A 72089-nucleotide genomic window follows, 5' to 3' on the forward strand; every position below is an offset into this window, starting at 1 on the left:
GGCACTGGACAGGACTGCTCCGAGTGCTGTCTTACCGGGGTTGAGTTCCCCGGTAAAACCAGCTGATTGCCGCCATGTTGTGGTGCCGGCTGGTCACTTTGACCCCTTCCCTGGATTTTGTGACAAAAATCCAGAGAATTCTCATCGACTTCTTCTGGGACAAAAGACTGCACTGGGTGGCTGCTGAGGTTCTGAGCCTTCCGCTTAGGGAGGGTGGTCAGGAGCTGGTGTGCCTGTGCACCCAGGTGGCAACTTTCTGTCTTCAGGCCCTGCAGCGATACCTTTACGTCGAGCCTCCTCCGAGATGCTGTGCCCTGGCATTGCCCATCTTTTACCAGGGCCTGATCACAGCCTGGAACATGGTCACCTTGCGATGCAGCTCTCCCCCATCAGGAGTAGCGACTATCATCAGAGAGCCGCTGCTCAGGAATCCGCCCCTCCGCCCTTCTCAGTGGCTGACGGAGAGGAGGGTTGTGGCTGTTGGGGTGACCAGGATCGGGGACATGCTGGGTGGTGGAGGAGTGGGCTGGATGATTCCACAGGAGTTGGCACTTCGCGTGTTGGGGGACATCCGGCTCATGGCCATATCGTTCAAGACCTTAGGACGGCCGTGCTCAGCCCCAACGTCATACAGGGTCTCGAGGTGGCACAGGTGCACATGGTCTTCCGTCTGAGCATACCCCTGTTTGGATTGAATTCCACATTGGCCCCAAGCCCCAAATCCTCCCTCAGGAGCCGGTGCCCCGCAACCTGCGTCGCCTCACGGAAATGCCCTCCATGCCCTTTAGCACGGTGCGGAGGGGTTTCCTGTACAGGCTGCTGCTGTACACTCTTCACTTCCTTGCCCTTTCCCGCCACCCGGACACGCCCTGCCGTGCCTTGTTGCCATCTGGCGGTGGAGGTCCCCAATGGGGGGCCCTCTACGGGGGTGTCCTCCCATTTTCCATCAGGGACCTGGGGTTGAGGGTGTTGGATGTAGCAGTTCCATACACTCATAGGTTATGTTAGTTCACGGACTCCCAAGATGCCTGTGTCTTTTATGGCCTTGTGGCCACCATTGTGTCCACCATTGCGGCCAGCAGGCAAAACATTGTTAGTGTTTAGTTAGTGCAAATCTAGGATGATTCCACCCTATGAATTGACCCACAAATCTCTAACTCAGAATAAACCTGAGTTTAATACCTCCTACATGGGGCAGGTTGGAGGTAGATGAAACAGAAGCAAGCTCCAGAGGAAAAGAGGGTCAGGGAGGAAAAGCAGATCAGTGTCCCACTTTTAAAAGAAAGAACCTGGGTGGTAGCCTGTGTGTTTTCAGTGTGGGAAACCTGGGCACCGAAAAGAAAATTGCGGACATTACTAGGCTCATTCAACAGGGAACTTGGTAGCTAAACCAGTAGCTGTAGCCTGAAAAGTGGTCACTTTGTGTTCAAATATTTTGACCACCAATTCAGACATTTGTAAGGATTTTCTGTTCAAAGGGAAAATTACTTATTTTGTGAAAAGAGGTAGCTATCCCCAGGGACACTGGCTGTCTTCAAACCCTATTTGTAGCAAAGGTTGCGGAAATGCTACTTCAAAGCAGAAGAAATACCACATTGTTGGTAAAAGGGCTCACTGACAGGTACTTGAAAGTTTCCTTGAAGGTGTACCTGCAGAGTTATCAGGATAGTGACAACCAGGATTATACTAAGTTTACCAATGCCAGGGGTTAATCTATTGCTGGCCAATGATTTAACTGGAAGTTCAGTCTTCTGTCCAGATGATCCAGAGTAGTCCATGGGAGGTGGGAAAAAGAATGGGAAAAGGAAATCGCTGCTTAGCTGCAAAGAGCTGAAGAAACCCTTAAAATCCAATAGGGGTGACAGAACCAGTAAGGACTAAAGAGGCTAAAGAAAAGGCAGCAGAATTTACAGGGGCTAGGTTAAAGTCCCTAGAATTTTAAATGGCTAAACTACAGAGGCCAAAGTAGGGCCTGTAAATTTTAAAAGGGCCAAAATAGGGTGAGAAGAGAACAGAAGTACTGGGATCAAAGCAGCAAAGGTTGAAGGAAATGCGGCCAAGGTGTGGTTTGCAGAAACCACCTGCCTGGATTTAAATAGGGACCAAGTAAGTTCCCAAGCTGGCAGACAAAAAGTGAGGGGGATGCCTTACCTAGTCAATGTGCCACAGGAGAGTGCAGCAGGAGCTGGACCGTCATCTGAGGGCAGTAGTGTCCCAGAGGACATGGGGCAGGTTTGGGAAAAATCCATCCCCAAGATAAATGGAAAAGGGGAGACAATGCGCCCTAAGGCAAACTTGTTGAGGCAGGCAGTTTCGGGGAGTCTTCCAGCAAACAAGTGCCACAGAGACAGGGATGGGCAGAGGCCCCAGTTAAGTTGAGTTCAAAAGTTAGAGAAAGGGTTGCAGGGAGCAGACTTGAAGTAAAGAGGGCCATGGGGCAAAGGTACCCTTTTGGAATGGTGGCGTTCTGCTTGGCATGGTCATAGATCTGAAATTTTCCTTGTAACCTAATGTTGAGTTTACTTGGGAATCCAGGGAAAAGGAATCTCAGAAGGTGAGATTAAAACCCTGTGAGATGGGCCATTGTTAAAGCCGTCTGAGTGGGGGCGAGTTTTGGAGAGAATTCCAAAGCAGGATCTTCAAAGGTGGAAATTGAAAAGCCTCGTGAGAAAGATGAAGTTTACTCACAGTGGGACTAACGCCTGAGTGGGTTGTTGAGCAATCCATGGAATCTGTTGTGGTTGCACCTGTTATTTACTTTGGAGTGTGATGTGTCTGACTATGGTTCATCTGTTCATTCATATGTACCTCATACTTACCCTGAATGTTAAGAGTATGAGATCCATATTGTTTTATCTTTCTGAACTCTCATAGTAAAGTTTGATTTTGTTTGTTCAAAACCTGTGGAACCTTGTGCCTTTATTCTAAAAGCAGGTGCCTTGAATCTTAAACTTTATCTACTTTAAATAAAATGTTAATGATCCTTAACCGGATCCCCCCTACCTCCCACCCCCCACCCCCCCGCCACCCCATGTCCTGGAGTCTGGCCAAGGATCATGACAAGCTGACTAAATTTATTCATACCTTCTTTTTAAACAGTAGTGGATTCATTAACTTTGGAGTACTTGTCTTTTCTGCTGGGTGCGCTTTTCTTTGCTATTTTCTGAATCAAAGCTAATTGCGAAATTCCTCAGGCACGGAGATTGTGTGACGTGACAATCTTTCTTTTCCTTTCTGCCACACCTAAATTAGATGTCAGGAGTTAATAAGGAACAGGTTACACAGAAATCCCTGGAGTTTGATCCCAACTCTCATTCCTCTGTTCTAACCCTTTCATCTCCATGTCTGCTGCTTTCTCACAAATAGTTTTGAAAGCAAAATACTGCAGATATATAATCAGAAATAAAATGGAAAATTCTCAAAATACTTAGATGGTCAAGCAGCATCTGTGGAAAGAGAAACAAGTGAACAGGCTGAAGTATTTCTATGGGGCTGGGAAAACAGAAGGCAGGTCTATTTTTAAATCAGAAACCGACCTCCAGTGGGAAACAGATTAAAATTCAGATTTTCACATGGGGAAGCCCTTAATTGATAATTGGACCTTCTGCCCAACCGAGCCAATGGAGCAGGGACAATGGCAGGTCAGATGACGTAGGAGCTGATTTAGACTCCCCACAGCAGCCATCTCTGAGGCTACTGTTTGTCCTAAGGGAGAAATCTGCTGCAAATGTTTAGGTAGGATAGAAGGAATTTAAAGGAATATCATACCTAAATGCGGACTGTGATGCCACCTGACAATGTGTGAGATCTACACTTGTGGCTCTCCAGTCTTTCACTGCCTATCACTGCGCCAACATCTCAGAAGCTTTGGGTTGATTTTTGCTGTTAACAGAGAAATCCCGTCCCCAGTACCAAAACAGGGAAGCAACCCCATTTCGGCTGCTGGCAGGACTCAGGGTGGCATTTTGCTGGGGGTGGGCAATTAAGCTGCTACCAGAGGCCTATCCAGTTAAGGATTGCTGGCTATTGTTGAGGTTGCAGCTCCAGGCAGAGTGCGCCTCATGGCAGGGGACATTGAAGAATGGTAAGTGGGGTTTGGGGATGCCAGGGCCAGGCAGGCAGGCCCCAGTGGGCTGAGATGGCTGCTAAGCACCAGCTGCGTTGTTGCTATGAGGGCAGCTATTGCCACCGGAGCCCCCTCCATGGGCCATGATGTGCCCGCAAAGATGGGCTGCCCTCCTGGAACTCATTGGGAGGCCACCAGGTTTCACCCAGCAGTCTCCCCACATGTCACTGCCCAGTCCAAATGTGGGTAAAGTGTAGAGAGAGATGAGAGGTGACCCTGAATTTGCCATTCAGTTGTCCTCCCAACGAGTGTCCGAGGGCCAACTTTCTTGCTGTTGACAATGGCTTGGCCATGGGATGATATCAGGCTCCCCTCCCACTATTTTGCCAACCCTCCCACCTCCCAGCCTATTCACAAAGGGCCTGAAAAATTCATCTCTTTGCCTTTGCTGCAGGAACCATGCCTGACTAAGAAGTAACCAGAGATTAGTCAGTGCCTCCATCTTCATGGAGCAACAGACTGCTGCATCAGTGGCAGTAATAGAGGGGACTCTGCATAGCAGCTTCCAAATCCTGATGCTTTCTTAAGCTCCTCAGCACTTTCAGGATCTGAAGCTGCCAATAGACCGGCAATCCAACTGATCAGTGGGGCTCAGATCCAGAGCCGCAAGGAATGTTGATGGCTAGAATGCCTGACACTGCCAGTGTTATGACCCCCCTCAGATGTAATGAGGAGCAAGATATGTATACATAGAATAGTGCAAACAAAATCACCGAAAAAATTGTTTTGCAACTGCACAAATTGCTGTTCAAAGTTTCCAGAGTCTTCTGCCTCAAAGACACCTTCCTTACTTCCATCTAATGGAGAAAGCTGCTCTGCCTCATCAATCCCAGTTTAGGTTACCCCGGACTGCACTAGCAGTGTAAAAGCAGGAAACGTTGGCCCTCATTATAATATCTGCAAATGAAATCAGTCAGGCCTTGGTGGGTGAGTCGCAAGGAGCGCCTAAAAGTATGAGGGAACACGGGTATGGTTGGGGGGCGGGGAACGGTGGGGGGGTGGGGGGAGGGGGGGAATGTTTTATTGGTGAAAATCAGGCTGATGTGGCTCTACATAATTTCCCTGACTAGTTGAATTTCCTGCACTACTATTTGCCGCTAATGGTCTGAAGTTCGCTCCTATTGTGTCACATGTTTATAAATTCACCAAAGCGTATCATTTCATTACTTGTGCATGAAGTCTCTGCAGCAAAATAGACACACTATTAATCTGGTTCTTTCTTCTCTCAAACAAAATGCAGTTTAACGTGGACCAGCTGTGTAATGGGTCAGTCGAAATGCATTCCTTTGAACCAGCTTTGTGAGCTGTTCAGTTTTGCAACACCATGTTGCATTGTTTGCTACAATGGAAAATTAACAATAATAGATAAAACTGTAAAAATGTTGGTATAAATGGAGGGGTGCCCTATCACTTATTGGGAACGTTGTGGAGGATTTCTGTTAATGCACTGAAGATTAGAATTGGTTCTTTATGGTTTGGGCTTCTGAGCGCTTTGCTTTTCACATTTTTACATGATTGCTTTGCTCCCTTTGAATTACGTGAAACCTACTCATAGGTGCAGCTCATAGTGGTGAAAGAGTGATGGCTTCCATGTAAACAATTGAAAACTCTAAGATACCCATATAGTTGCAAGTGCCAACCTGAATTGAATGTATGGAGATATGGATGATTACAGGGCAACTTTTACCACCATTATGTTTGCTTTAAAAAATGATTTTGATGAGTTAACATTCTGTTTTTAAAGAAACAAAGGTACAGGAGTAGGCCATTTATCCCCTTGAGCCTCCTCCACCATTCAATGATCTGAGACCTAGCTCCATAAATCCACCTTTTCCCCTATCCCTTTAAATCTTTGCTTACCAAAAAGATATCAATATCAATTTTAAAATTAACTACTGATCAATTGCCATTTGTGGAAGAGAGTTTCAAACTTCTCCCGTCCATTGTTTGTAGAAGGGTTTCCTAATTTCAGCTCTGAAAGGTCTGGCTCTTAATCCCTTAATCCTCCACTTGCCAACCTGCAGTAATAGTTCAGGGTTCATAGGCCCCAAAGGGTTCTTGTCCATTGATTGATGAATCAGTGAGAGTCCCCATCAGCTCTGTGGGGGAGGCCCGACTGAATTAAATGGCCATCAGGTACTTATCTGGCCACCAACAGACCTTGCTCAGGATTGAGGATCCAGGTTGCAGAAATCCCACCAACTGAGAACTGGCTGGCCAATCAAAGGCTGGCAGATCCTCATTGCTACCACTGCCACTGAGAATGGTGGAAGCTGCTGGTGATGCACCTTCCAGAGGCCCAGGATCAACTAGGCCAAAGGTGAGTAAGGGCAGGATGTGGAGTTGTGGGAAAGGGGTGGGACGGGTGGGAGAGTCGGAGGCAAGGACAGAGGGATGGCTTTCACTGTCCCTCCTTTCCTGATGCTAGGTCCCCCAGTCAAAAGACAGGGTTTCTGGGCAGGCTTTGGAAGGCACGGGAGAGCAGTGCAGCTCCCATTTAATTCCTGAGCCACAACTAAATTGTAACTCTTTCGAGTACATTCACAGTTCTTGACTTTTTTTTTCCGGGAGTGGGACATGAACCCACAACCTTCTGATTCAAAGGCGAGGGTGCTATGAACTGAGCCACAGCTGACACCTCGTTACAACTAAATTGTAGTGGGCTCAGAAATGATTGGTGCCAATTGATTCATTAATAAGCTGAATTGAGACCTCGTTGCTAGCGAGTGCGATTCCCACATCAGGCTCTTCCCACCCCCAAATTAATTGGGGTCAGTGTTCTTGATGCTGGGAATCTGATGAGGGTACTTACATCCAATTCTCTCAGCAACCCCCACCCCACCCCTGCATCACTCCCCCACCCCCACCGTCATGTGAACTCCAGCAGTCTCAATTAAATTCTGACTATAGTTTCTCTCCATCCACCCTGTTCGTTCCCCTTATTGCCATTGCTATGGTATGGTAGGTAGTAATTGCCGGGCTGTCCAAATTCCAAAGGGAAACTTGGCCAAGCTGTCACAACAATTTGCATTTTCTATTTTTATTACAAGAAGATATGTGTACTGACGTTAGAAGTAAAGATTCCACTACCACTTTTGGAGATTTTAAGTATTCAATGAAAACATTTATCAGCAAAAGAAAAGAAAACTCAAACATACAAGATCACGGCCACATGGTCAAACCCAGTCTTACAACCTTTTCCAAAAGACCTCTACCTAGCCAGACTCACAAACAAACTCCCACTTCAGCCAACCATCCCTATAAGTTCTTAATCTACAAAATATCCAGCAATAACACCACAAGGCACCCACCATTGCCATAGGAAAGGCATCCCACAAGCTTTTCTTTCCCTTCCACTCAACAGTGGAAATCCAAGGCTTGCAACAAAACTCTGCCCTCTCTCCATTCCCTCCTGCCACACCCACCCTCATTCCCCTCCCCCGCTGCCCCCCCCCCCCCCCCACAGGAGGCAGTCATGGACTCCACAGACCCCTCCTTTGCATGTTCACCTGGACATCCCCCCACCCCCTTACTCTTTCCTCCCCCTGGATTCCATCCTCCCCCTAGAAGTGGGAACGTCTGGACATCTCTCTGGGGTGGTCGGAAACCACCTCCCTCACAAGACTATGCTCACTCAACACACCCCCTAAAATCCCACATGGCCACACACCCCATACAACTTTCAATCTTCCCTTAAATATATTTCTTCCCTTTCATTTTTATCATTGTTTTAACTTTCTTTTGAAAGTTACCTTTCACAGAATCTAAAAATCTTTCATGTTGTGTTTATGGACTCCGCTTTCGGGAAAAATAAACTTAACGACTTCGCTTTATTTATTTGTTTAGTTCAAGTGACGTGCCACTGAATCTTGGGGCTGCAGTCTTCTTGTCTTTCAGGGCCATCTCTTTAGTGCAGCAGTCCTGGCCTGGAAGCACTGAGTGGTGTACGTGCTGCTGTGCTTTAAATATGGCACCCGGTGTGAGGAAGCGCGAGGTGATGGCATGGTGAATGAATCAGAGGCTACCCGCCAGCGAAGTGGCGTGTTTCCCGGGAATGCATAGTTATTGAGACAGAATTGGGACGATACAGGGTGAAAAGCTGCCATTGCAGCCGACGGGTAAATCTTTTCTTTCCCGCCTGTTACCACACTTAGTGCAAATATGGGATGATTCACTCCATAGTCTTAGACTGAGTCCTCAAATAAGAGTACTGTCTTCCAGGAGTCGCAAAGCTAACAAAGTTATCTTAGGATGGGACATACATTGTTGCATGTCTTAGTAGACCAACTTTTTTGAAAGTTTACCAGTACCAGCTCTTAGAAATCTAACCAAGACTTCTAGAGAAACGTGTTTATGTGTGGATTCTCGAGATAAGATACTTTAGACTACACCTTTTGTATACTTGGAAGATGCATGTCTTTTATTGAAGCCAATTATTGATTACAGCTTATACATGAGGTTATAGGTAGGAACTAAAGCTAATCAGAACATGTCAATAATGTAGTAAAGATGCATGCAATTTTGATTCCACCTTATCAACAAAGATTATTGAAAGACACTCAAATAAATATATGAAAGAAAATTGATACTCACAAATTCCAATATAGTTACATCAGTTTTTGAAGTATCTCTGTCTCAAAAAGATAGCAAGTCCAAGCTAAGATAGGACTCAACCCATGTCTAAAGAGGGCTGACTAAAATGCATCTTTACTGAGGAAGTAATGTGCTGTAGATAAAGGGGAACCGGTGGATGTACTGTATTTAGATTTCCAGAAGGTATCTGATAAAGAGCCACATCAAAGGTTATTGTGGAAAATAAAAGCTCATGGTATAGGGGGTAACATATTGGCATGGATAGAAGATTGGCTGGCTAACAGGAAGCAGAGAGTAGGCATAAATGGTTTTTTTTTCTGCTTGGCCCTTGTAATGAGTGGTGTGCCACAGGGATCAGTGTCGGGACTGCAACTGTTTACAATTTATATAAATGACTTGGATGAAGGGATTGAAGGGATGGTTGCCAAATTTGCTGATGACACAAAGATAGCTAGGAAAGTAAGTTGTGAAAAGGATATAAGGAGGCTACAAAAATATATAGATAGGTTAAATGGGCAAAGATCTGGCAAATGGAGTATAATGTGGGAAAATGTGAAATTGTCAATTTTGGCAGTAAGAATAAAAGAGAAGCATATTATCTAAAAGAGATTGCAGAGCTTTGAGGCGCAGAGGGATCTGGGTGTCTTACTGCATGAATCACAAAAGGTTAGTATGCAAGTACAGCAAGTAATTAGGAAAGCTAAAAGAATGTTATCATTTATTGCGAGGGGAATTGAATACAAAAGTGGAGAGGTTATGCTTCAGTCGTACAGAGCACTAGTGAGGCCACATTTAGAGTACTGTGTACAGTATTTGGTCATCTTATTTAAGGAAGGGTGAAAATGTGTTGGAAGTAGTTCAGAGAAGGTTTACCAGACTAATACCTGGAATGGGTGGGTTGTCTTATGAGGAAAGGTTGGGCAGACTAGGCTTGTATCTGCTGGAGCTTAGAAGAGTAAGAGGCGACTTGATTGAAACATATAAGACCCTGAGGGTTCTTGACAGGGTGGATGTGAAGAGGATGTTTCCTCTTGTCGAAAAATTTAGAACTAGGGGTCATTGTTTAAAAATATAGGGTCGCCTATTTAAAACAGAGAGTTCTCCCCACTTTCCTCTCCTGTCCTTCACCTTACATAACTATAACAGTTTATCTGGTGTTATTTATAAGACTATTATGATTTGGGACTGCATCTTCAATTTAAAGTCAAATGAAGGGAGCCATGTGACCCGTTCTGAAGTCTGCCTGACAGCAAGCCTGAATGGTTTGATTGTTAGAGATTAAAGAGAGCCCAGATTGTTTTACTGAGAAGAAGGCACAAGCTGCTTATGCTTGGAGACAATAGCAGCAGTCTGTGTGCTAACAGTGGATAGACTGTGAGTTTCCAAAAGCCTCAGGCAAGTGTTGAGAATGTCAAACTGTAAACAGTTGTGCTTTAAACTATCTATTTACTACCAAGATAAAAATATATTTGGGGTCTCAAGGATAGCTAATCAACAACTGTACCTGGATACAAGGCCCATATGATAACATTGCCTTGAGACGTGAAGGATAGAGGGGAAGGCATTGTGATATCAGGTTACAGGTTTTCCTAAAATATCACAGACAGGTTAGTCTGCCACAGCCTAGGGGAGAGAGAGCAGATAGAAGCCAAAGGTCTCTATAGTTCACCATGCCAGAATGTGGGTGGAAGTTTGCACTTCAATTGAAAAGGCCAAATTTAGGAGCAGTTGAAATGAAGCTGAGAGATTCACCCCTAGCTTGCACAAGATGGAGGATCTCCAGTAATACTGTGATTGTGAAGGACTACTGATGAAAGCTACTTAAGGAAAAAATACAGATACAAAGGTTAAAATGCAGATTAAGGAAAAAGATCATTAACGATGCAATTTCAAATCAGTTTCTGAGAGATATTGTTGCTGGCCCATTGCTTGTATTCCTTCTTTCCAAAGTGAAGGGGTTGAAACATAAGGTTTGGTTAGCAGCTGCGATGGCTTGTGAAATCAAATAGTTGGAGTTTTACTTTGTTAGTTGGCTTTGTAGATGGAGCAGATGATCAGAGGGAGTATAGGCTCCTTTCCTTACTGGAAACTGCAGGTATTGACACTTGAAGATTGCCTGTTTTCTTCTCAACAGGCCAGGGATGATTTTCTGAATACCTTACTCTGCAACTCCCAATGGCAGGGAACCCCAGCTCTCACATGTGGCTCATGGCTGGTTCAGCTGACAACTAAGAATTGGCATTGTTTCTCACACTGCCACACAAAATGTCTTCTTACAGCTTCCTTTATATAGTTGAAAAACACAAAAATGGTTGCCATCCCAAACTGTTGAATCATGCTTCCATATTAGGTTTGGGATGGCCCAGGTCTGGACATAATCCCAACCATTGTCTTTTAGCTGAGGTAATTAACTTTTTAAATACCTCAGCCAATAATTTGAATGGCTCCCATTGTTCCAGATTTGGTGAGATAGGAAAGAGCTATTCACACTGTTATATGATGCGCTTGCATGCCATTGTAATGTAAAGGTGCTCAGCAGAGCAAGGATTAATGTGGGACTGGAGAATAGCACCACCCATGGTATGATGTATAAAGTCACATGGTAATGGAATCAGAGAGAACAGCTAGAGAGAACAGTCTGGAAGCCACCTACATGGATGTAACGGCACCATACATGACAGTAACCTGGGAACAGTAAATAGTTAAAGGTTAACAATAAAGTGTTCATGTTTAAATATACAAATCTCAAGATCTCAACATTAAGACATCTAAAGGTGGTGGTGTATATTCCTGGTGGTGTATATTACAATATACACCACCAGGAAAGCTATTGTCAATTAGTTTCTGTTTACCCTTGTGGAAATGCGCAATGTATTTCAAATGTCTTCACATGCCTGGATATGTCTACTTGCAATCAGAAGCTTGACAAACATGGGGCAGAATCATCTCAGACTAGCACTAAGTGCGATAGTGGGTGCAAGTTCGTCTGCCTCGTCTCCCCAGTGAGATGGCCTCATTGCCGTCATCCTCATCTTTGAGGACCACCTCACCCTCACCCCTGTCGACATCCTCCTCATCAGAGGAGATCTCCACCTCCTTCTCAGCCAGCTCCTCTCCCTTTGCAACACCAGGCTGTAAAGGGCGCAGCAGGCAACAACAATGTGTGACACCCTTTGTGAACTGTATTGCAGGTCTCCACCAGACTGGTCCAGGCACTGGAACCTCATTTTCAACACTCTGATAGTTTGCTCCACCAAGGTGTGAGTTGCAGCATGAACCTCATTGTACCTTCTCTCTGCTGTACTCTGAGGCTGTTGCAAGGATGTCAAAAAAACCTTGACCACACTATCACAACGGTTTTGCAATTTGTATTTATTAGGAGAATATTTGTACAATAATTTAGAAGTATTGAGTCCAGTAGCATCTTTAGAAATTTTAAAAATTAGAATAAAACATTTATTAACAAAAGGAAAGAATAAAACACATTCACAAGATTACAACTGCATGGTTACCTAATATTGTAACAATCCCCAAAATTCCTGGTTAACCAGACTCCCAACTATACACCCCATTTAAGGCAACAGTCCAAAATAAATTTTTAATTTATAGCGACAATCCAGCAAGGTTACCACAAGCAGCCATTCGACAGTGGAATTCCAAAGCCTTTTAACACAACTTTGGTTACGGGGGAGTCAGGCTTCTGCAAAGTGGCTAGAGGCTTTTCCCCAAGTCTGTTTCACATGGTGTGTCTTTCGGATATCATACAGCCACCCCACATACAGTCTTCCATCCTTTTTAAATAAATTTTTCCCTGAAATCTGTAAATCTCATTGTTCCCCCATATCTTTGGAGTTTGCTTTCCAAAATATAAAAATCTTTTATGTTGTCATTATGGTCAGCCTCTTGTTAGTTGTAAACATCCTACCATGTCTCTTTCAAAAACAAGCACCTCTCCACTTATCTTAAAATGCAAATCTCATTCACCCCCTATCCGCGGACTTTACCCTAGCTCACTCATTAGCATTTTAAATGCCCTTTTTACACCTAACTCTTTTGATAATTTCAACCTTGCATTCTATCCATCTCTAATTTAATTAAATTAGCCGCACAGACAGAACCATCCAAGCACACAAACATAAGCCTACTTTGCAATAGCCCCCAATAATATTATGAAAAATATAATAGTTTCACGGCAGGCATACTTCTAGGTCACCAGGCTCCATGGTCCTGATATTATACTCCTGCAGGATGAAAGAGAGAGATGCATGGGATGTACTTGGATGTACTAAGAACCTCTCTTGGTTAAGTCTGAAGGCCCCTTAATGCATCCCGTAGAGTGTTAGTCCACCACGTGGATGGCCAGAGTTTAGTGTACTGCATGGCTACCTAAAACCTGACCCTTCTCCACCCCACTCCAGTTGACCGATTGGTGGCAGCTTCACCCACTAGACTGCATGCTATGCTCTCAGCTCAGGCACTGGCATTCTCCTCACCTGCACTGTGAGGTTGTGCTGTTAGCTTGAACCATGGGGGAAACTGGTCCAAACCTGAATGATGACATCGCAAGGGGCTGTGAGTGCTTCCATCAGTGACTGCTCCATGGTCAGCTTTCACATGGAGGTTGTACAACTTGCCCAGTCATCCAATTGTTCTGTGGTCCACTAAAAGGCTCATTAGTTTGCAGTCTGTGCCCAAGGGGTGAAAAACTCTGGAGCATTTATTGGCACTTTCAGGCCTCTGCGTTGCTTGAGTGGGCAGAGAAGCTAGATGCCCGACTCTAGAGGCCCAATGTCAATGTGGCTGCACCTGAACTGTTTCAGCTGCAGAGGAAATGTCAATTTACATGAGGTTTCCCTGATGCGTATCCGCTTCCCATCTCCCGCTCCCCAAATATGCATGTGCATTGCCATCAACCGCTGTGCAGCCATTTCCCCCATCAACTCATCTCAGCCACAGTGCAGCCCTTGCCCCGACACCGTACTGTCAGCCAGCTGGGAAAATGCAACTTGCCTGTGCCTTTGCCTGAATGCACGGCACCTCAACCTTGAGGTTCAACAGACGACCCTCGCGAGCACTGCACAATGTTAGCATGCACTCACCTCTGAGTTCCCCCCAACGTGCAGCTCGCCATGTGCATGCTGTTGTGAAACACGTCAGTGTGCAATCACCATGACGTGCTTAGATGATCCAGCTTGGCGGCTGATTCCCGCAGGATGGACTTATAATGCTATGCAGATGCATTATAAAGAATTTCCCGATGCGGCAGCAGGAAATGCGGCCCGCCATTGACTGGTAAAGTGGACAATTGCAAACTGGTTGCGTGACAGTGTGAAACCAATTTTTGGCCTACCCGCCATATTGCCTGCTCACACCTACCATGATGCCCAATGCCAGCGGGCATGGAAAATTCTGCCCATTGCAGTTGTAAAAGGTCAGGTGACTTTCGGCAGTCATTATTATGGCTCCAAAACAAAAACAGAATTACCTGGAAAAACTCAGCAGGTCTGGCAGCATCGGTGGAGAAGAGAAGAGTTGATGTTTCGAGTCCAACATGACCCTTCAACAGGGTCATGTTGGACTCGAAACGTCAACTCTTTTCTTCACCACCGATGCTGCCAGACCTCAGACCTGCTGAGTTTTTCCAGGTAATTCTGTTTTTGTTTTGGATTTCCAGCATCCGCAGTAGCTTTTTGTTTTTATTATTATGGCTCCAACTGTCGACTTAATCAAAAGATTAGCTTTTAAACAAAATCTATCATGTCATAACTACACGTTCGTGACAGGGACCGTGCTGTGTAGAAAGTAACTGTTATGTTTCCTCGAAGACAACTCTGATTACACTTCAAATGTACTTTGATGGTTTTAAGGATAGCTTCAGGTTGTGAAAGCATATCTATCTCTTTTTCTTCACTATTAGTTCTTGTTGGTTGCTGCTGCCTCTGCAGGATTGCAGGCAAATTGCATTTAAAGGCAGTGCAGGGACCCCCATTTCCCTTGGAGTAATGCTGTTGTAGTTGAGGTTGATTGTTTAGTTTGGCAAGAAATTCAAATGGAACTAAAACATATCTCGAAGCACAGCACCCGGCTTTACACTGAAGGAAAAAGTACTGCACATCCCTTATTCAACAGGGAGAAAAGCAGTGAATCTTTTAGCAGGAATATTGTGCAATGGGTCTCCCTTGAAGAATTCATGTCATTGCATGGCAAATCAATTAAATACAGACTTTGCATTTTTTAACAATGCCATGCCCCTTTGATGATGACGAGTACCATGGAGGTGTGGTAAGTTGTAGTTACTGAAACTACAAATAGACGCAGACTGTTGGTGTTAACAAATGCTCTTGATCTGTAAGTAGGAGCTGCTTTCTGCTCTCACAGGATACTGGGGAAGTGGTTCTGAGAAAGAGAGATAAGTCATCTCATTGAAACAACATGAGCAACATGTCAATGAGTAAGTGCAACGTCCTAATCTCGAAGAGTCACTTTCTTTGATTTCCCCTTTCTGTCCTTCTGTTTATTTTTTCAAATGGAGTGCCTTTTATTTTTTCTTCGTATATGTGCTTAGACGTGAGCGTTTTGTGGAATAGCTGAAGGATGGTACTTTGATGTGATTAAGGGTTGAGTCTACAACTGTTAGCTTCTGATTGTGTAATGTTCGCTTTCGACCCTAGGACTCATATTCCCTCTCTCTCTTTGGTATAATTTAGATTATGGACAGAAGTTGAGAGATTGAATATTTACAGCTCTGTTTTATGGCCTGTTTTTGTAGTAGATAATCATATTCTCCTCAGATATTTAACATGCATTTTTAAATGTGAGATTCATGGATAAAAACAACAGAATGTACTAATTCGAGTCTATATAATGTTAGCAGAGAGTGGGCAAAAGTATCACTTCCTTATAGTGTTCAACAAACTCAGTAATGGACAGCTCAAACGCTTTTTAAACCTAGATTCTCCATACAATAGAATTATACTCCATGGGGCATGTAGATCAGGTGGGACAGCTTGACTGGGAGGGTCTTTTGCATTGTTTGTTCTCAATGTTTTCTACAGTCAGATTTTTGGGGCCCTGCTAACACTTCTGCATTTCTACATCTGAAATTTGTTGTACAAATCTCTACATAAAGGGGGGTGGCGGGGTTGCGGATAAAGGTTTCCAACATTGCCCTCAACCTAATGGTCACCTATTTGCATGTGGCTTGCATCCAGTTCTGCATAGAGTGTTAGTGTGCAAACACCAACTGTCTGAGCCTGCTGTGGTTCTACCTGCCCCCAGTGTTGTGAAAGATGAGTCTCCCCACGCTGCCGCAGGGTGCTCCAATCAGTCGGATGGTGCTGCACCATCTGTCCCTTGTGAAAAAGTTTGTCCGGAAAACACCTTTGATCACAAGTCCCTCAGGTCTACACATAATGGGCAGGACCTACCGGTTGGCGAGCGAGGGCGAGGCCCGCACGCCGACATATAAAAGGACACGGGATGATGTCGGGCGGAATTCCCGATGTCACCCCGCATCATTTCCATTTACAGGTCGGCGGGGGCGCAGCCGAGTTAGCTGCACCCCCGCCAACCTGTCAACGGCTTATTGAGGCCATTGAAAAACTAATTAAGGTCATTAATGGACCTGCCTGTCCAACCTTAAGGTTGGTGGGCAGGCTGGGAGCCTTGGCGCGCTTCGGAAAAGGCATGAAACCTCATCCACGGGCGGGATGAGGTTTCATGAGGGTATTTAAATTTTTACCAAATCTTTCAATAAAAGTTATGGACATGTCCCACCTCATGTGACAGTGTCACATGAGGGGACATGTCAGGGAAATTTTTTTATCATTTGTATTAAAAATTTTAATTCTGAGCTGATCTCCCTGAGGCAGCACTTAGCCTCAGGGAGATCTGTGTGCCCTTTTGTGAGCATGTGTGAAAGAGCGCACTCCCGGCTGAGGGAATCCCCCCCCCGCCCCCCGCCCGAACAGGGAGCACATAGCACTTCCGAGCAGACAGCACGCTGGGCGGGCCTCAATTGGCCTGCGCACGTAAAATGGCGGCGCGCCCCCAGTTGGGGATACCGATCGGAGGTGCAACCGTCCGCCCAACGGGGGGAAAATTTTTCTCAATGTCTTTGAGACCCTGTGGGAAAAGAATATGATGGACCCTGTTGGATGGCTCCCTGAGCAAACTGTCAAAATCATTTGGCAGAATGCCTCATCGCCAGAACTGGCACATTTCAAGGTCCAGGGTTACCTTCTGAGGGACACAGTAAAGCTGAGGGCAGCTGCTGCAAAGGCTCCATGGTGAATGGACACATTCTAAGACTCTTTCGTCATAGTATATGGAGGGGCTGGAACCCATGTAAAGCCCCTTGGGCTGTATACACCAGAGAATGTTTGACAGGATGTATATTATAAATATAACTTGTCATTGTAGGTGTTGTGAGGCACCTCAGAGTGTCATATGCTGTACTGAGAGAAATTGAACTGTTTTTCACCTTACATATTATAAAATTGAACTGTTATATGATGTACTTTTACAACTTTTATGAATAATGTTTTTCTTTGGAAAAAAACCCACTTTACATCAACATGGAGTTGGCAATGTAGCTGCAGCTTTAACCATCACAGTGCTGGAGGAGTGGGACACAACAGCAACTACTCCAGCTCTGCGATATTTAAATATTAATGCTTCTTTCAACTCCCAACTTCACTTTTGGCTCCGTTGTTGATTTCACACTCTAAATATGCACATTAACTTGGAGAGATCCCCTGTGCCGTCTTGCCCTGTGCTTTGCAGACTGCCATTAATATCCACAGTCCAAAGGCTTTTTTACAAATTCAGTAAAGGGTAATATTCAAAGCTTAGAAACACTTTCCATACTCCTTGATATAAATGAATTACTCTTACAAAAGGTTACAGCAACAACCCATTCCGAAAAGGGCTAGTGCCCCAAAGCCATTACTCTTGAAAAAAAGAAAGACTTGCATTTATATTGTGTCTTTCACAACCTCAGGATATTCCAACCCTTTGCAGCCAATGAATTGTATTTGAAGGGTTGTAATGTTCAGATTGTTTAGGCTAAAATCGATACTGACAAGCAAAGTGTTCTACTCTAATAATACTATAATTAATAATGCTGAATTAGTCAATTTGCATGAGTTCATCATAAAGTGCTTTGTTCTGTGGTATTACTTCTGCAAAATAGGAAGCTGTAAGGACCGATTTTATGTTGAATTTGATGATTTCAGCCAAGGAAATGGTGAGGGCATCATGAGTGGCTTTAGTGTTGTTGAGCAAGGGAAAAGGGAACAAATCAGGCAGTTCCTGCTGCTGATTGCCATTCAGGGATGTCCACTGGAATATCTAATCTTTTTTCTGGTGTGGAAGGTCTGTAGGGGGGTGGGGAACAGAGCAATTCTCAACTGTGATGCATCCCATGGGTTAATAGCCTATAGACAAGATTCATGGATGAACTTTAAAAAAAATAGACACCCACTCAGATCAAATTGCATTCCAGGTTATGTTTGCATCTTCGGGAAGCGTGGGTTGAGAAATGGGCGAGAAGTGATTAAGAAACTAGAATAACTGGAATGTTTAGTAAACTGTAGAAAGCTATTTAATCTGAACAGATGGTTTTAATAAACTTGAGAATTACATAGTGTTTCATAAGATATATTGCACAAAAACAGGCCAGCCCATCCTTGCTGGTGTTTAGATTCCACTCAAGCCTTGTCCCATCTTTTCTCATTTAAATCTACCATCGTAACACTCCATTCCTTTCTGCCCCAGATGCTTGTCGAGTTTCCCCTTAATTGCATCTATGCTATTTGCTGCAACCACACTCTGTGGTAGCATGCCCCATACACTCACCACTCTTTTGGATAAAGAAGTTTCTCCTGAATTCCCTGTTGGATTTCTTGGTGACTACCTTATATTGATGGCCTCCTTTTATGTTCTTCCCTACCAGAGAAAACATTCTCTTTGTATCCACTCTATCAAAGCCTTTCATAGCACTGAATTTTATGCTAGGGTGGGGTCCCTGCCCCTGGAGTGAAAGTTAGGGTCAAGGCCACCCCAGTTTGGCCTACTCACCCTGCAGCCATCTAACGGTGGCCAACCAAATGACCAGCAGCTCTCTTGCCCCAGCAGTGCTATCGGGAGCAGTGGCCGCTGCTGGGATTGTAAGCAGTCCTCTGAAGGAGGAGAGCTCTAGAGCCCAGAACAAGGTGAGCCGAGGGTCTCGCCAGGGCCAGGCTGGCCGGCCCTGGTGTGTGTGGATGTGGACAGGGGACTGAAGGGGGTAATACAGTGGGGGGAGAGTATCTTAGTAGGGGGGCCTCCGATGGGCACAAGAAGCCTGAAAAGAAGGCACCCCTTCCCTTGCCTGGCCATCACCCTGTTAAGTTTCACCTGGTGGGTTGGACACTTGGTACTTACTTCCCCTACCATAGAAAAAATCCTAGCGGCAGCAGGAGGAGGCTCTTAAGTGGCCAGTAATTGACCACCTAAGGGCCTCAATTGGCCCATGAGCGACCGGGCCGCCCGACGCCACCCCCACCACTGGCAAAATTGCATCTATGGCAGGCAGGCAACAAGTACAGCGCCACTGCCCAAGGTACCAATTTTATACCACCATCCTGCCTGCCATCCCATCCCCGGGGGCTGAAAAATTCAGGCCATAAATTTAAAGACCTCTATTAGGTCATCGCTCAAGAGGAGAGAAACCCAACCTGTCAATCCTTTCTTGATATATATACCCACACATTTCTGGTATCATCCTTGTAAATGGTCTTTGCACCTTCACCAGTGCCTCTATATCCTTTCTATAATATGGCAACCAGAACTGCATGCAATACTCTAAGTTTGGTCTAACCCTAGGTTCTAAACGTGTTTAGTATAACTTCCCTACCTTTCAATTCTAGTCTTCTAAAATAAAAATGAGTGCTTTTATTATGTCCTTCTGAACCTGTGGTGCACCTTTTAGTAATTGGTACTCTGAGATCCCTTTGTTCCTCTACCCCACCTAGACTTGCACCTCACTATTCTTCCTGCAAAAATGTACTACCTCACATTTATCTGTGTTGAACTTGTTATTGTGCACCAGGTTTTACTTGACTGATTATTTGTCCATTCTGCAAGTTTATTAATGTCCTTCTGTAATTTGTTGATCCCTCTTTAATATTATCTAATCCCCACAACTTGGTGTCATTTGCAAATTTAGAAATTGACAATTTAGCATGTTAGGTATAAAATTGTACCAGGAGAGCAAGACAATGTTTAGGAGAAATTGAAATGTGAGAGAAAGAAATAATTTATCCAATGCTTTATTTGGAACCTGCCTGCACATTCTCCATTGTGTGATTTTTAAAAGCACTTGTTTAATTTTAAGTTGTATTGTTTTTCAAGCTTTTGTGCTCCTAAGTCAGCGAGACATAGAAAAATTCATTAAACCTGATGAAAATGGAGGGATACTTGGAATTTCCCAGGGGTCTTCCTTATTTTCCACAGATCCCAGCTGAAAATCTTTGCTTTAAGGCAATAGCTGACTCTGTAGGAGACATTTAGTTACATAGAATTGAACTTCATGTGAAATTAAGGATTATAAGATGTTTTTTATTTGGTTCCTTTTCCTCATCAGTCATGTTGCTTGTGGCTAATGGCTGACCTGCAGGCACTGAAGCCACCATCGGGAGGAGCTCAGCACATCAGTGAAACAACTGCTGCTGGCATTAATGATGTAAAAGATTGAAGCTTTTTAAATATCCTTTATTGTTTTCAGCTGTGGATCCTGTTCCATCTAATGCAAAGTGCCAAGTTGACTTTCAGTTTGAGAAGAATAACAAGGAACACAGGACTGATAAGATCAGCACCAAGCGGCTGATAGTTAGGAGGGGCCAGAGCTTCAGCATTAAGGTGAACTTCACAGATGGATTCAATCCAAACGACGCCAAGCTTAAAATGATCTTTGAGACAGGTAATGAACCAGGAAATGTAAAAATCACTTTTTAATGAATGTTTAAGCATAATGTAAAAACTACAGTGTTATATATGCAAAAGTAATTTTTTTTGCACTTCATCTTCTTGCCCTGTCAAAACTGCTGTTTTCACCCACTCCACAACAAACTGTCTTGATCACTGACTCCATTCCTCTCCCTGGTCAATGATAGATTCAGACTGTTCATAACATTACCATCCTGTTTGACTCTAGGCTGAGTTTGTGATACCCCATGTGCTCTCTATCACTAATTCCGCCTACTTCAGCCTCATCCCATACCTCAGTCGAGCTGCTGGTGAAACCTATATTCATGATTTTATTAGTTTCTATTACTCCAATGCTCTTGTAGCCGACGCCCAACCACCACATTCTGTAAACTTAAGCTCATCCAAAAGGCGCCACATAAAAAGTTGCTACACAAGGTAAGAGCTTATGGTGTTGGGGCGATACATTAGCATGGTTAGAGGATTAGCTAACTTACAGAAAACAGAGTGGGATAAATGGTTCATCTTTAGTTGGCAAACTGTAACTAATGAAGTGCCGCAGGGATCAGTGCTACCTCAACTATTTATGATCTTTATTAATCACTTGGATGAAGGGACCCATTGTATTGTAGCCAACTTTTCTGACATTACAAAGATAGATAGGAAATCAAGTTGTGTGGAGGATACAAAGAGTCTGAAATGGGATATAGATAGGTTAAGTGAGTGGGCAAAAATTTGGCAGATGGATTATAATGTGGGAAAATGTGTGGTTGTCCACTTTGGCAGGAAAAATACAAAGCAGAATATTATTTAAATGTAGAGAGACTGCAGAATTCTGCAGTACAGAGGGATCTGGGTGTCCTTATATATGAATCATGAAAGTTATTATGCAGGCCTTTTATTGCAAGGAAGGTGAAGTATAAATATGGGGAAGTCTTGCTACAATGGTACAGGGCATTGGTGGGACCACGCCTTGAGTACTGTGTGCAGTTTTTGTCACCTTACTTAAGGAGGGACATACTAACATTGGAGCTAGTTCAGAGAAGATTCACTAGGCTGATTGCTGGGATGAAGGACTTGTCTTATGAGGAAAGATTGAGGAGGTTGGACCTATACTCAATGGAGTTCAGAAGAATGAGAGGTGATCTTATTGAAACATATAGGATTCTGAAGGGGCTTGACAGGGTAGATGCTGAGAGGATGTTTCCCCTCCTGGGGGAATCTAGTACTGGGGTCCAAAATAAGGAGTCTCCCATTTAAGACAGAGATGAGGAGGAACTTCTTCTCTCACAGCATTGTTAATCTTTGGAATCCTGTTACCCAGAAAGCACTAGAGACTGGGTCATTGAATACATCTAAGGCTCGGTTAGACAGATTTTTGTTTGACCAGGAAGTCAAGGGTCACAGGGGACTGGTGGGAAAGTCGAGTTAAGACCACATCAGATCAACCTTGATCTTATTGAGTGACAGAGCAAGCTCAAGGGGCTGAATGGCCTACCCTGCTCCTATTTCTTATGTTCTTATCGTTGGCCTTGCTGACTAAAATTCTCATCCCTCCGTTTAATCCCCTCCATGGCCAAAACTCCCCTTATCTCTGTCCTACATTCCCCTTCCCTAGTGACTCTTGTGAATCTTCCCTTCCTTTTACCCCACACTTGATGGCTTTATTTAATTTCCTTGGCCTCATGCTCTGGAATTCCTTCCCTGGACCCCTCCACTTCTCTGTCTATGCACCTTGTTCCCTTCTTTTATGAATCTCTTTCAAGCATGCTTGTGTCCATGCTAGAATTTGTTTGCTTTACGGATGGAACGTGTAACTGCTCAGAGGCAAAGTGTTTTCATTTTCCTCACTAAGGATACATTTACACAACAGTTAACATTTTGAGACTGGTAGCTGCAATCTGGGATTCAGAGACACAGAACCTGCCTGGCTGAAATTTGAACTCTTTTGTCTAGCAAAGAGTTCTGCTTATATGTGCTTATATGTATGTACAGAGCACCTCTGCTGCAGTTAAAAATTTAAATGCTTACACAATGTGAGGGTCCATGTCTTTTCTGCATTGTCTAAATATTTAAAGCTAGCTAGGAAGCATCTGGGAGGGTCACGGTTTTTATATTGCTTTGGATTTATACATCAAACAGCATTGAATGAATGTGGGGTGAGATTGCCATCTCAAAGGAGGCTTAAGGTTCAAACAAAATTGCTTTAGAGCAGTGTTGTACAATATATCCATCACCAGTCAAATGTAAAACTCACGGAAGCGACAGCTTGCTGGCGGAGTTGTATTCGGCTCTGTGGGACTGGATCGGCCCAGACCTGCTAGAAGTGTATGAGAGTATGCTTCTGGCTGGCAGTATGTCAGAATCCATGAGGAAAGGCATCATCACCCTCATCTACAAGAACAAGGGGGAAAGGGAGGAAATTAGAAATTGGCGACCCATTTCACTGTTGAATGTGGACTATAAGATTCTGTCCAAGGTCATCGCCAATTGGGTCAAGTCCACTCTGGAATTGGTGATCCACCCTGACCAGACCTGCACTGTGCCGGGCAGGAAGATCTCTGACAGCCTAGCGCTGCTCAGGGATACGATTGCTATGTGCAGGACAGGGGTGTGGACACCTGCCTCATCAGCCTGGATCAGGAGAAGGCCTTTGACAGAATATCGCACACCTACATGGTGGATGTGCTCTCCAAAATGGGGTTTGGGGAGGGAATTTGCAATTGGATCCAACTGCTCTACACTAACATCAGTAGCACAGTCTCAATCAATGGGTGGGAATCAGATAGCTTTCCAATTAAATCTGGAGTCAGGCAGGGCTGCCCTCTCTCCCCTGTCCTGTTTGTGTGTTGTATAGAATCCTTTGCTGAGTCCATCAGGAAGGATCCGGGCATAAGAGGAGTGATGATCCCAGGCAGTGGAGGCACTCAGGTCAAAGCCTCCCTGTACATGGACGATGTCGCCATCTTCTGCTTGGATCCGCTGTCGGTGCGCAGACTGATCCACATCTGCGACCAGTTCGAACTGGCCTCGGGAGCCAAGGTAAATCGTGGGAAGAGCGAGGCCACATTCTTTGGGAGCTGGGCTGACCGATCCTTTGTCCCCTTCACCGTCAGGGCTGACGGCCTGAAGGTGCTGGGCATATGGTTCGGAGGGATCGGGGCATGCGTTAGAAACTAGAAGGAGCGAGTGTCTATGATGCAAAGAAAACTGGGCATGTGGGGGCGATGCTCCCTCTCCATTGCGGGTAAGAACCTGGTCATCAGGTGTGAGGCACTCTCGCTGTTGCTGTACGTGGCGCAGGTCTGGCCCATTCCAGACTCCTGCGCGATGGCAGTCACCCGAGCCATCTTTCACTTTATCTGGAGGTCGAAAATGGATCGTGTCCACAGGAACGTGATGTACAAGCCTCTAGATAAAGGGGGAAAAAACGTACCCAACATCGCCCTCATACAGATGGCCACCTTTCTGTGAGGCTGCATCAAGCTGTGCGTAGACCCTCGGTACGCAAACACCAAGTGTCACTATGTGCTGAGGTTCTACCTGTCCCCGGTGTTGCAAAGGATGGGTCTGGCCACGCTGCTGTGGAACACTCCAAGTAGTTGGACCGTGCCGTACCACCTGTCCCTCGTGGAAAAATTTATGCCGAGAAACACCTTTGACCACAAGTCTATCAGGCAGTGGTCGGCACGTAACGTCTTAGAGGCCCTGCGGGAAAAGGAAAGGGTGGATCCTGTGGGATGGTTCCCCGAGCAGACTGTCAAAGTCATTTGGCAGAATGCCTCATCGCCAGAACTTTCCAACAAGCACCAAGACGTAGCTTGGCTGGTGGTGAGAAAGGCCCTTCCTGTCAGATCCTTCCAATACGCCAGGAGTCTCACCCCCTCTGCACGTTGCCCTCAAGGTGGCTGTGGTGGGGACGAGACCGTTGTTCACCTCCTTGTGGATTGTGCCTTTGCAAAGAAGGTCTGGAGAGAAATGCAGTGGTTTCTGTCGAGGTTCATCCCGAGCAGTTCTGTGACACAGGATTCTGTGCTCTATGGGCTGTTCCCAGGGACACACACCGAGACAAACATCAACTGCAGCTGGAGGATCATCAACTTGGTGAAAGATGCTCTTTGGTCTGCCCGAAACTTGTTGGTCTTCCAGTGCAAAGAGTTGTCCCCGACCGAGTGTTGCAGACTGGCACATTCCAAAGTCCAGGACTACGTGCTGAGGGACGCACTAAAGCTTGCGGCAGCTGCCGCAAAGGCGCAATGGGGAAAGGTGGCTGTCTAAGACCTTACTGCCACAGTGCACCGAGGGGCTGGGAACTGTTGAGAGCCCCTCGGGCTGTACAGCTCAAAATGAATGTCTGCATTGAATACTAATTGTATTACAATTGTATTGAAGCACCTCAGAGTATAACATGATGTATGCTGATAACTCCAATACCTTTGTCTGATTGTCTGCATTGACCATATTGAAATGATTGTAATATTCATTGATTGTATTGATGCACCTTGTGATCTATGTGTAAAAGTTGAATCTGATTATACTTATGTGATGGTGATTTTGAAATGCTTTGGAATGTTCTTCCAGACATTTTATGAATAAAGTATAGTTTTCAAAAAAATAAATCACCAGTCAAATGTGGCAAATTTGGAGTCCAGATATGCTGAAGTTCATTTCTGATTAGAAAATTAATACTGAATAGTAGGCACTGGTGTTGGACATGTGATTGTAGTCCTCAACTCACAAGATGCGTGCCTAAGAACTTTAACCTTCTATTGGTAAGACGAAAAGCAGTGTATGTGAGTGCTCCACTTCTTTAATTCCCCAAATGATTTATTAAGTAAATACAAAAACATGAAATACATTTAACTTGTATTGTGCGTGTATTTTAGGTGCTTCCAACTAAAACGTCAGTAACCAGCATAGCCGTGCAGAAGTTAATCAATAATTTATATTAGACAACACTGCTTTGGAATAAGGTCAGAGGCCTGACTCCAGGGGCAGAATTTTTGCCTCAGTGGGCGGGCGCGCGCCTGACCTGCTCGAGCATGAAATGATGCACGATGACGTCGGGTGAGCGTCCCGATGTCAACATGCAGTCACGCAACAGCTCAGTTGGCAACAATTAGAAGGCCTATTAAGGCCATTAATGTATTAATTAACTTAAATTTTTCACTGCCCGTCCAACCTTACGGTTGGCTGGCAGTCGAAAAGGCCAAGCGTCCTTTTTGGAAACCTCATCCACGGGTGGGATGAGGTTTCCAACATTAAATGAAAATAAAATAACATTTTTTAAATTTCATTTATAATATGTCCCCTCATGTGACAGAGTCACATGAGGGGACATGTTTTATAACATTTTTTAAATCTTTATTTCTAATTTTTATAACTATTCATCTCTGCCTCAGGGAGATTTTCAAGCGCTCATTTGCACGCATGTACAAAGTTCCCCTCTCGCCCCGCTCACCCTCCTCCCCCCACACAGGCAGTGCTGAGTGCTGCCATTCACATTTCACGCTGGGCGAGCCTTGATTGGCCTCACCAGCATGAAATCGCGGTACAGCCCCAATCGCGGGCGGCGGTCAGCTTCCTGACTGCACCCATCCACCTCCGCTGAGCCTGCCCTACAAGGGCAAAATTCTGCCCCGGGTTTATACTGAAAGGCTCATACAATTTGGGAACCTCTTTACATTGATGCTAATGTTGTATTGTAGGTGTATTTTAGGGTTCATACTTAATTAGAACTAATGAGGGGCTATTATCTTGCACTAAAATTTGAATAAGTAATCACAGTGCCTGGACTTCTGAAACAACATAGCTTAAAATATATTACAGCGAAAAGAAAATTTTTATTTATACAGGACCTTTAACATAAAAATTTCTGAAGTGCTTCACAAAAATATGACACTGAGTCACATAAAGACATATTAGGGCAGACGATCAAAGCTTGGTCAGCTAGATAGTTTTTAAGGAGCATCTTAAAGGAAGAGAGAGGCGCCGATAGGCAGAGGGGTTTAGGGATGGAATTCCAGAATGAAGGGCCTATCACGGTGGATTGTGGGGCTGGAGGTGAGGCCATCGAGCTATTTAAAAAACAAGGATGAGAATATAGTTACATGATCATGAAATATGAAAGCTTGGTAAAAAGCTTCCCTGTTGTTACTCATTTAAATGTGTGTTTCTTGCTTTAGGTCCAGAGCCGAAGAAATTAAATGGAACTAAAGTAGAGGTTCCATTCACAAAGTCAATAAATCTAAAACGATGGAGTGGAATCATTACCTCCTCCACCAGCAATAAATTGTGCATAGCCATATCGCCATCACCAAGAGCCAAGATTGGTTACCACAGATTAATTCTGGAGCATGCTTATAAGTCGGATGTGCGATACCATCTTGGAAATTTCGTTGTGCTTTTCAATCCATGGTGTTCAGGTACAGCTTCTTTTAAGTAACAGTATTTCTACAATCAACAAGTTAGCACATTTGTTTTGTTTATTTGCAAGATTTGGGCACTGCTGGAAAGGTCGGCTGTAATTGCACACCCCTAATTGTCCTTAAGAAGGCGGTGGTGAGTCGCCATCTTGAATCACTGAAGTTCTTGTGATGAAGGTACACCTACAGTGTGGTCAGAGAATCCCAGGATTTTAATCCAGTGAAGGAAGGGCAACATATTCCCAAGTCCGGATGGTGTGTGACTTGCAGGTGGTGGTTTTCCCACGTGCTGCTGCCCTTGTCCTTTTCAGTAGCAGGCATCATGAGTTTGGCAGGAGTGGTCGAAGCAACCTTGCTGAGTTGATACAGTGCATCTTGTAAATGGCATACACTGCAGACATGGTGCACAGGCAGTAGAGTGAGTGAATATTTAAGGCGATGGATGTGGTGCTAATTAAGCTGATGTGTGCCTTCTAGATAGTGGACAGGAGTTGGGAGTCAGGAAGTGAGTCACTCGCTCCAGACCACCCAACCTCTGACCTACTCTTTTAGCCACTGTATTTGTGTCTGGTCCAATTAAGTTTCTGGTCAGTGGTGATCCCAAGGATATAGATGGTGGGGATTCAATGATGGTAAGGCCATTGAATGTCAAGGTAGGGTATAGACCTTCTCTCGTTGGAGATAATCATTGCCTGGAATTTGTGTGGTACAGGTCTTGCTGCTTGCAGATATGGAATGCTTCATTATCTGAGAGTTGCAAATGGTACTGAACATTACAATCATCAGTGAACATCTTCACTTCTGATCTTATGACGGAGGGAAGGTTTTGATGAGGCAGCTGAGGACGATTGGGCCTAAAATGTTATTTTGATCCCAACCCAGTTGACACTAATACTTTTCTTGATAATGGGTTTATTCACAGAATGCAGTATTATATATATCTGCTTCCTACCTCCCAACCCATGTCCCAGCAGTCTCTCTTTATAAGTGTTCTAAGCACTTAAATAAACAATGTCCTTCACCTGTGTATCTTAAAAATATATTTAACATACCATTATCATAGTACACTACCCTGAGGAACTCCTACAGTGATGTCTTTGGGCTGAGATAGTTGCCAGCACCAGCTTCCTTTGTGTTCACTATGACTCCAGCCAGTAAAGATTTTCCTGCCTTAATTGCCATTGATTTCAATTTTGATGGAACTCCTTGATGCTATACTCAGCCAAATACTACCTTGAGGTCAAGAGCAGTCACTGATAACTCACCTCTGGAATTCAGCTCTTTTGTCCATGGTTGCACTAAGGCCGTAATCAGGTCCGGAGATATGAGATTCTGGTGGAACCCAAATTGAACATTGGTGAACAGATTATTGATGAGTAAGTGTTGCTTTATAGTACTGTTGCTAAGACTGGATTGGATTTGTTCTGCTTTTTGTGGACAGGAAATACCTGGGCAATTTTCCATTTTTCAGGGTTGATGCCAGTGATGTAGCTGTACTGAAATAGCTTTACTGGAGGCACAGATTGTTCTGGGGAACAAGTCTTCAGCACTAAAACCAGAATATTGTCAGGGCCCATAGTCTTTGCTCTATCCAGTGTATTCAATCATTTCTTGATATCACCTGGAGTGAATTGAATTGGCTGAAAAGTGGCATCTATGATTCCTTGGACCTCTGGAGGAGACTGGATCATGACTTCAGTACTACTGGCTGAAGAAGGTTACCTAGACTTACAGCCTTATTGTGCTGGAGTGGTTGCCTCACAATTTTGTTTGCATTCAGCTGATTTTGACAGGTTGTGCTGGAATCAGTGTATTATCAGATCCAGGTTTGTATTTGTTTTTTGTTTATACATCCCGAATGATGTAATTAATGTCCCATCTACTTTCAGAGGATGAGGTTTTTCTGAACAGTGATCTTCAGCGGGATGAATATGTGATGAATGAAACTGGAATTATTTATGTTGGTAGCAGTGATTACATACATGATGTTCCCTGGAACTTTGGACAGGTACTGTAAATGAAAACGAGGGAGCTTTCTGGTTTTTTTCTCTTAATCTGCGAAAGTTAAGCTTTTAGACGTTTACTTACATAGTTTGTTAAGAATTCTGTTTCAAAATTATGTTTACTGATATCAGGTCAGATTCAGCTTTACAGAGTGTTTGCAAAATTTACAAAAAATTTCAAAATTCTCAAAGACACACAATGTTTTATTGTTTTGATGGTTTCAGAAAGGATTAGCAAACAGGGCAGCTATCAAATTGTACATTTTGTCATGCCATATGGAACTTTGAGATAAAGCTGTACATAAAGTGCTGTAGTAGTAGATCTGACCTTCCCTTATGAGTCTGTAAGTCTGCAAGTTGGCACTGCATGTGGAGTTAGTGGACACCTGAGTTTTATAAGTATGGGCACAGAATCCTGATCTACAACACTGGAACAATTACATGAATTGAGCAATGCAGTTTAAGAGAAAAAAAATAAGAGAAACAAACAGTTTTATAATTCTGAGGTGCTGAGAAAGAATGGGTCACTTTAGGAGTTACAAATTTTGTGTAAGGATGCATAGAAGAGAAACAATGTAGTTTATATATTACATTACTGATTACTATAGAGAAGTAAAACACAATCAAATGGAATATTGTAGCATTAGTGAAACTCAAGGACTTAAATTAATGAATCATTTCTAATACTATTTATTAATCGATACATGTTAATATTTACAGTTTGAAGAAGATATTTTGGACATCTGCCTTAAGTTATTGGATAAAACACCCAAATATCTGAAAAATCCAAATAAGGCACTTAGGAGAAGAGGTTTTCCTGTTCACATCGCAAGAATTGTGTCTGCCATGGTAAGTATTCCATGTTAAGGGTAAAGATACAGCTTTTCCAATGGTTTTGTTGGTAAAGTCACTGTAATCTGAGCCATGTAAACCTGCAGGCCTAGATTTGATACTGAGTCTGTGATGATAATTGACTTCTGCCTCAACTTCTGGGTCAAGAAGTAAAGAATTCAGTCAGGGTCATCTAGTGATCTCTACTGCATTCACGTAGATGTTTACTGAGATCAGAACTGGATTTGATATAATGCCCACATAGATTTGCTAAAATCATTGTATAAACTCACCCATAAAAATGGCCACCTGGACCAAGGAATGGAGGGTGCCTGGTGTTCTAATCTGAAAAGCAAGCTGGTGAAGGATAGTACCCAGTGTTACATTTACAAGCATATACTTAACTCAACCACACCACAGTTTCAATAGGTGGCTCTTTATGTGGCCAAGTGAAACACCAATAAATGCCTACCGCCTGCATACAATTAACATACAATTAGCAGCTGGTACTGATGGAATCAGTACAAAGCAACAGCCTGAGCAAAGGAGCATGGACACATCTATTATTGATAATGAGAGGATAATGTTGATGAATAATAAAATAACATTTTTAAGTACATAGGATCAAAAGTAGGCCATTTAGCCCCTGCAGCCTGTTTCACCATTCAAGGCAATCAAGGCTGACCTAGCTCCATAAACGTGCCCTTGCTCTATATCCCCAAAACCTTTGCTTAACAAAAATTCATCAGTCTCAGCTTTGAAATGGATTATTGATCTAACCTCAGTTACTGTTTGCAGAAGAGTGATCCAAACTTCTACCATCCTTTGTATGAAGAAGTATTTGTTTATTTGCTACCCTATTAGTTCCCTTGATATCTTGAAACTTCAAACAAATCACCTCTTAACCATTTAAATTCCAGGGAATATGACCGTGGTTTGTATGTGATGTGTCCTTTTAATTTAACCCTTGGAGTACAGGAATCATTCTGGTAAACATTTGCCACAATTCCCACAAAGCCCAGCATATTCTTCCTAGGGTGTGATGCCCTAGGAATGCTAGGAATGGCTCATAGTACTAAAATAAAAACAAAAAACTACTGTGGATGCTGGAAATCCAAAACAAAAACAGAATTACCTGGAAAAACTCAGCAGGTCTGGCAGCATCGGCGGGGAAGAAAAGAGTTGATGTTTCGAGTCCTCATGACCCTTCAACAGAACTGAATAAAATTAGGAGAGGGGTGAAATATAAGCTGGTCTAAGGTGGGGGGGTGGGGGGAGAGAAGTTGCGGGGGGGGGAGGTGGTTGTAGGGACAAGCAAGCAGTGATAGGAGCAGATAATCAAAAGATGTCACAAAGAAACAAAGACGTGTAAAAGATGGTGATATTACGTAAGAGAATGTGCTAATTAAGAATGGATGGCAGGACACTCAAGGTACAGCTCTAATGGGGGTGGGGTGGAAAGACTGACAGGGCATTACAGGAATAGATTTAAAACTAATGGAAATAGGTGGAAAAAGAAAAAATCTATATAAATTATTGGAAAAAACAAAAGGGAGGGGGAAGAAACGGAAAGGGGGTGGGGATGGAGGAGGGAGTTCAAGATCTAAAGTTGTTGAATTCAATATTCTGTCCGGAAGGCTGTAAGGTGCCTAGTCGGAAGATGAGGTGCTGTTCCTCCAGTTTGCGTTGGGCTTCACTGGAACAATGCAGCAAGCCAAGGACAGACATGTGGGCAAGAGAGCAGGGTGGAGTGTTAAAATGGCAAGCGACAGGGAGGTTTGGGTCATTCTTGCGGACAGACTGCAGGTGTTTTGTGGACTTGGCTTGCTGCATTGTTCCAGTGAAGCCCAACGCAAACTGGAGGAACAGCACCTCATCTTCCGACTAGGCACTTTACAGCCTTCCGGACTGAATATTGAATTCAACAACTTTAGATCTTGAACTCCCTCCTCCATCCCCACCCCCTTTCCGTTTCTTCCTCCTCCCTTTTGTTTTTTCCAATAATTTATATAGATTTTTCTTTTCCCACCCATTTCCATTATTTTTAAATCTATACCTGTAATGCCCTGTCAGTCTTTCCATCCCACCCCCACTAGAGCTGTAACTTGAGTGTCCTGCCATCCATTCTTAATTAGCACATTCTCTTAGATAATATCACCACCTTCAACACCTCTTTTTGTTCCTTTGTCTGTGACATCTTTTGATTATCTGCTCCTATCACTGCTTGCTTGTCCCTACAACCACCCCCCTCCCCCACCAAGTTCTTTCCCCCCACCCCCCCCACCCCCACCTTAAACCAGCTTATATTTCACCCCCCTCCTAATTTTACTCAGTTCTATTGAAGGGTCATGAGGACTCGAAACGTCAACTCTTTTCTTCTCCGCCGATGCTGCCAGACCTGCTGAGTTTTTCCAGGTAATTCTGTTTTTGTTAGGGCTCATAGTACCCCTGGTGTGGTTTAATCAGGGCTTTTTATAACTGAAGAATGACTTCTACCATCCAGTATTCCAGTACTCCAAATATAAAAGCCAGTATTATTATTAGCTGCTGTAAACCACATGACTAAATATTATACTTTTCTCAAAATTACTCTCTTATGCTAACCCAGAGCATATTTCGTCATTGTTGAGTATCCTGTTACGGACAGGAAAGGGATTAATTTAAACAGCTCTGATTTCCCCTCCCACTACCTATCCATAAACAGAAAGGTGTTTTTGATTCCTGATTTCCGCCTTTACAAGTGGTGGCTTAATTTCTCCAACTCTTCAGTTTGGAATGATTCAATCCTCTATTAATAACCCCACAGCAAACTTGAGATAGGGTAAAATAAGAGGACTGGTTTATTTTACACACAGACAAAACACGGGAAGGAGTTTTGCAATGTCTGCCCCTTTTTGCACTCATACAATAGAAGAGGGATGAAGGAAAGAAAGGGGTACAGGGCAAGACTACAATAAAAATAAGAGTTATGGTTTCACGTGAGTCCAGAGACCAGAATCAAAAGTCCAATTGGGTATTCCTTCAGGGTTTAGCAGGCTGACTCTGTTGCAGGGTGATCCGTCTTCCCAGACGGGAGGACTTTCCCGATGGGAGAAGGCACGTAGAGATGAATGAGTTTTAAAGGCACAGATACAGGAGTTCTGAGGTTCCAGTGGTACACAGTGTAGATGAAGGCCAAGCAATGTGCCTGGACAGAGCTCTTTTTGCTGCTACCTGTTAAATGATAAAATGGCAGACTGCCTGGGTTCAGTTCCACATTGCAATATTACAGGTTCCAGCAGCTTGGGGGAGGTCATGTGACATACTTCCCATTTCTTCTCCTAGATGTTGGACAAAGGATGTATTTTTCCAGGTCTGGGATCTTGAGAGGTTTAATAGAGGAGTCAGGGTCTCTTTTGTCCTTCCTTGCACACATAATGTCTCTGTTGGCCAGGGCTCTGCCTTAGAAAGGGTGTTGGTGCATTTCTTTGGATGTGATTTTCTGCAGTCACAGGGGGAATAAGTGCCTCTTTAAAGGTAATGGGGTCCCTGTTGGTTTCTGAAGGTTAGAAATTCCTCTGGTATGAGTCATGGCTAGTCAGGTATGTCAGGGAAAAGCCTTTATCCATTTTAAAAATAAAAAAAATAATTTTATAAAGTAGCCAGGTTGACATAGATATATATTTCCCTTCCAGTCTCCTGGATGGGACAATCCTCAATTCAATCCCTTACTCACCTGTCTGGATATTATTCTTAAAATGAAAGTTGATAGCCAAATCTGAGGCAGGTCATTTTATGTGATCCTTTTTGATCATTGATGTATTCTGATGTGGTGAGCTGTACTACAGATTCCCTCAAATTTTTATTGGTAGCATAACTAGAATCAATTCAAGACACTAGCTCTGATCCAATGTTTGGGTCTCATCAGTGGCTAGACCCTCTCACCACTGTAAATTTCAGTCTTTTCATCCCTTCAAATTTCTCTCCCACTATCTTGATCCCAACAATTTATTCTTCCTCAGTCTGGATGTATGCCTTTTTTGATGACCTTTCACAGTAGTTTCAATTATCGTGCATTTGCTCTAGGCATATAGATGTCAACACTGTTCAAATAAGGGGAGATTTTGCCCCACTGGGGATTGCTCAGTTCCCTAGGCATAACAGATGAGAAAGAGGGTGTCCCCCAACCTGCTTCACTCACCATGTTGCCTAAGGATATGCTCCCCAAAATAAAATTGCCTCAATAAATCAAGTTCCAGCATTGTACTGGAAATGGTGTGGGTGGGACATTCCTGAGGTATTATTGAGAAATTAAGGTGATGATCAAGGCTAGTTTGGATCACCTTCAAAATTAAAATTTTAAAAATGGAGAACATTCAAAATTGCAAAATTAGGATTTTGGAAGATTGTGGGCAAAATTTTTCCCCTGTCCGGGGGGGAAGTGCGGGAGCGGGTGTGGGCAGGTGACCCTCCAATCGGCGCCCCCAATCAGGGGAGCGCCACCATTTTTTGTGGGCGGGCTAATAAAGGCCTGCCCAGTATGACGTTCGCACGGAAGCACTAAACGCTCCCTGTGTGGGCGGGGTTATTTGAATAACCAGCAGCAAGCTTTTCATGAGCTTTAAATAAAGATTTTGTTTTGTTATTTAAATGCTCATCCTGAAATCTCACGTTATTGCACTCCCTCATACAGTCTCATACACACAAACATACTCAAGGAAAGTACAGTTGAAGACAATAGTGCAATTTTACAGGCCATAAGCAAAGGAATAGTTCATAATTCATGTGATTGTCTTCCTCTGGAAAACACACATTGCAGGCCTGATGCAGATTACGTCTTCACTCCTGAAGGGTAGTTTAGGTGCATTAAACAGCCGATGTCATATGCCAAAGTTGTTTCAGTATTCTCTCAAAGGGTTGGGCTTTCTGCAGGTCTCAAAGTTAGTTCTTTGTAGTTTCGTTACCAGGAGGTCAGTTTACTGTATTGGTGGACCTGAAAAGGAACAGGCTTGGGGATCTTACAATGATACAATCTCCGGCTCTTTTAAGGCATAGATGCTATTACCCATTCTGCTGCTGCTGCTCTCTCTTACTTTCTGCGGTCAGCATTTTAAAAATTATGAAGGGACCAACATGGCTGCCTTAAGGTGACTCCTCACAATTGCAGTTCCTCTTCCAAATAAGGTGGTGGTCTTGGGTTGATTAGCCGCATCCTGGTCTATTGATTTAAGACATTCAACCTGAGGGAGTGGAGTATGGTTAAGACCTTCTTTGTTTCAAAAATGACCCATTCAATTTGGGAATGTCTCTTGATGGTTTCAGGATACATGTAGTTAACACCTTTTCACCTGGTATGTGCCCTTTTGGCTCTGTTAGACAGTGAGACATTTTTTGACTACAGAAGCCAGGTCACCTGACTTTTTCAGCCATCTTTGCAGCACATTGGCCATTTTTAAAAAGAAAAGCCAATTTCAAAGAGTCCACATTGAATAAAGTTCAACCCTTGAAGATTAGGAATATGATGTCTTTACTGGACAAAAACAATTTGCATTTATGAACTCATCTTTTATGGCCTTAGGACACCCCAAAGTGCTCCATAACCAATAAAGTACTTTTGAAGTGTAAACGTGGCAACCAATTTGTGCGCAGCAAGGTCCCACAATAGCAATGTGATTTGGAATCAGTCCTGATCCTATAATTTATTGCAAAAGGCCAGAAACTAGTAAGTCCTAATACCAGCAAAAGAGACTTCCATAGCCCGCGCTGTAAATGGCTATAAATTATCTAATGCCTTTGATCCCTTCAATCTGTTTGTCTTTTTTATTGTTGTCATGACTTCACAACAACACTAATACAAATTTACTGCGTTATCCTTTCAGGTGAATTGCAATGATGATACGGGAATACTTTATGGCAGATGGAGTCCCCCGTATTCTAATGGAGTATACCCAGGGAAATGGAACGGAAGTGTTGCAATCCTTCGTAAATGGCACAACAGTGACTGCCAAGCAGTTTGCTATGGGCAGTGCTGGGTGTTTGCTGCAGTCACCTGCACAGGTAGAGAGGCAATTGGTGTTGTACCTCAAAAATAAGGGACTAACACTTGAAATGGAATTAGTAAATGTTAATATGTATTTAATTATTCCCAAATAAATATGCACATATACAAAAGTTTATAGAACATATTTCAGTGGATAGTAGAAGAATGTCTTGGGGTAGAATTTCCTTAGATTTTGCCTGACTTCATATTTCAGTGGAAGGTCAGGAGAAACCCTGCGGGAGCAATGTAGGTAGATATTTACGTTACCCTCAGGGGTTTTTGCCAATCTCTTGTTGAAACTATTGCAGGAGTTCAGGGGAATGCTCATGGACATTCCAGATGTTTATGTTTAAGGACCTGAGAATTCCTTGGGGTTGTGGAGGGTGGGAAAGGGGGTGAGGGTGTTCTCTAACATAAGATTGGTTAAAGGAGTGGAATGGGGGACAGGGGTTCCATTTCAGGAGTGGTGTGGGATGCTGGCACCAGAAAGTAAATAAAAAGACTAATGAGTTCTGGCCTTTATATCAAGAGGACTAGAATGGAGAACACATATTTCAACAGGTTAAACCACAACTGGAGTACTTTGAGCAATTCTGGGCACCACACCTTGGCAATGATATGTTGGCCTTGGAGGGAGTGTAACATCAGATTACTAGAATGATGCCTGGAATCCAATGTTTAAATAATGAGAATAGATTATACAAACTAAGATGATGTTCCCTCAAATTTAAAAAGTTAAGGGATGATTTGATTGAAGTTTTCAAGATATTAAGTGGTAATGGTAAGGTTGATAGAGAAAAGCTATTTCTACTGGCTGGGGAGATTGGGATCAGGAGACATGAGACTGGATTTTATGTGCCTCCACTGGGCATTTTTTGCTGGGGATGGTATGTAATATAGGGTGGGTGCAAACATCACCACCTTCCCACCCAGCCTTGAGCTCACTCTTATAGTTTGGGATTGAGGGATGGGGAAGTTGGGTGGGTGCTCAACCCATCTGCTCAATAAAACACACTGCCCACCAACCCCGCCCCTACTCACTTCCCGAAGCTACCCAAACTCTCCCTGCCCAAGACTTTGGACATACGTTGCTCTGGGGTTCATGGACCACCTCCTTGGGCCTGGTTGCAGTCCTAGCAGTGCACACTAACTCTCAGCACTGTCAGGACTGCTGGAGCTATCGGCCAATCCGACTGGCTGGCAGGACTCCGAGGGCGGGACTTCCTCCCAAGTGAGGCTGCCTATTTAGCCCGCCTGCAGCACATTATGACTGCAGAGCGGGCTGGCACCCAGCGAGTCGGCTCCATGCTGACTTTGCTTCTGGGGAGGCCAGCCATCCCCCCCCCACCCCTGTAATAGGCTGCCGTAATATCTAAAAATTAGACTAAGAACTTTCAGGAGTGAAATTCATCTACACATGGAGTGTGGTAGAGCTTTGAAATTTTCTCATGGAAATGGTAATTTAAGCTGAGATTGATAGATAATGTTAGGCAAAGTTATTACTGGTTATGGAGCAAAGACAGGCATATGGTGTTAGGTCATAGATCAACAAGATCTCATTGAATGGTGAAACAGGCTCGAGGGCTAAATGGCTTACTCCTGTTCATGTGTCCCCATGTTCCTATGGAAGCCGTGGAGAAATGGTGAAAATGGCTATAAATGGTTGTTTGCACATTATGCATGGAATTTAATCATGGTAGAAAACATGACAGTTGGGCCCACTAGGAGAGAGGCTCTGTATTAAATTTCTGGAAGCAGGAAAACGTCCCGTGGTTAAGTCAGAGGTGGGAAGTGGCTGATGTGCAAAACTCACCCATTCACAGTGGGATGTCAATTAGGCTCATTAATGAGCCAAGTGACACCAAATATCTCTGAGCCCACTGGAATTTAGTGGTGGTTCAGGGATTAAATGGGAATTTCACGGGTTTCCAGTGACATGTGAAGGCTGCTCAGCAAACCCAGACAGTTTTGCCAGTGGCCTACTGGAGAGGGGGTGGGGAGTGGGGGGATGGTTGGTGATGGGGTTGGGGAGTGGGCTCCCCTTGACAGGCACTCAGTGCCCTATCGAGAGACCCAGCATCGGGAAGGGTGGGGAGATCACTGAAAGTCACCTCCCTGCAATTGCCTCAATCCCCCTTGCCCCCCTACAATCCTGCCCCCACAACTCCATCTTGTCCTCACTCACCTGTTTCGAGCAATTCAATGACGATCTCTGGTGAAGTTCTTTGAGTATTACAGGCTGCAGCCAAAGTTTCTGGTGGTTCTGCCAGAAATGGAGAGCTGCCAGGCTCTGATTGGCTGGCAGCTCTCGGTCATGCCACCCGCAGGCTCCTAAATCCCAAGGAAGGCCTGAGCCTGGTCAGTTAAGTGCTGTGTGGCACTTAGTTTGGCCAGGCCTCCCCTGCACAAGCGACGCGGGGTTCCCACTGGTTCTCCAGCCTGTGGGCGAAACCCTGGTCACCATAATTAAATCCAGCCCTATGTCAATGTCAGAGCAGAAGATAAAGATAACCTCACAGAATTAATGCACCAAATCAATGATGCACTATTTTTGCAATTGAGTGATACGCAATCTCCCACATTAATTGCTATTCACATCAAAGTTACATTTTATTATGCATTTCGTTAGGGTCAGAAAAGATCTAGTAATTGAACTCAATATTGCATGCTAAATTTCTAAGCAGTATCTCAAATCCTGCATAAACATTAAGATTCACAGTGACAACAATTTCCAACAGCTGGACTATGTCAATTGCATCCAAATGTGGGATGATTAAATTGGCCGAGAATTTACATTTTAAGAGCATTAGGGTAGTTGTTCTTCTATAGTTGGAAACACATGGAAGTAAACTAATAACGTTTTCTTTCTTTAGTTTTGAGATGTTTAGGAATTCCTACTCGTGTAGTCACCAACTTTGATTCTGCTCATGATACTGATGCAAACTTAACCATTGATGAGTATTACAATGTAGAAGCGGAAAACCTGGGAGAATCAACTGATAGCATTTGGTGAGTTAAAAACCAAATTGAATATTCAAACAGCATGCGGTTGTTAACAAATGCACTCTGAATAACATAATGCTAGTGATATAGTTATACTGCATGGAGAGAACGACATGGTAACAATTTCTAGTGCCATTGTTTTTCATATTCAAAAAAATTCTGACTGCCAGTGTTAAATACAGAGCCAGAGAGAAAACCTAAGAGAAGGGAAAAGCAAATTGAATTGGAAGGAAGATTAGGCAGAGTGAAACCAGAAGCATGAATAACCAGAGGTGGAATAGAGCTGGGAAAGACAGTTTTCAGAGTTGCAAGAACGGGGACAAGTGACAATTTCAGTATATCAGAAAAGTGGACAGCAGCCAATATTTCAAGCATGCTAATATACAATTACAGAAGGTTGTTTATTGTTGTGTTGGCAGCAGAGCACAGACAAAAGAGATTCAAGGGCTGTTTGCAGCCCAGCCTCAACTTTTAGGTTGGTGAGCGGGTGACAATTCGGGGTGGGGGGAAGGCCGGAAATGAAGCAAGGTAGGTCTTGGGTGGGAAGGTGGTGGGGGGTACGTGGGTGGTAGCGCCTCCATCAGAAGCCTATCTCTGACTGGCGGCACCCTCCCCTTAAGGCCTGGTGACCTGCAGACATCCCTTCCCTCTCCCCGCCCTATCCCCTGAGACCCCAATCACCCCTTGCCGCCCTCACAACCCTCCAGGTCTTTCCTACCCTCCCCGCCCGGACCCCTGACACTTACCTTTTTCCCCGGTTCCCTGGACTTAGGGTCAGGCAGCTCCTTCTAGTGTCTCTTCTAGCCTGTTCCTGGAAAAACTGGAGAGCTGCCGGCCAATCTGGTTGTGTTCCCCGCGGGCATTTTGGTTGGCGGGAACGCCGCCTTCTTAAGAATTCTGGCCATAGGATAGTTGGAGGGGGTTCAATAGTGCCATCTTGTGTCAAGGGTCCACAATTACAGCGCAATGTTGTCATGAGCTTTGCCCATCATGACATGTTAACTGAAGGTTTTTGCCATTATTACTATTGATATGAAAAATGTATGCCAGGAAAAAGCTTAATTTGGATAGGAAAAGCGTGCAACTATGCAAAGTTTTAACTGCATTTTTTCCTGACAGTAGTAGGTTGTTCACAAATGGAATAGTTCTTTGGAATATTCAGCAACCAATTTATTAATCTAAATGGTAACTACAGCAAAACTTGCTCATGGACATTGATCATCAACTTTGGAAGTTGGAGACTGATTTGTTCTTTGATTTGAACAATGGTCAGAAATTTTAAATGATCAGAAATTTTAAATTTTGCAAGTGGAGGCTGAAATTATGATAGTGAGCAATCTTAGGAACTAATAGGTGGTTTTAATCATGTGCCCCAGTGTATCACAAAGGTTCTCAAATTGAAGTACCTGCTTCTCAGGGGAACTCAACTGGTGTATGAAATTCTTTAGATTTTTGCATTTGTTGATTTAGTGGTACAATATTTCCGTTGCTGTATAATAATAAATATTTTCTGCAATTATATCCCTTTGGTTAACTGATGTTTTTTAAGTGGGACCTTTTGGAGTATGTCAATATTTGCAGGAAGTCATTATGAGTATTTGCATGGGGTTTTGATGGTCACTGCTAAGAATCTATTTTTTCATTCTTTCATGGGATATGGGCATCACTGGCAAGGCCAGCTTTTGACGCATATCCCTAATTTCCCTTGAACTGAGTGGCTTACTAGGCCATTTCAGAAGGCGTTTAAGAGTCAACCACATTTCTGTGGTTCTGGAGTCAAACGTAGGCCAGACCAGGTAAAGCTTTGTTTTACTGAGGGGTATTAGTGAACTAGATGGGTTTTTATGACAATTGATGATAGTTTCATAGTCACCATTACCGAGACTAGCTTTCAATTGCAAACTGAATTAATTTTAAATTCACCAGCTGCCATGGTGTGATTTGAATCCATGTCCCTGGAGCATTAACCTGGGTCTCTGGATTATTAGCCCAGTGACATTGCCACTATACCGGCATCTCCCCTATATCTATCAGTATTTGTACTGTTGCTGCCACCTTGGGTATAACTATTTAACATTTTCAGCAATCTGTGACTTTACTCTTTTCCTTTAGGAACTTCCACGTGTGGGTTGAAAGTTGGATGGCACGAAATGACCTAAGTCCAGGCTATGATGGATGGCAGGTAGTGGATGCAACACCACAGGAGGAAAGTGATGGTAAAGAACAGAAACAGCATTCAGGCACATGGTGTGCATTATGACTGAAACATTGACACATTAGGAACATAGGAACAAGAGTCGAACATTCAGGCCCTGCAGCCTGTTCTGCCATTTGACTAGATTGTCACTGATCTGAATCATAACTCCTGTCTTGATTCCATAACCCTTAATACCCTTAGATAATAAAAATCCAGCAATTTCAGTTTTAAAATTTTCAATTGACAGCCCCAAAAGACGTTTAGGGACAGGGGTTCCAGATTTCCACTACCTTTCATGTGAAGAAGCGCTTTCTGACATCACCCCTGAATGCCCTAGCTCTAATTTTAATCTTTTGCCACTTTTTTGCACTTTCCCGCCAGAGGAAATAGTTTATCTTTATCTACCCTATCAAAACCTTTAACCACCTTAAGCCTCTCAATTAGATCACCCATTAATCTTATGCAGTTGTGAGAATACATGCTTCGTCTATGCAACCTACCCTCATATCTTAACGCTTTTATCCTTTTAGGGATGCAATGCTTGATTTAAAAAGGATAATAGATAAGTGGTTAGATACCAGAGAGTAATTGAATCAGAGTTCATATTAAACTCCAAGATCTCCATTTTGCCTTTTAAAGGAATGGCTCAAGGTTCAGTGGAATTGCAGCTCCCAGTGTGAATGTGCACATGATAAATAATCTGTTTAAATACAGTACACAGACAAAGAAATGAGCCTTTTAAGTACCTGTTCATTTCATATTGTTATAATCTATTCAAATTCTCAATGATTTCCCTGCTTTTTAGGAATTTACTGCTGCGGGCCAGCTTCAGTAAATGCAATCAAAGAAGGGGAGATGGATATGAAATATGACATCCCATTTGTTTTTGCTGAGGTAAACGCACATTGTGTGGATTGGCTGGTTTTTAATAGTGGAGAAAAAATGAAAATGACAGTTAATGAGTCACGTGTTGGCCACAAGATAAGCACAAAGCACTGTGGTTCAGAAGAACGTGAGGACATTACAAGCAATTACAAATATCCTGATGGTAAGAACAAAATTAATTAATGCAAAGTAAGAAAGGCAAATTTGTTTAATCTCTAATTGTACATAATATTGCTCATTGCAAAATAAGCAAGACTTCAAAAACATTTTGCTGGGAGCAATTGGTAATGAGTTGTTCGTAGAGCAACACATCGTGGATACAACCAGGAAAATTACTATTTTAGATATTGTCTTTCACAATGAAGAAGGTTTAATAAGAAAACTCACTGCAAGGGATCCTTTGGGCAAGAGTGATCATAATATGGTAGAATTTTGCATTGATTTTGAGAATGACCTGCTTAAGTCCAAAACTAGAGGCTTAAACTTCAATAAAGTGAATTACAAATATTGAGGACCATGTTGGGTAAAGAAAGCTGGGGAATCAGATTTAAATATTTGACAGCAGAGAGAAATGGTGAACATTTAAAGAAATCTCATAATTTTCTATGAATATACATTTCATTGGGAAATAAAAACATTGAGGTAAAAAACGCTATCCATCCCTGGCTAGAGGAATATGAGAGTAAGCTTGCAGGAAATATAAAAAAAAGAGTTTCTACAAACATGTAGTAATGAAGAAAGTGAAAGTATACATGGGTCCCTCAGAGGTTGAGACAGGAGGAATTTTATAGGAAAATAAGAAAACAGCAGAGATGTTAGACAACTTTTTTTATTTGCCTTAAACATAGACAAAATAGAAATAGTGGAAATCAGGGGCAGGATTTTTCATATGATGGGCGGGCTTGGCAGGAGTGGGTGGGGGTGGGTGCGGAGCCAGTCCTCGTCTATGATCGACTCCGCGCCGCAATTTTACGCAGGCGGGCCAATTAAGGCCCACCCATCGTAATACACGGCCAGTAGCGCTCAGCACTACCTGTGCGGGCAGGGGGAGGAGGGAGAATCAGGGCCAGCGCTCTTTTGCGCATGCGTGCGAAAGAGGGCTTCAATCTCCCTGAGGCAGCTCTGTGCCTCAGGAAGATTGAATGGACAATAAAATTATTAAATAAAAGGTGTAAAAATTTATTTAAACATGTCCCCTCATGTGACTGTGTCACATGAGTTGTGACATGTTTTAAAATTTATGAAATTTTTACAATTTATTTAATAAATGCTTTAGGAAACCTCATCCCGCATTGTAGATGAGTTTTCCTAAAAAACGCAAAGGTCGCTTGGCCTTTTTGCCTGCCCGCCAACCGTAAGGTTGGACGGGCAGCATTTAGAATAACTTTAATTAGATCCTTAATGGCCTTAATAGACCATTTACATATCGGCGGATGCGCAGCCAACTCTGACGCGCGCCTGCCGAACGAGATATTGCTACTCAGCATGATGACGCCAATAGCATTGCGCATCATTTTACACGTTAGTGCATCGGGCCCGCTGACCAGAAAATTCTGCCTCAGGGGTCAATGACAGTGAGGAAATTAAGGTAATTAATATGAATAAAGAAATAATACTGGAGAAATTAATGGGACTAAAAGCCGACAATTCCCATAGGCCTGATGGCCTACATGCCAGTATTCTAAAGGAATTGGCTGTAAAGATAGTGGGTGCATTGATTTTGATTTTCCAGAGTTCCCTAGATTGTGGAATGTTTCCCGTGAATTGGAAGGTAGCAAATGTGACAACACTATTCAAGAAAGGAGGAAGAGAGAAAACAGGGAGCTACAGCCCAGTTATCTCTCCTGTGGGAGGACATGGAAGCATAGTGGTAATTCAAAAGCTGAGACGAATGCACTGGGGACATGGGTTCAAACCCAACCATGGCAGCTAGTGAAATTTAATCCAATTAATGAAGAAATCTGGAATTGAAAGCTAGTTTCAGACCATGAAACTATCATTGATTTTCAAAAATCCCATCTGGTTCACTAATGCTCTTAGAGAAGGAAATCTGCTGTCTTTACCTAATCTGGCCTACATGTGACTCCAATAATGTGGTTGACTTGACTGCCCTCTGAAATGGCCTAGCAAACACTCAATTCAAGGGCAAATAGGATGGGCAGCAAATGCTGGCCTTGCCAAAAAAGTATCAGTAGGAGGGAAAATGTTGGAATCCATTATTATGGAAGCGATAACAGGGCACTAAGGAAATCATGATATGATTAAATAGAATCAACAGGGTTTTATGGAAAGGAAATTGTATTTAACAAATCTATCTGAGTTTTTTGAGCAAGCACAAGCTGGGTAGATAAAGGTAAACCAGTGGATGTAATATATTTGGATTTTCAAAAAGTTTTCACGAAGATGCCACAAAATAAGGTGCTACTCAAAATAAGGGTTCATGGAGGATGAGTAAGTGATTTTATAGCTGGTTACAAGTAAACTAAATTCTTTTAAAACAGGAGAATAAATATATAGCAGTTAGTTTTGGTGCAAACTGTAACCAGTATTTGATCCATGTGCAGACCATGTATAAAGTCAGCTGTTTAATTATCAACAGTACTGACTATGAAACTGTCAGAAACTCAGCCTACTGATGCACTAGATCAGTAAAGATAGCAAACTTGCTTGTCTTGTATGTAACAACATTCATTTGTTTTTGACTCCAAGGCTCTGTTCAAGAAGCAGATGTTTTTGAAAAGGCTAACAGAATGCAAAATATTCCAACATCAGAAAAGACAGTAAGCTTGTCTATCGTTACTGAGCTGCCTATTTACAATGGAAAACCAATTGCGGTCTCTATGGTCGTTTCCAACAAGACTTCAGAGCAAAAGGTCTATAACCTCAGATTTTGGGCTAAGAAAAGAAAGTACAATGCAGTAACAGAGAACCAATGCATCAAGAAGCATGAACAGGAAATCACTATCGCTCCCAACACAGGTAATGAAAGAGATGTTACGTTTAACCCGGAAATACTCAACAGGTCAGGCAGCAACTGTGGGGAGAGAAACAAAGTTAACCAGCTGGATTTTCAAAGAAGTTTCAGGAATGTAACATCCAGATAATTTCCAGATCCCGACTCTGTGCCTCAACTGTGACATACGTTGCTACTTTGAAACGTAAATGCTCTAATTCAGCAGGATGGGAGCATGGGTGCCCAATTACAAGCACCAAGTATCTCCAGGAGATGGAGATGGCTGCCTGCCTGGCATCAGCAGCAAAGGCAGGCGGCAGCCATGATGGGGGCCTGCCGCTGCCTTACTGAATAGAGACGGTAGCACCTCAGAGGGCCAGCAGCATAAAGGCATGAGACGGAGTGTGAACAAACAAAACTGAGGTAAAGTGCATGATTGGGTGCAGGATAACTGTGTTATTCTGCTGAGCAAGCATTGGGTAACGGAAGAAGCTGGAGCCAGTCTGTCTTCAACATCGGTTTATTCACAAAGCCCAGTATAACGTAAGTGCAGACTACTTTTCCCTGCTACACAGCTTCACCCCCACACAGGTGGAAACTCGCTTACGTATGTGCCCTAACCTTACCCCAGTCAGCTGCTCTTAATCACAATTAGAGCATGCACTCAATTGTCACAGCATTTTCAACATTAACAATCCAAGGGAGCCAGCCTGCTGGGGTTTGTCAAAGTCTCCATTAAAAATGACAGTCCCTACCTGCCCAACACATTAACCGAGCTTAATGGTCTATTAATTGGATGTGAGCAGGTTCCCTATTAATTTGGTGTAATAAACTTGGAATGCAGGGCTGGTTTCTTGTAAGAAACAGTGAACTTTATTTACAGGTGAGGCTACATGCTTGTTCCAAGACCGAGGCTTAAAAGCTCCACCCCTAAGATTCCCCACACTTAGGACTGATTTGTCTGTACAGTCACTTGGTCCCCATAACAGTATAGTAGGTTTAACTTACAATTACTACATTCCTCCCCCTTTAATTTTGTTTTACTATCTTATTTACAAAAACATCTTAACCCATATTATATACAATTAAAACAGTTCATGTCATTATAAATTTAGTCTTTGAGGAGGTTTTCAGATTCAGGTAGAGTGATGCAACTCTATAACTGAAGGTTCTTGCATCGGACTGGCTTGCACAGGAACTGCAGCATCAGGAACATCCCAAGACAATGGCAGTTCAGAATTATTTACTTCCGGGCATGTCTATTCTTTGTTGATCCAGCACCAAAGTCGAAGTTTCAACTTTGATTTCAGGTGGATTAATTGGTTGTTGGAGGGTTTCTCGGCTTCTGAGATGATCCACATGTTTTCTAACAATCCTGTTTTCCACTTCTACTTGGTAAGATAAAGGTCCTGTTTTGGAGACGATTGTACCAGGGACCCATCTCAGCCCAGTTGTGAAATTTTGTATAAAAACTGTCTCTCCCGCAGTAAACTCCTGACCTTTAACGTGAATGTCATGATTCATTTTCTGACTACCCTGGTCTCTTTCCACCTTCCCCTCTAAATTAAGAAATATTAGACTCAATCTTGTATGAAGTCAACAATTCACTACCAATTCTGAAGGTGTTAAACCAATGGTCGCATGAGGAGTTGTGTGATAGCTGAACAGAAATCTTGAAAACTGTTTCCAATGTTGCCGCTGTTAGTTTCTTCATGCCTATTTTAAATGCTTGCACTGCTCTTTCTGCTACCCACTGGACGAGGGGTGATGTGGTGCTGTTCTGATGTGTTCAATCCCATTTAGGCTCATGAATCTTTGGAATTCAGTGCTATTGAAAGCAGTACCATGAACACTGAAACTCTGGCACAGTTTTTCAATTGTTGCAGATGAAGTAGGTGATCTCACTTCAAACAGGTCCATCCATCCGGAATGTGCGCCGATAATCACCAGAAACATGGTACCTAGAAATGGACCTATATGGTTTATATGTGGTCTAACCCAGGGTCGGCCAGGCCACTCCCACGGATGCAGTGGAGCTGAACCGGGCAAATTCTGCTGTTGCTGACACTGGAGACAGTGTTTCACTATTTTTTCTATATCACTGTCTATACCTGACCACCAGGTATAACTTCATGTGAGAGCATCTACATTTTTGAAACACTAGGATACGCATTATGAAGTTCTTCCAATAATGGTTCTCTTCCTTGCACAGGAATAACTGCTCTTGCTCCACATAACAAGATACCATCTTGACAACTCAGTTCAGATCTGCATACCAAGAATGGTTTTAGTTTTTCAGGGACTTGTGCATTTGACCATCCTTGAAATACTTGTTCACGGACTTTTGCTAAAATTGGATCCCGACTTGTCCAATTCTTTATCTGTCTTGCGCAGACTGGTGAGGAGTCTAGGAAATTCAACGCAAGTACTACCTCTTGAGGTATTGGAACATGTGTAATACTATCGGCAAAGGGAGACAACTGAGGGTGTCTGCATTTGCTATATGCACATCCAGCGGGCCATAAAATTGTATACTGACCAAAATTAAAGCCCATCTTTGAATTCTAGCAGAGGCTATTGGTGGTTTGTGATCTGACACTATGGCGAAGTGTCGACCGTGCAAGTCTTGATGGAGCTTTTTTACTCCAAATACGATAGATAAGCCCTCATTTTCAATTTGTGAGTAACCTTTCTCGGCTGCAGAAAGGTTCCTGGATACCTATCCTATCGGTCTTTCAGATCCATCCTCCATCTTGTGTGACAACTCTGCTCCCACTCCGTAGGGAGATGCATCACAAGAGAGTATCAATTCCTTAGACATTTCATAGTGCACGACACGACGAGTGTAAAAGTTTCTTCACTCTTGTGAAGGCTTCCTCTTGCTGTGCCTTCCAGGACCATCTGAGGATCTTCTTCAACAATAAGTGTAAAGGTCCTAACAATTTAGATTAGGCAAAAATCAACCGTAATAATCTATGATGCCCAAAAAAGACTTTGGCCAGAATCTTACGCCTCATGGTTAGGCGCACAACCGACCCGATCGGGTGTAAAATAGCATGAGAAGATGTCGCACGCTTGCAATCTTCAGGTCGGTGGGCGCGGGCGGGAGTCAGAGCCGCTCCCGGCAACAATTAAAAGGCCACTTGAGGCTATTAAAACCCAATTGATCCAGATTTTACGTTGCCTGTGTGATTTTGTACTCGTCGCACGGGCAAAACGAGCAGGTGGGCAGACCACATTTTGCAAAACCTCAGCCAAAGGCAGATTAAAAATGCTCAGTAACATTGCCAGTGTGAGTAGTGAGGAGTTTAGGAGATAGTTTGCTGCTGGTTGCTTATTTGAACTTGAGACAGCTTCATCTCTGTTTTGAGCTTCATTCTTGGCATTTCCAGGCTTCACTTCAGGACTCAATGGTGTCTCCAATGCCCCCGGAGGATTTTGACCATGTGGACCCTTCCAGGTATCAGACAGCCTTCTGTAACCCTGGTAATGGGGATTGTGCTCTCTGCTGGTGGCACCTCCTCTGAGGAAGAGAGAGGCAGAAGGGAGAGGAGGTCAAGTGTCCCAATGCAGCTTCTAAGGGAGTGACCTGTGGGAAGAGAGGTGCAGGCACAAGGGCGCAGGGCCAGCAGGGAGTCCAAGGTGGAAGAGGCCGCAGAAGATGCCACTATCCTGCTGCCAGGGTTTACAGGCAGCGATGCAGCTACCTTAATATGTCCGTGGTGCAATGCCAAAGGAGGCTCCACCTCTCCAGGGAGACCGTGACCTCCATATTTCATATGATTGGGCCTGAAGTCACCTCCAACTGTGTGGGCGGAAACCCCATGCCAGTGACTCGGAAGGTCAGAGTGGCCCTCAACTTCTACGCCTCTGGCTCTTTCCTGGTGTCAGTGGGGGATCCTTGTGGAGTCTCCCAGTCAGCTATCCACGGTTGCATCAAACTGGTGACAGAAGCTCTGTTCAGGCAGGTAATGACATTTATTAATTTCTGTACAGGTGAGGCCAGCCAGGCTGAGTAAGCCAGAGGCTTTGCAACAATTGCTGGGTCCACTGCATCCAGGGTGCAATTGACTGCACTCATGTGGCCATCAAGGTGCCAGCGGGTCAGCCGGGTGCCTTTGTCAACAGGAAGGGCTTCCACTCAATGAACGTCCAGATAGTGTGACCACAGGACCCAGATTCTGCAAGTCCGTGCACTGTACCCTGGCAGCTTCTGCAAGCAAATAGCACTGAATGGCATGGTCATTTATGCCACAAACTAAACAATCTTGCAACATGTTGTTTAAAGTATCACCAATGTCACAGTGTTCCGTTAACTGTTTTAACTTCACGACGTATGTTGTGATCGAATCACCAGGGGCCCTTACTCAAGAGTTAAACTTGAATCTTTGCAAGATCACTCACTGAGGGTTTAGGCTAAAAATGTCCTTTCACAAGGTCAACTAGCTCTGTGAAGGATCTGCAATTTGGTGAGGTCGGAGCCGTCAAGCTATGGATTAGGTTTTGCTCTCGCAGAGAAGAATTGCCTTCTGTTTCTCCTCCACCCTTATTTCAAAGTAGAACCATAATCGCTCAATGTATTGACTCCAGTCCTCAACGGATGAGTCGTATGGATCAATTCTGCCAAAGAGAGGCATTACTGATGAATATACTTTTCTTTCTTCTCTTAAAAAATCAAAATACTCTCAGTTGCGAGGCGACGTGCTGCATCGGCGCTATTTATCCTCATCACCAATTGTAATAAACTTAGAGTGCAGGATGGGTTTCTTGTAAGAAACAGTAAAGTTTAATTACAGACACCAGATGAGGCTACATGCTTGTTCCAAGGCTAAAAAGACCAAGGCTAAAAAGCTTCGCCCCTAAAATTCCCTGTGCTTAGGGCTGATTCGTCTGGCAGTCACATGATCCCCACCACAGTAAGAAATGGTTTAACTTACAATTACTACATTGGGATTCAGAGACGACTTCTGGGACCGTAATTTTTAAGTTGTGTCCACACCGGGTCCTGACCCCGCCAATAATTTTAAATACGGCTAATCTTATGTTTTAGATTAATCATCATACATGAGAACTGATGAAAGGTCATTGATATGAAATGTTAACTCTGTTTCTCTTTCCAAAACTGCTACCTGACCTGCTGAGTACCTTTGGCATTTTCTGTTTCAATGGGCTGAATTTAGAGGACCCCACCAGAACAGGCATGATGGCAGGGGGCCAGGACAATCAAATGGGAGCACCTGCTTCTGACTCCTAATGTCAGGAAAATTGTCCACAATTTCACGGAGAGCAGGAAGGGCCTGACATGGGAATCCCACCCATAGGTGTCAGGATGTCAATTAGGCTCATTAATGAGCCACTTAAAGGCAATCATCGCTGAGCCCACCAGGATTTAATGGTGACTCAGGGATTTAATGGGAGTCACACAGATCTCCTGTGGCTCCTGAAGACTGCCCAGCAAACCTTGTCAGGTTTGCCTGTGGCCTCATGGTGTTGTCGGGTGCGGGGGTGGAAGGTGGTTCCTTGTTGACAAGTACTCATTTCCTGAACCGGGCATTGGGAAGGGGGTGCTGCTGACAGCCAGACCCCCTTCCCCCACCTCACCAAAGCCATCCCGCAATCCCCATCCCATCCCAGTCACCTATCTACTGGGATCCAGCGCCAATCCCTGGTAAAAACCTCAGAGCATTTCTGGGAGCAGCCACCTCTCCCACTGGCACTTCCGGCGATAGCGAGCTGCTGGCCTCGGACTGGTCAGTAGCTCTCGGGGCAGGATTTCCGCTGTCAGGTTTAGGGTGGGGTGCAGGTGGGGTCTTGATTATGTGGAAGTCCAAACGCTGACTGGTTAAGTGCTTGATTGCACTTAAATTACATTGGGCCTCCTGAATATAAGCAACGCAGGACTCCTACCAGATCTCCAATCAGGTTGGTTGGATGGAGTGGAGGTGGGGGGATGTTGGGTTGGGTTGGGTGGGAAGCTGTAATAGCTTGTCTGATGTATTATTCTTCATTGCAACGAGTTCTCACTTTCATCTGCGATGCCACCAAGTTTGTAAGGAGATCTGAATTGTATGTTGTCTGTTAAAATATTAAACTATATTTTCAATACTGTATCTTCAGGTGAAATATGATACTTAAAAGTTAAAAACATGTCAATTTTATGACATTTTTCTTTTCCTGGTATTTTGCAGATATGAAAATACCTTTGAAAGTGGATTACAAAGAGTATGGCTTGTTCCCTGACATGTACAACCTAATGAAGCTGATATCTGTCATAACTGATGTTTCATCAAAAAGCAGCGCATTTGCAATGAAAGACATTTCTCTGATCAACCCTCCCCTAATAATTAAGGTAATGGTGATGAATTGTCTCACCTCATTAAATCCCCACCATAGAAGCTAACATTAATTGTGCTGGTATCTATTGATGGTTTTATTTTCCCTTTTGCAGCATTATTTTAAGGCAGATTGTACACTGGTGGGCTTAGATGCAATGGTGAGGAATATGTGCACCAGAGTCAAGAAATCATATCACAACATAATTTGTGATACAAGAACAACAACTTGTACTCACTAGTGTCTTTGACATTATAAAATGATCCAAGGCACTTCACAAGAGCATCAGAAAGCAAAATCTGACACAGCGACACTTTTCATGATATTAGGACAGATGGCCAAAAGCTTGGTCAAATAAGTAAGATTTTAGGAGCATCTTAAAAGAAGGACTGGTAGAAAGATAGAGAGGAGTAGGGAGGGAACGCCGAACTATAGAGCCTTAGCAACTGAAGACATGACTGCCAATGGCGAAGCAATTAAAATTGGAGAGCTGAAGTGGACAGAATTAGGTGAGTGCAGATATTTCAGAGGGTTGTGGGCTGGAGGAGATTACAGAGATAGGGAGGGCATGAGACATGAAAGGTTTTGAAAACAAAGATTAGAATTTTAAAACTGAGTTATCTCTTGGGCAGGAGCCATTGTAGACCAGCAAGCACCAAGGTAATGGATGACCAGGGTTTGGTGCAAATAAGGATTCATGCATCAGAGTTTTGTCTGATCTCAAGTTTACAGTGGGTAGGGCGTGGGGAGTCCGCGGGGAGTGTGATGGAACAGTCAATTCAAGAGGTAACAAATAGTTGGATAAGTGTTTCAGTAAAATATGAGCTGAAGCAGGGGCGGAGTCGGGTGATATTTGTTGCAATTTTTGAGACAGTCCTAAACAATCCTCACACAAAATGTATGACCATACCATTTGCACAATTAATGCCATGAAAATTTGAATTCTGATTACCCTTGCCCAAATTCTCATTGTTTATGATGGGATTAAGCTGTGTGCTTATTTTCCACATGAAGTTTGCATAAAAAGTAAGACCAGTGCATAAGTAGATCACTCAATAGTTACAGGTTTGCAAGACCATTTAGCTCATCTTGCTTCATCTACCCAGAAAAAAAACCTCAATTCCCGCCTTTATGGGCAACTTTGCACATTTTTGCAAAGGGTAGTAGAAGTTTTGGAATCTATCTCCCAAAAGGTCAGGGATATGATGAGAATAGGAGCTTTCAAAGCTGAGATAGTTTATTGTCAAGTGGTGTGAAGCAAAGTTGGAAAAATGGAGTTGAGATAAAGATTAGCCTTGAACTAATTAAATGGCAGAACAGATCCATGGGGCTAAATGTCTTATTCCTGTTCCTGATGTTCCTATGTTTCAGCATTCACAATGAGTCCTTAATAGTGGAAATGCTGCAGAACAAAGCACAGCATGCCACCAAATTGTGTAGCATGGGACCACTCACGCCTATTATGCCACCAATCATCCTTGGAGGCCTTGGCACACTTTGCTGCTAATGGCAAGGGCGGTTGCTTCCACAAAGAAGTCACCTGAAAAGACATTACCTGCCTTAGGTGGTCAGTGTGGGGGCAAAAAGATTTTTGACTTGTCAATTAGCAGCTGCTCTTTTTCCAGCGTGGTCTTTGGTATTCAGGAAAATATCTGAATATAAACCTCAATGTGTAACACTGCATCTATTATTTTTATTTTTTGTTTAGGTAGACTTATGTTTAGTTCCAAATATTGTCATAGGCAAGTTATATCCATAAAGCCACGTTATTACTCATCGTGATGTGTCAAAGGGAATGAAGTATCATTTTCAATGTTAAAAACTGATTCATTTCTTCAGATGCTGAATTTCTCCGCTGTGATGAATAAGAAAGCTCAAATAGAGATCAGCTTTCAGAACTCCTTTCCTGAAACTCTGAAGAATTGTGTCATGACTCTTGAGGGAGCAGGTCTGATTGAAGGAGAAAAGGAAATAAAGTAAGTAGAGGCACTTTGAAAATGTACAGTGTCAGTAACTGGCAAGAAATAAATGTGTCTCTAGCATCTGTCTACAGATAATGATGTTGTACCTGAGGCATGAGCAAATTGGCATAGGGTCAGTAAGATCAGAGAGGCGAACATGTAGCTCAGAGATTGGTGTGTAGCCTTTCCTTCTCCCTGGTCAGAACTCCAACACTTCCCTACTGAATGCTTAGCTCTTTGCAGAGACCCGCATTAGGAGTTTTAGTTCCAGCATTTGTAAGCTTCAGGCCTTTTGAGATGATTCTTGTCTCTTCTGGTGCTACACTCAACTTTCCGATTGTAATACCACTGGAGGTTCCTCAGTTACACTGCCTCTTCCTTTTGGTGGCAGGGACCCATTGGGAGCTTACCATGTGTCTGCAATAAGTCCCGTCTCAGGAAATAGCTTGGGTTCTGTGCAGGCATGGTGAGGTGGACAGATGTCCTGCCTGATTGAAACTCTGGAGGGAATTTAGTCCCGCCCGACCCTGGCAGCAAGTTCCAAGGCAGGGGAGCTGTTTGATCAGGCGGGAGAGTGCCTCCACCTTCCCCCAATTAAGTCTGATTCAGGAGGGCCCAAGGATGCCCTTCCCATCTTAATGCCAAATGAGGCCCTTAATTGGGCAATTAGTGCTCCTTCTATTCATGGGCAATCAACATTTCCCAAATAAATTTGGAATCAAGCTTATTCTGGTCCCATCATTTTCCTAAATCATTCTGCCAAACTCCTTCAGAGTTACGGTGGGAGTGTGGTCGAATGGTCAAGGGAATTCTTTACATATTTTTCACACCTTTCACACAAGTTTCCTCAGATCTACCCCCACCAGCATCACTTTCCACTCTGCCACCTTAAATTTTATATGCGACTAATATTTAATAATATTACAGTACAGTGCATTGAATGCTATCATTGCCTCATTAATCATTGATTAACATAACTTGATATATTCAGCAAATTTAAAGATGTAGCTGAATCATTTTCAGTGTTGTTGGGGATTTCTGTCTTTGAGACAGAGAGCAGAATTAAATGAGGGTGGCTGGGGTGGAGGGAGCTGATCAAAACTTGTGTTACCCCCACGAAACCGATCTTCGGGAGCCCCAAGGGGTTTAAGTCCCTGATTGAAAGTGGGAACCTGTCACAAGTAAAAGTGACTGCCCTCTACCCTCCTCTACAAGGCCAATCATGTCAGGAGGTGTGGGCTATTTTAGTAGTTTGTAACTTATTTGTAAAGCCGCACATGGAATACATATGCAGTTAAAGCGGACCATATCTTCAGAAGAGCATTGTTGTACTGTCAGGGTTTTGAGAAAAGCATAGAGCCTGAGGAGGGCAGTGTTGGACTATACCATTTGGATTTGAGGCTGTTGAATGGAATCTTTAAAAATTAATAATTGTTTTCTTTTCAATAGAAGTCCATTTTCTCACATCCTTCTTTGTCTTATTGTTATGGAAGCATCAGCTAAGTTTTTCAGTGAATTTTCTTAATTGTAAAGAAGCCATCAGAAATTACCAACCCTTCCCTTCCCCTCTGCTGTTCCTGTTCAGTGTTGAACTTGAACCACGTGAAGTTTAGGACTCTGTACATGTTTTTTCTTTATTTTTTCATGGGATATGGGCATTGCTGGCAAAGCCAGCATTTGTTGCCCATCCCTAATTGCCCTAGAACTGAACATTTTAGAGTCGACCACATTGCTGTGGGCTGGAATCACGTGTAGGCCAGACCAGGTAAGAATGGCAGAGTTCCTTTCCTAAAGGACATTAGTGAACCAGATAGGCCTTTTATAACAATTGCAGAGAGATTTTCCCCTCAGCGATTTGGGGGCGGGGCCCGCTCGCCGAGGGAAAATGATGCGGGATGACGTCGGGAGGAACCCTCGACATCATCCCGGTCCATTTAAATCTTCAGGAAGGCAGGCAGACAGCGAAATCAGCTGTGGGCTCCAGATTATTCATGAAACTTCATCCACTGGCAGGATGAAGTTTCATGTCCATTTTAAAAAAATTTAATAAACTTTATGTGTTTCTTATTAACATGTCCCATCTCGTGTGATATTGTCACATGAGGGGGACATGTTAATAATTTTAATATTTCTCTATTTTTTGACTTTTCTTACCTGTCAGTAAACTCCCTGAGACAGCACTTTGCCTCAGGGAGCAGTGCGCTCTTTCGTGCGCATGCGCGAAAGAGCGCACTTTGACAGTTGGGGATTCCCCCCTCCCCCCGCACAGGAAGCACATAGCACTTCCTGTCGGGCAGGCCGCTGGGCGGGCCTTAATTGGCCCACCCACTCAAAATGACAGCGGGCCCCATTTCAGCGGCGGGGGTCAGCTGCCCGCCCCCTGCCGAGCCGGTGGGGCCCGCTCGCCCATCAAGGGCTAAATTCTGCCCTTGGTGATAGTTTCATGGTCACCTCACTGAGACTAGATTTATAATTCCAGATTTATTCATTGAATTCAAATAGTGGGATTTGAGCCCATGTTCCCTGAGCAATAGCCTGGGTGTATAGATTACTAGTCCAGTGACATTACCACTGTACCACCACATAACTCCTCAGAAATTGTTTTGTGAAATTCCCTTTCAGTAGCAAAGTGTTTATTGCATCCTGAGTACACTAAGTGTACTTAGTGTGAAGAACAAAGAGAAAAAGCATCAGGCAACAGGGTTTTAGAAGTAAGAGACTTCCTTCATGCAAGGCCAGGCTTTGTTTGAGGAGATAACTAGATTAGTGTATGATAGCTAGCAAACAGATAAATGGAGTTTGAGTTTTAGAACTCATGGATATCTATAGGGCTCCTTGGAGGAACATTGTATGTTGGCAAGATTTTTTAAAAAAGCGACATCAGCGAGTTGTGATTGCTTATCAGTGATATTTCTCAGCATTAGAGTCATTTTTGCCTTTAAGTATTCAAACACATAACGCAGTTGACAAAAGATGGTTATTGCTGGATAATTGGTTCTTCAGTCCTTTATTAAAAATTTTATAATCTTTGTCTTAGAATTCTAAGGATTTTTCCCCCTTTATTTCTTCCCCTAAGGTTTCCAAATGTAGCACCTAATGAAGAAGCAAAAGTGAAGTGTGACTTTGTTCCTTACAAGTCGGGGATGAAGAAACTACTGGTGGATTTTGACTGCGACAAACTACGAGATTTAAAAGGATCCATGAACATCATAGTCCAAGAAAAATAAAGAAAAGGAGAAGCATGGAAAAGAGCTTAAAATCCTATTTTTTTTTTTGTTTGTTTTCTGAATCTGTGGAATAGTTATTCAGAGATGCATTAACTGTTTACATTGCCAAATAGTCATTAGATATTGCAAACACTTTCCATGTTTAAATGCACTTTTTCTTTTAGTTACAAATTATAGACCACTATAACATTGTACTGTTTTAGTGTGTCATAATTGAGGTTTATAAGATTATTATATTTTTGGACTGTAACTTAAATTTAAGGTAAATGAAGTGTGTCATGTGATCTGTTCTGAAGTCTGCCTGACTAATTTTGGGTGACTTGATTGTTAGAAATCAAAGGAGGGGATTGTTTTATAGAGAAGAAGGTGCAAGGAATTTATGGTTGGAGACAATGGCTGTTTTCATAATAGATAGAATCTGGGTCTCCTAAAGTCCCAGAAAGGTGTTGTTTGTATTGGGTTTTAAATAGTGGTGCTATAAGCGATTGACTATTTCTATGATGTCAAGGAGTTGGGATCAAAGTTAGCTAATTGGCATTTCTACCTGGATGCTAGGTTAATCTGTTTCATGTTGCCTTGGGGATGAGGGTAGAGAAGTAATTTTTGAGATCAGGTTATAGACTCCCATACAAATCCATGAATATCACAGACAGACAGCTGTTTTGTATTGGGGTGGTCTGCAGCCATTTGACAGGCAAAGAGCAGGAAATAGAGGCAGCCAACCCTGCACCTGAAGCAGATAAAATGCTGGCTCTATTGTTGACCATACAAAATGCAGGTGGGAATTCATGCTCAGATTAAAGAGACTGAGTTTGTCAGGATTCAAGGGAGTCTAATGATTCGCCAGCTTGGGCTAGAGAGAAGGGATCTACAGTCCAATCCTCACATTGAAAGTCAGTTTTGGAATTCGGAGTTAACTGGTTGGGAAAGTAAAAAGGAAACAATTCATTGGAAACTGGGAGCAACTGTGGACTGTTTACTAAAACAATTAATTCTGTGGAGAGTGCAAGGGATAATAAGTAGAAACATCACTTTCTGTAGTTTAAAATGTAAGTTGCCTACAAAAAAAATAATATTTAATCAATAGTGTTTTCTTAGTCATAAGTTCTCCTGTAAAAGTTTTATAAATGTGAAATCTTGTGGTGTTATTCTTTCAGCTAGCAACTGGAAGTTCAAATCTCTTTTAAAAAGTTATTGGTCTCTGCAGAGTTTGTAACAGGTGAATGTTCCTCCCTGTGAGGATTTATTGCAACATTTGAATTCACTTGGGAATATAAATCATTCTTCAAACTGCATTGGGAGAAGTGAGTGAGAGATTAAAGACTCAGTAAAATAATACAAATGGTATACAAGTTTTCAGAAAAGAATTAAACTGAGGCTGGTCTGCCTTCTCAGGTGGATATAAAATATCCCATGCCACTCTGGAAAGAAAAGCAACATTCGTCCTGGTGTCCTGACCAATAACATGCACCATACAACATCACTATAATGGATTATCTGGTCAGTAATGTCACTGCTGTGTTTAAATTGACGAGCATGTTTCTCTGCAATATTTAAAGAGCACCTCGTTGACTATGAAGCTTTAAAAGGTGTGAAAGGTTATATACTTGTGGAAGGCGTTTTTCTTTCTTTTTGAACTATGACAGTTCAGAGAGGAGAACATGTACTAATTGCTGGTATGGTGCCTAGGATCACTGTTCCTGTGTCCTTAGCCTCTTCACCTCCATTTCATAGTTGGACCTTAAGTTCTTTAAATAAAAATCTCCTGTCCCACCAGCTCCCTTTCCTGAACCAAGCACATTCATTAGACCAAGTACCAATTGACATCTCTTAGAGGCTCCAGGTGGTCAATCAGTGTAAAACCAGACATGCAACTACAGTTCATAAGATAATATTTTATTTATATGAATCTTATTCTTGACATTTCAGTTATTTTGAGTAATATACACTTTGCATGAGTTGGCAACGGGTATTAAGAACAGCTTTGGAAAATGATTTTTCTCATTTCTGGTTACTTAAGCTGACCTTGCATTTAATTTCAATGCCTTTTTATATATTTTCAGTGAATAATTGGGGAAAGTAACTTTTTTTTGACAGAGAAAGGTAGTATAAAGCATTTGTGCCAGTTCTCCATCCAAAACAAATTCACAAAATTCGCTTGAGCTTTTTTACTTTTTCCATGATCAATCTACTGAATTCAAAGAGAAATTAATTTACATATATTGATGCTGTCCCCTCTCACTCTTCTAGATTTCTTTTTTTGGTTTGGTAGTGGGTTTACACAGGATTGAAAGAAAGCACTTGGGTTGCAGCACTGAGACAGAGTATGATCCGATGTGTTAATGAGGCAACAATCATCACGATTATCCACAAGGACTGGAAAGATAAAGCACTTTGTTATCTCACCTCCAGGTGTCTAAATCAACAATCACTCCTGTAATGGTAGAATCAGTCGATTCATGTGAACTGAGCATGAGGTGTCAGTTGAAAGCAAACACTGGGGAGCGGGAGTAATGGAAATTGTGTTGGTCATTACTCTGTGTGTTCATTTTCTCTGTGTAAAATAAAGCAGTTAAATAATTCACAAAGGATCCTGTCTCACACTGCTTACTGAAATATTGGAGAAGTGCACATCAGGTAAGATACATAAGTCACAGGCCAAAATGTTATCAGGCCATTAAGAATTACTTCAAAGGTAGGGTTCGGGGTGGGGGGGGTGGGTGGTGTGCTTGGGGTGGGAGGACCATGTTTGGCTAGAAATCCAATGTAATCACATGCTTCTGGGTTTTAGCTGTCAGTCATGAAGGGCAGACTTCTGACATCGAGGTGGCAGGGCACCAATTGAGGTTCTTGAAAGGCCAAATAACTTAATGAGATGATTTGGATTTTATCAATGGAACACAAGGATCACAGGCCTTCCAAACCCCACCTGATGAAACAGGGTGGCAAGGAAGAAGGGAATGGAAAGGAAGTGGATAATTGCTAGCTCTCTCTAATGAAGCCATCGAAAGAGCCAGCGTATGGTGGTAGAAAGAATGGTGCACAAATGGAACTGCCAGACATTAAGGGAGGGGAAGGTGCCAGGAGTGTGGGGGCATGTAGCTAGGGTCATATAGGGTCAGTGGAACTTGCCCTGAGAAGAGGACTCACAAGCAGGTTTGGGGGGGCATGGAGGGCCATCCTGGTAGAAGGCTGAAGAATCAGAGAAAGGGCACTTACCGTATGCCTCATTCACCCAGGCCTCGTGGTCTCCATTGAGGAGGAGGGGCAGCTCAGAGGGAGGGAGGCCCACGCGCTGGCACGGCACATCAGCAACCTCAGGATCACCTAGAGGACTAACCTCAAGATTGGCGCAGTGCAGAAGTGCACAGAGGAGCACGCCAACAATCATGTGCATGCAGATGAGCCTATCTCAGAACAGAGTTCACTGCTCAAGGCTGAACATTCTCCAAGTATCGTAGTGTCAGTATCAGTGAAAACTGTGACTCTCCATGAAGGCTCTCTATGGATCTCTATGCCATGTTGCAGAACAAGCTGAGACTCATAGGGTCGGTGGACACCCAATGCTGGTGATCCTGATGATCATCGTGGCTCTCAACTTCTGTGGCTCTCAACTTCTATGCCTCTGGCTCTTTCCAGAAATCCACTGAAAATATGTGTGGGGTTTCCCAGTCTGCATCAAGGTTGTCACAATGTCATGTTCAAGAAGGCCAGTGACTTTGTGCACTAGCACATTGATCCAAAAAGTCAGCCAGAGGGATCCATTGGGTACAGGCCCGGGTGCAAGGAATCATTGATTGCACGCATGTAGCCATCAAGGCTCCCATGAAGCAGCCAGAAGCCTTCATCAATGGGGCTTACAGTTGCTCAAGGAGCAACTTGTATGTGATCACCACATGCGGATCCTTCAGATGTGCGCACAGTTCCCTGGAAGCAGGCACAACATATACATACTTTGGCAGTCCCAGGCCCCACAGCTTTTTTGCCCCCACCTCCCACCTCCATGTGCCTTCAGTGATGGATACTGGGAAACAAGGGTTACCCATTAAAGACATGGCTACTTATGCATATGAGCAACCCATATACAGATGCAGAGGAGAGGTATAATACCTACAATAGCACAACACAGCCAACATCGAAGAGGCCATTGACCTTGTGATTGTGTGATTTAGGGGTGCCTAGATCAATCCAGTGGAGTGCTTCAGTGTGCCTGAGTGAAGGTCTTGCCTATCCTGGTGATCGACTGTGCACTGCACACCCTAGAATTGCAAGGGGGGCAGGATTTGAACAATGAGAACATCGCTGATCAGAATGAGGATGTTGTAAGGAACATATCTTTTTATTTCTGTTGGACTGTTGTAAAGAAGATATCTTTTTTTACTGTTGGGCTATGGATTAAAATTACAATGGCTGCAGTTTGAAAGATATGTCCACTGGAATAGGATGAGATATATATATATATAATGTTGCAGTCCTGAAACAGAGTGTGCCATGAAAGACAGGGTGGTGCTGAAAAGGAGTCCTGGACCAAGGGAGCTGCCTGACAACAATGTTTTAATTGGCTCCTGACCAGGTGACCATGTTTTTTTGTGAGGACAATGCAGCAGAATAGCTCCTAGCCTAAAAGGAACAAGACCTAAATCCTCTCTCTCCTGTGTATGTAAGATTCCAGTAATTCCACAATAACAGCTAGCTGGCTTTTTCTCCTCATATCTCTATGACCTGCTCTCTCTCTCTGAAAACCCCTGTCAAATTGCAAAGGGGAAAATCACTGTTGGAGACATTGAAAGGCAAGTGCTCAACCAGCGAACTAAATACTGAAAGTGCTGGAAGAGCACCTCGTGTCATCAACAAGAACTGAAAGGAATTTGGAAGACATCGATCAAAATCAACCCATCGAGTCCCATATTCCGGAATTGGTGCTATTGAACTGTTTTATCCCACCCTTAAAATCCATGTTTTCCTGTGTCTTATGTGTCTTGTATGTGTGTGTATATAGGGATTTAAGAAGAGGTAGAGTTTAAGTTATAAAGTTAGAAATTAGCAGTTCATATTTCTTTCTTTTGCCACTGGTTAATGACAGTTTGTTCAATAAACAGTTATTTATTTATTGAGTTTAAATCCTGGTGCTCATATTCTGTTAACCTAAATTAAACAGTTAGGTAGAATTGGGGCAATCTGGTGGTTTGGTCAAACTTTTCACACTTGTCGTGGCTCAGGGAACAGTGGAGCTTGTTATTACAGCGCACTATCCCCACTGAGTTGTGACAATGTGGAGGAGTCAGCTGACCATGCAAGATGAGGGACCCCTTGGATCAGAGGCAAGGAGCAATGAGATAAGTGCCAGAGAGATATACAGAACTGTGTCCTGTGACCTTTGTGCCCTTCCAGAAAGTTTCCAATAAAGTATTACCTTTAAAAAGTCCTGCTGTCACCTCCTTCATGTGGTACTCCATCGTCCAGTGCTGCACATTGCACAGTGGCAAGGCTGAGGAGCTGAAGGGACGCACCTTACTCCACTGCTTCAAGCCCATTGACAGAGCATGGGTGTAGATGCAACCTCACAGGGCATCAGTAATTAGAACGAGAAGCAGGAAGAGTGAGAAAGATTTATTGAGGGGCACCCCTGTTACCACCACGTGAGGAAGGGTAAAAAATTGACTCCCTTAACATGCCAGTTCAGGTCTGGCTGTAACAGATTTTGTTGAAGATTTAGAAGGATGAAGGTATTTTATTTAATGGGCGGAATTTTCCATAAATGAGACCAAATGCGGTGGCAGCGGGTTTCGGCAGCGTCCACCTCACTATCCAGAATGGCGGGTGTCTGTTTTCTTGTTTTAGTGATGCACACAGGCTGTCGACATTGTAGCTGAGCTAACTTTATTGACAACACATTTTCTTAACATGAACACATATCTGCAGTGTCCGAACTCCATCTAGACAGGCTCCAACATGTGCTATCTGTCCTGCGACTCCCAGGTCAGGTGACCCCGTATATAGTATAGAGTACCGTACAGTAGCTAATACTGGAGTCCACAACCACAATCAACTATTATCGTGACATTTTCTTTTTTTTTAAATAACTTTTATACGACTCAAGTATACAAAGTCTCTTATTTATTATTTCTCACTCTGTTTTGATCAGTCTGTTTTGTCTTTTACTCATCTCTGTATCTCTGTGGTTTTTTCACAATTCTTCCACTGGAGGTTCTGAGGGGTGACAGAGGTGATTCTGAAGGATAAGGGGCCTTCTCCAGCTCTGTGTCACTATCACCCCTTGGATAGTTTTCAGGACTCTCAGGCTTTGTCTGGTTATTTGCTGCTTCACTGGTGTATTCTGATTTTTGTTCTTCAGCTACACTTTCTGGTTCAGAGTAAGGTTGCGTTTCATTTGTTTTCTGAAAGAATTTCTGGTTTCTCCTGTACCATTGTCTGTTTGGAGTCTGCACTATGTAAGACTTTGGTTCTCCTGTGATTCCTGTGACAACAGGAGGATTCCAGATCCCTTCATGCTGAATCCTCACTGTCTCCCATGTTCAGGTCAGGCAGAGGTCGGGCGCCTCGATCAAAGTGCAGTTTCTGCTTCGGCTGTATCGGCTTGAGCAGGTCCTGCATGCTGTAGCTCACTGGCTGTGGAAATAACAGTTGAGGTGCAGTTGGAAGCTCGGTTCTTAGTCTTGCCCCCATCAGGAGCTGTGCTGGAGATGATCCAATGCCCTCTGATGGAGTATTCCTGAAATCCAGCAGAGCCAGGTAGGAATCTCTACTGTCCATCTTTCCCTTCTTCGACAGGTGTTTTAAGGTCTGCACGGAACGTTCCACCATTCCATTGGATTGTGGATATTTGGGAATTGATGTAGTGTGGCAAAACTCCCAGTCCTGTACAAATTTGCAAAACTCAGTGCCTGAGAATTGTGGGTGTTATGAGATGAACACTTCAGGTGTGCAGTGATGAGCAAAAATCGATTTTAAATGATTTATTACAGTGATGCTCTTACTATCATTTCTCAGCAGCCCAAACTCAAAAAACTTTGAGTAATAATCTGCTGCTAGTAGGTACTCACTGTTGTCAAATGTGCGCAAGTCCATTCCAATTTTCTGCCAGGGCCTCTCTGGAACACTGTGTGGTAGAAGTGGTTCTTTTTGTTGTGATTTACTGCACTTTTGGAACTGCACACGCATTCACCATTTCTCCGATTGTGCTCCCATTCCAGGCAAATACATTACATCTCGAGCTCTTCTGCTGCATATTTCTATGCCGAGTGAATTTCATGTATGTGCTGCAGCATTTCTTTCCTCAATGTTGCAGGAATTATGATCTTTTCTCCCTTGAAAAGTATTCCTTCTGCTCCATGAGGTCCCTCATGAAAGTTCCTCACACAATTTTTCACTCGGCAGGCAGGCACTGCCCAACCCGAACAAACGTAAAAAGATGCGCGATGACGTTGGGCGAGCGTCCCGATGTCATTCTGCACTCACGCAATATTTTGGTCAGTGGACAAGTGCGGGAGTCAGCAGCACAGCTGCCGACAATTAAGCGGCCTATTAAGGCCATTAAAGTCATAACTAAAAGAAATTTTTCGCTGCCCGGCCAACCTTATGGTTGGCAGGCAGGCGAATCGGCCAGGCGGCCTTTGGATTTTTTTCGAGGTTTGGAGGTTTTGATCAGTGATCGAAAAAAAATTGCAAACTAATTTCTAACATGTCCCTGCTCATGTGGCAGAGTCACATGAGGGGGCATGTTTTTAACCATTTAAAAATTCTTTATTTTTTATTTTAAAAATCTTCAGCTCCCTGAGGCAGCTCTGTACATCAGGGAGCTTTTACTGCGTGCACCCGCATGCAGGCATGAACTTCTGTGCTTGCCCTTCCCTCCCTCCGCCACCCCAGCAGCGCTGCAGCACGCGATTCACGCTGGCTGCCCATTAATTGGTCAGCCAGCGTGAAATCGCGGTCGGGGCCCGACCACAGGCGGAGGTCCATTTCGCAGCCACTCACGCCTGCCCCCAACCAATCCCACCCAACGACTGGAAAATCCTGGCCAATGTGTGGGCCAGCCAATATGCTGCAGTTTTCTCAGGGTGGCGTAGTTCTTGGTCACTTCCCTGATCTCATCCAGTTTGGTTACAGCCACAGGTGAGTCCTTTGTCAGCATGTGAACCTGTGCTTCCATTTCTTTATCCTCTTCCTCCGTGATGGGTAGGCATGCATGTGATAGAGTGTTTGCGAGTACATTTCCTTGTCCGGTTTGTATTTAACTCTGACTTGGTACTTCTGCAGCTGCATTCATAATCTTTGGATTCTTGGTGGCACACAGTTCAGGCGCTTTTTAAGTATAGCTCCCAAAGGCTTATGATCAGACTCTATCTCCACATCTTTGCCATATACAAGAGGACAGCTCCCAGGCCAGTCTTTGAAGCATCAACTGAGATCTTGACCGGCTGACTGACATTGTAATACTTTAACACTGGTGCCTTGGTCAATGTTCTTCTTGTGAGACTCCCCAGACCAGCACATCATTGATATAGGTTTCCTCACCCTCTAACACTTCAAACAGCTGCTTCACTGTTCTGTGAAACACCCCTGGAGCCGAATTAATACCAGAAGGTAAGTGTAAAAACCTGTATCGCCTATATGGTGTGTTCAAGGTACAGAGATAGGAGCTGCATTCATCCAGCTTAGTCTGCCAGAAGCCTGAACTCACATCCAAGGCTGAATAGTATTTAGCATCAGCTAGCTTACATGTGATCTCTTCTACTGTGGGCAGCTGGTAATGTTCTCTTTGTACTGCCTGGTTTAGGTCTCTGGGATCCAGGCAGACTTGTAGATTCCCATCTGATTTTTCTACAATTACAATTGGATTAACCCACTTTATTGGTTCTTCAATTTTCTTGATGATGTGAAGTTTCTCCATCCAATTTTGCTTTCCGTCAGTCTCTCAGCATTATTGGTATTTTCCTGGACGAGTATATTTTGGGTGTCACAGTTTTAGACCATAAGACATAGGAGCAGAAATTAGGCCATTCAGCCCATCGAGTCTGCTCCACCATTCAATCATGGCTGATAAGTTTCTCAACCCCATTCTCCTGCCTTCTCCCCGTAACCTTTGATCCCCTTACCAATCAAGAACCTATCTATCTCGGTCTTAAATACACTCAATGACCTGGCCTCCACAGCCTTCTGTGGCAATGAATTCCATAGATTCACCACTCTCTGGCTAAAGAAGTTTCTCCTCATCTCTGTTCTAAAAGGTCTTCCCTTTACTCTGAGGCTCTACTCGGGTCCTAGTCTCTCCTACTAATGGAAACATCTTCCCCACGTCCACTCTATCCAGGCCTTTCAGTATTCTGTAAGTTTCAATCAGATCCCCCCTCATCCTTCTAAACTCCATCGAGTATAGACCCAGAGACCTCAAACGTTCCTCATATGTTAAGCCTTTCATTCCTGGGATCATTTGTGAACCTCCTCTGGACCCTCTCCAGGGCCAGCACATCCTTCCTGAGATAAGGGACCCAACATTGCTCACAATAATCTAAATGTGGTCTGACCAGAGCCTTATAAAGCCTCAGCAGCACATCCCTGCTTTTATATTCTAGTCCTCTCGAAATAAATGCCAATATTGCATTTGCCTTCCTAACTACCGACTCAACCTGCAAGTTAACCTTAAGAGAATCCTGGACCAAGACTCCCAAGTCCCTTTGCACTCCAGATTTCTGAATTCTCTCCCCATTTAGAAAATAGTCTATGCCTCTATTCTTCCTACCAAAGTGCATGACCTCACACTTGCCAACGTTGTATTCCATCTGCCACTTCTTTGCCCATTCTCCTAACCTGTCCAAATCCTTCTGCAGCCTCCCTGCCTCCTCAATACTACCTGTCCCCCCACCTATCTTTGTATCATCTGCAAACTTAGCCAGGATGCCCTCAGTTCCTTCATCTAGATCATTAATGTATAAAGTGAAAAGTTGTGGTCCCAACACTGATCCCTGCGGAACTCCACTAGTCACTGGCCGCCATCCTGAGAAGGACCCCCTTATCCCCACTCTCTGCCTCCTGCCAGACAGCCAATCTTCTATCCATGCTAGTACCTTGCCTCTAACACCATGGGCTCTTATCTTACTGAGCAGCCTCCTGTGCGGCACCTTGTCAAAGGCCTTCTGGAAGTCCAAGTAGATAACATCCATTGGCTCTCCTTTGTCTAACCTACTCGTTACCTCCTCAAAGAATTCTAACAGATTTGTCAGGCATTACCTCCCTTTGATGAAACCATGCTGACTTTGCCCGATTTTACCATGCACTTCCAAGTATTCTGAAATCTCATCCTTAAGAGTCAGTCTTGATGGTGTGTTCTCCTTTTAGGCAGCCAATCCCCTGGAACACATCTTTATACTTGCTCAGGACGTCATCAGTGTTGACAGTCATTATTCTCTTAACCAGCTTCAGATTTTCATATGCTTTGATTCAAAGAATGGGTTTTTGCATGAGTTTTCACCACATTAAACGGAAGTGCTTGAGACTTTGTAGTTCTTTGTAGTTCACTTTAAGTGTGCACTTGCCTTCTATTGCAATTTTTTCACCTGTATAAGAAGACAGCCTCACGTGTGTTTTAGTTAGCTGTTTTGCTTTGCTTATCCTCCAATACAGGCTTATAGGAATGACATTGGCTTGTGCACCTGTGTCAAGCTTGAAATTCACCATCATGTTGACAATTTTTAATCAAACTTCCATAAGCTTGAAATTCACCATCATGTTGACAATTTTTAATCAAACTTCCATTCATCTTCTTTGGAATTTGTTGTTACTGCACCAACGAAAAGTTCAGTTTCAGTGTCTGTGTCTCTTAACCCCTTAGTTACAGTACTTACACTGCTTTCCGTAGGCTGGACAACTACACGAGAGCTACAGTAGGCTTCAAATTTTCCATCATTTCTTTCAAGTCATTTCATTTCTGATCACTTTCAAATGCGAATGTGTTATAGACTTCTAGGGCAGAATTTTTAGCTCAGCGGGCGGGCACAATCGGCGGGTCTGGGATTGGCCGGGGAATGGACTGCTGACTGCGATTTCACACTGGCTGGCCAATTAACAGCCAGCCAGCCTAAAGCATGGCTGAAATGCTCAGCGCTGCAGGGGTCGGGGTGGGAGGAGGGCGGTCGCTGACGTAAGTGTGGGCGTGGTAGAGGGCTGAATGAAAGCTCCCTGAAGGCCGAGGGCTGCCTCAGGGAGCTGAAGACTTGAAAACAATTAAATAAAGTTTTTAAAATCAGGAAAAAAGTCTCCAAGCATCACAATCAGTCAGCTGAACATACACATGATTTTTATTTTTTTAACTTTAATTACAGAAACCTCATCTCACCCTTGGATGAGGGCTTCACGAAAACCTCAAAGTCTGTCTGGCCAATTCGACCATTCGCCAACCATAAGGTGGACGGACCATGAATAATTGGAGACAATTGCAACTTTAATTATGCTAATTGGCCTCTTAATAGTCGGCGGGTGCACTTCCGACTTTTTCACGCAACCGCTGACTGAAATATCGTGCCAGCATGGGCAGATTTTGGGACGCTCGCCCGACGATTATCTCGCACGATTTCTCGCCCGATCGGGTCAGTTACGCATCCACTCGCCGACCTAAAAATTCTGTCCCTAGGGTTTTTTCCCCTACTACGTGAAGAAAGATGGAAGACCGTACCTGAAGGTCTTTTATATCACTGCCTGTCGCTGTGAGGTACAGCTCAAATCACTGCCGGAACCTTCTCCAGTTTTCAACAAGATTTCCCTCCAAACTGAGTTCTGTCGGTGGTTTCAGAACCTCCATTGTTGCGTTTAGTTTACTTCTGACACCATGTCTTGTTTCTGATTTCTTTTTTTAATGATGCACACAGGCTGTTGACATTGTAGCTGAGCTAACTTTATTGGTAACATATTTTCCTAACATAAGCACATATCTGCAGTGTCTGAACTCTATCAAGACAGGCTCTAACATGTGCTATCTGACCTTCAACCCCCAGGTCAGGTGTCCCTTTAAACAGTACGGAGTACTGTATAGTACCTAATACTGGGGTCCACAAGCACAATCAGCTTTATCATGACAGCGGGAACTCACTCCCGATTCTATGCTTGGAGGGTCATTAATTACGCAAAGGTGCATATCAGTCTGAATCACCTAGCAGATCGGGAGCTGATTCGTCCCCCCACCGCTATCGGCTGGTGGGTTCGAAGGTCCGGGTGCCATATTTAAAGTCCAACACACAATCTCACTCTCTTCAGCCCACCAGAGATGTCTGGCAGTTAGAAGAGGAGCCCAAGAGCCTGAAGAAGATAGCATCTCACTTCACGCACCAGGCCCTCCTGGCAAAAATCAGAGGGGTGCAGGTGCAAAGGTACATGCTCTATCCCAGGGATGGCTGAAGGAAGCAAAGCAGCCTCACCTCTCCGGCCTGAGAGGCCGTTACAGAGCAGGTCAGCGGGGCTGGCAACCGGGCCCGAAATGCCGCCCAGTGCAGGAAGAGGATGAATGATCTCATCCACTCCGCCAGGGGAAGTCATCCTTCAACTCCCTCCACCGAGCTGGCTGAGGAGGACAGTGATCATTCCTGTGGGGAAGGGGAAATCAGCATCTCCCAGGAACCTAGTATGGATCACAGCTCCATCATTTCATCAAATCCTGACAATCACAGTGAGTCACATGCAGCCTTATCTAGCTCATACTCATTAACTGAAACTCTCTTTTCTATTTTCTTGGCACCAACAGATCGAGGCTCCCAAACCAGTCCGGCACCAGTGTGAGCCCACAGACTTCATCCGAAGAGGACGCTCTGGAAGAACTATCACAGCACTCACACAGGCCCTCCACCAGCTCAGAGATTCACACGTCATTGGGGCAAGGGGCAGGGATAGCCCAGGTCTCTGGCACTCGGAGGGCTGCTGGAGACCAGCCACCCGCTAGTCCGAGACAAAATGATGAGCCTTTGGAGGCAGCCGCCAACTCAATGCTGGAGATGCAATGACAGACAGCAAACATCAGGCAGAGGTTCGATAGTGACTCAGCACATTAGAGCGAATGATGGACGAGTCCATCCTCACTCTGTCTGATTTCGTGGGTCCGACATGCGAGCGCCTTGAGGTCACCATGGGAAGGCTGGCGACCACCATGGAGACCTTGGTCCAGCAGGTCTTGAGGATTTGCACTCAGCCCTGCACTCTATGGCCGCACACCCTGATGGGCACCATCAGGATTTAGGCAACATGGGGACGAAGCACCTTGACCTCCCTCCAGGTGCACCACCCCCTGCAGGAGTCAGGCGGGACCCTTGGGCACCCACAGGGAGGATGAGCATCAGCCGGACACCCCAGGGGCCTCCTCTCAGGACACTCCAAGGGTGTGCAGCCGCTCACAGTCCCCTCTGCCTGTGACCCCACCCACTCCAGCTTCTCAGGCCGCCGAGGGTGCTTCTGCCCATGAACAGGTGCCCCTTATCAGGCTAGTGCCCTCCAGACCTGGGGCTACCAGAGGATGTCTGCCAAGGTCATTGCAGACGTCAGGACGTAGCAGTCAGTAGGCTGCCTCCACCTCTGCTGCGGATGCTGGGGCTGCACCCAGGCATAATGGTAGAGTTAGGAAAGTAAAGAAAAGCTGATGTCATTTCTGGGTTACGGGTGTGCTAGACATGTAAAGAAATTGCACTCTTGTCAATAGATTTGATGTTTATGTGAATGTTCCTGTCAACTGAAGGCGTTGTGATTTTGTACTTTGGAATTCTCTTATTTTGAGGCTTAGCCTTGCTCCCATTCAATGATAGTGTCCCACTGTGAGATTCATTTTCTTGTGATGTCAACCTCAGCTGAACAAGTATCTGCATCCCTTGGGTGATGGCAGGGCGATGTGTTTAAATCTTTGTTGGAAGCGTTTCTAACCCTTCTTCTTCAAGGAAGACCATTGAGTGAGGGCAGCTCATCAGCATTGATAATTGAGCAGCATTTGTGTCTCCTCAGTAGCAGTGGCAGAAGAAAAGACATGCACAGAAGGAGGAGATACCCTAGCCATGTCCACGTCTCAGGTGCAGCAGTGTTTGCATCATTAGATGGCGGCGAAAGCTTCAAGTCTTCTCTCGCATCGCTCTTGTTCTTAAGTGAACTCTCAGTTCCCAGAGTGAGCTCACTCAAAGGGACCCGTGGACCAAAGCAAAGACCATGCTTCATGAGGTCAGAATGCGCAAGTGTGAATGTGGGACTCATTCTCACTGCAAGTGGGGGGACATCCCGCAAGTTGAAAGAAAATGGCATTGAGGGCTAGGAGAGATGTGGCCATATTCCCTCACTTGACTTTACTCTTCCTGGAACTTGTCAGCAATTAACGTATCACGGGAACATCTCCCATCTCTTCCTTCCTCCATGGTGTGACCGCACTCATATTGACCCTCTGCAGCCTCCTGAGGTTCCTGGGCCTCCAGATCTTCATCCTCCGATGACCTTCCATCCTCCTCCAGTTCATCCTCTGGCAGGGGTTCATTTCTTTGCATGGCCAGATTGTGAAGGGCGCAACACACTGCAATGAAACCCTATCAGGAGTGTATCGTAATGAGCCACCTGAGCGGTCCAAGTATCTGAAGCACATCTTCAGAAGCCTTATGGTCTACTGTAAAAGGGAGCGTGTGGATCTGTGAGCAGCGTTGTAACACTCCTCGGAATGACTCTGAGGGTGACGCACCAGTGACATCAGCCAGCATTTCAGTGGGTATCCCTTATCCCCAAGCAGCCATCCCTGCAGACATAATGGCCCTTTGAAAATCTCAGGCACCTGGGAGTGACTCAGGAAGTAGGAGTCATGGCAACTACCAAGGTACCATGCCCAAATGTGCAGATACGGTGTTCATCCACCAGTTGTATATTGATGGAATGATATCCCTTGCCATTTATAAACATTAGGGGCTGCTGCCATGGAGCCTGTATAGCCACATGGGTGCAGTCTATTGCACCCTGCACTCTTGGGAAGCCTGAGATGGCGATGAAGCCAATGAATCTCACAGCCTGGCTATCTTCATCGAGAGCAAACCCGACATAATGATGGGTCTTCCTATAAAGGACATCTGTGATCTCCCTTGTGCATCGATGTGTTGTGGACTGACAGATGCCATACAGGTCCTCTGTTGACCCTTGGAAAGAACAGGGGCAAATAAATTGAATGCTGCAGTCACCTTCACAGCCACTGGCAGGGGATACCCTCCAACTCCATGTGGCATCAGGTCAGTATGAATAATGTGGCATCTGTGATGTACCAGAGTTCGGGACAAGCGCAGACATGCATGGCATTGCCTTTCACTCATTTGTCAATAAGAGACTCTTCTATGATAAAATCTAAGTCTGGTGAGTCGTCCCCATTGTTTGGGTCTCTCCTCCTGACCCTTCTGTTCATGGTCTGGCTCCGCTTGACCATGTCCCTCCTGCTGGAGCTGTGCGCAGAGTCTCCTCTCCCTCCTTTGCCTCCTCCATTGCATTAGGAACCTGAAAAAGGCAGCATTGAGCCCTGGATCCATATCTGCTTTTGCCTTATCTCTGAAAGGAAA

The 72089-nt window shown here is 43.9% G+C and overlaps 1 protein-coding gene across 1 annotated transcript; it reads left to right on the plus strand.

Moving 5' to 3' along the window:
- The first annotated feature begins 15017 nt into the window (after positions 1-15017).
- Positions 15018-59110, plus strand: LOC144688609 (protein-glutamine gamma-glutamyltransferase 2-like). The gene is made up of 13 exons (XM_078555384.1): positions 15018-15170; positions 20487-20681; positions 26872-27111; positions 29001-29119; positions 29835-29963; positions 35804-35981; positions 38838-38973; positions 41080-41183; positions 41970-42212; positions 44759-45028; positions 51191-51351; positions 53175-53311; positions 56373-59110. The coding sequence occupies exons 1-13, from the start codon at positions 15152-15154 to the stop codon at positions 56521-56523; spliced, it is 2082 nt and encodes a 693-aa protein (XP_078411510.1). The 5' UTR covers positions 15018-15151; the 3' UTR covers positions 56524-59110.
- The last annotated feature ends 12979 nt before the right edge of the window (positions 59111-72089 follow it).

Source organism: Cetorhinus maximus, chromosome 13, assembly GCF_964194155.1.
Source record: "Cetorhinus maximus chromosome 13, sCetMax3.hap1.1, whole genome shotgun sequence".
Taxonomy (NCBI): domain Eukaryota; kingdom Metazoa; phylum Chordata; class Chondrichthyes; order Lamniformes; family Cetorhinidae; genus Cetorhinus; species Cetorhinus maximus.

Bases quoted from the DNA above. Each gene is read 5' to 3' on its own strand.
- LOC144688609 (XM_078555384.1), top strand. The intron at 27,112-29,000 runs GTACAGCTTCTT...ATCTACTTTCAG, and splicing joins TTTCAATCCATGGTGTTCAG to AGGATGAGGTTTTTCTGAAC. The intron at 38,974-41,079 runs GTGAGTTAAAAA...CTTTTCCTTTAG, and splicing joins GAATCAACTGATAGCATTTG to GAACTTCCACGTGTGGGTTG.